General features: G+C 32.2%; 1 protein-coding gene across 2 annotated transcripts; it reads left to right on the top strand.

The window, feature by feature from the left end:
• The first annotated feature begins 22,136 nt into the window (after positions 1 to 22,136).
• LOC143082459 (uncharacterized) lies at positions 22,137 to 60,126 on the top strand. 2 transcript variants are annotated; one of them, XM_076258121.1, is made up of 7 exons: positions 22,137 to 22,271; positions 37,580 to 37,656; positions 41,850 to 41,903; positions 45,880 to 46,093; positions 47,998 to 48,057; positions 50,234 to 50,565; positions 53,095 to 60,126. In XM_076258121.1, exons 4-7 carry the CDS (start codon positions 45,937 to 45,939, stop codon positions 56,428 to 56,430), a joined length of 3,885 nt encoding a protein of 1,294 aa, XP_076114236.1. In that variant the 5' UTR covers positions 22,137 to 22,271; positions 37,580 to 37,656; positions 41,850 to 41,903; positions 45,880 to 45,936; the 3' UTR covers positions 56,431 to 60,126. The 2 variants fall into 2 exon arrangements, with proteins under 2 accessions (XP_076114236.1, XP_076114237.1); XM_076258122.1 differs by lacking the exon at positions 22,137 to 22,271 and adding an exon at positions 24,270 to 24,417.
• Positions 60,127 to 60,948: the final 822 nt, after the last annotated feature.

A 60,948-nucleotide genomic window follows, 5' to 3' on the forward strand; every position in this document is an offset into this window, starting at 1 on the left:
TCAAAATCATTATTTTTAGTTATACAAATTGTTATTATTACATGTATATGGATAAAATGATTAAGCGAACAATTGAAATTAAATGTGTGTTTATTTGTATATCCGTGAATCCTATTTTGGTACTCAAGGTGACACTGACTTCCACAAAGAACGTCATATTTGTTTTACAGTAACATAATTTGTTCATGCACGTTCCTTTGCGTTTTTTTTTTTTTTTTTTTTTTTTTTTTGTTAAGTTCCTAAATATTCTAAAACGATTGTCCTCCCACTCTAAGTTTACTTCCGATAACTTCAATTTCAATTAGCATACTTGGCTTCAGTTTATGACATGCTAAATACAGGAGATTAACAGATTTAATAAACCTGATTTTTTTTTAAAAAAGTTATAATATTGATGTTTTTTATTTCAATTACAATTGAACTTTTTACATTAATTTGATATATAAGTTATGTTGATCTGTTATATACATTTGTATCTGATAAACGTGACCAACTTCTTAATATTAGTCAGACCGTACGCGTACGGTCCAAATACTCATACGGTCTGGAACATCTATATCTCTCATTCTGTAAAGTTGTAAAAACTCATCAAAATTACCAAGCTAAAAATTAATGCGCTATATGCGCGTTTTTTTTTCTACAGCCAGGATAATATTGATAGTATTAATAGGGTAGCCGTTTCTGTTGTATGTATACTTCAAGGTTGGTTTGAAAGATGCTCTCAACTGTAACAAAACTGAATAAAGTGTTTGAAGAGGTCGTTGTCTTTAAGTTAAAAGTAATTGGCAGCTCTTTTTATTCTGCTTGAGTTATCACAGTGTGTAAGCATCTTCTGACCAAGCCAGAGAGTACAGCTCGTTCCCTTAACAATGCGGACTGTCTTCAACAAATCATGTCAACCGATGAATATTATTATATACAAATAACAAATATATTGTTACTAAAACAATTAATGAATAACAGTTCTGTAGTTGAAGAGTTGCCACCGTCAATTGTAGATTTGACGGTCGCAAATGCAGTTTTACTGGCGACGCGTAGCGGAGACAGTAAAACGAAGATTTGTGACCGTCAAATCAAAATTCACGGTGGCAACTCTTCAACTACAGTACTGTTATTCCGATTCTAATGCATTACAAAAAGAAAAAATACGACAAAACTTGAAAAAAATGTCTAAATTTGACAAATAGAAAAAATCCGCGAAACTTCAAGAATGATTTTGGCACAAAGACGTCATGGCTAACCGTGACGTCATACAATTGAAAACTTACAAACTGGAGGTTATTATGTTACCTGTACGCTTCAAATTCGGATAAAATTACATTAAAACGGCGAATTCGAGGTAGGTGTTGTTTTATTTTCGATTATATAGTAGTAATCGAACATTTGTTGATTCAATCAATTCAAAATGGCGGGTCCCTCTTGAGTTACACCCGGTCAACTGTGGATTTGACGGCAACTTTTAGCCAATGAAAAACATTGTTACATCCAAATTGCATTAGAATCAGGTATCTTGATTGTGTCAATTTCAGGGAACTTTTTGTAATCCAATATTTTCTGAATAAAGAAATGCGTGTACTAAGTCAGGAATATGACAGTTGTTTTCCATTCGTTTGATTTGTTCGGCTTTTGATTTTGATTTTTAAAAAGGCACTAGTAGTACCATGTTTTAATCTCAAAATAAAAACGTATGAATAAAAAAAAACTAGTTAGTATCTATATGCATATATGCTATAAGCATTTTATTAATTTAGGCATTTTGTAAAATCCGTGACTGAATTTTAATGCAATTTTTTAAGAGCTGAAGGAACTCCAAAAGAAACTTCATAGGAAGCGAAAGCAGATGTGTCGACAGGTCATTCACGATATGAAGAACGTTGGAAGTCAACCTAATCATGCTTATAATACTTTGAATCTTTTCGCATTAAAAAAAATCATCATATGTGTGTTTTTTGCGAAATCTCTGGTTTTTCAAACGAAAAGTGTTTAATCACAAAATGTGTTGACTAAACCGGATGTGTAATGGAGCTGGGTTTCGCAAAATGGGGTTGTAGTGCTCACATCTGATGTATAGCCAAACGATGTATTTTGGAAAAAAAGTGAGCACAAATGTGTAACAGATTCTGCCTTCCAAACGTTATATGAAATAACAAACATTTGTCGAGTTAAGTGCTTGTGGGAATTTTAAATAATTCAGAAGAATTTTGTTTTCATCGTTCATTGTATAAGCGTTAAAATTCCGCTATCAACACGGATAAAACTGCACTGCTGTTTAAAACTTTCAGTGGCTCAAATTCTGTGAACATTTCATTCTATAAAACACTTTGGGTATTTAGAAAAAAGCATGCATCGAATGTCTGAATCAGTGAATCTTACAGTAATTTTAGAAAGTGCCTAAAGTGTTCATGCATTCTACAAAACGGCTAAATTTAGAAAATGCATAAAAAAATACAAATAACCTGTTATTTCTACTTTTTGAGAGAGATATTTATAATGAACTCGTCGTATAATTTGATGAAATATTTCATCTTTTTTTCAGCATTTCAGGTTGTTCACGGATGCCAAGTTGCCTCTTTCAAAATTGTCGAAGATTGGAAAACAGCTGCTTTACTCATGCATTTATTTATCTTTCCTCGCGATATATTGTTAGATAACTCATGCAAAGGTGACATCAGATTGATTTGGTTATTATGTTTATGTCCATTTTTAGTCCTATTGCTCTTCAGTTTCGGTCCATATACATCCTAGGCTTTCAAATATTCGTCTTTGAGCGTTCCTGCTGAAGGTTTATCCAGAAAAGCGCATCGGAAGTATGAAATTTATAAAGTGATGTCAAAGTTTTTAATTTATTATCCAAAATCTTTCCCGAGTGAGTCCATCCTTCCTTAACCAAGCAGTGTTGTGGTCTATGATTGTAATGGTCAGTCGATTGAGATCTGCCTAGATGTGGCCAGGGGATCTTAAATGTCGAATAAGAGGAAGGTCTGACTTGCATTCATAGTCGCTACGATGGCCGTTCCTTCGTTTAGTGAAATGACTCGCCAACATATTTTTAATCACATTTACACATTAGAGAATACACAGCATTTGTAGTCTTGCAATTAACATTGTAAAATATGTTGTATTCCTTACCAGTGGCGTTACTGTAAAAAGTGTGGGTATTCAGTATTTGTTTGCAAGTCAGGCATCGTTTATTTCAGCATCCATTGCAAGAGCCCACAGACGAAGATTCTGCTTTAGAGGATAAATCAGCTCGCAAATTAAGGCTTTTGGGCCTACGTAAAGCCAGTACAGGTGGCTCGGGAAAGATCTTGGATAATTTAGAATGTTTTTATTTCTTTTCAATTTTCGCGGATTATGTATGATAAATTTGGGATGGAAAATCAATACAAACGGCACTCCCTTTTTTCTTTACTGTGGATTCACTAATTTTCGTGTGTACCAATTTTCGTGGATTGAGGGAAACTTGCATGTTCGTGGATATTAAAGTTCGTGGTTTTGCCGAAGTCTGCATACAAGCCTATTGAAAGTTTGTTATTCGTTGGACATTTAATTTCGTGGTTAACCTGTACCAACGAAAGCCACAAAAATTGGTTCCAACAAAATAACGAATCCACAGTATATTGTATAAGTTCATCTAGGCTGATGTTGTTTGCACGAGAGAAACCTTTATCAACGCCTTTTCTTCTGTAGCCCGATTTTTTTAGGTGATCTTGAAGTTCTTTTAGTCTCCTTTTTGCAGTATCGTTGGTGGAGCAAATTCGTTTTATTCGTACGGCCTGGATGTAGGCAATGCTCTTGGTGCAATGTTCAGGATGACAACTCATGATTTTGATGTTTGTCTGTGGGATTGCAATACCTACCTTCCTATCCTCTTCGCTCCTTGTGGAGCATAAGTTCGCCACAAGATTTCTCCATCCAGATCTGTCTTTAGCCTTTGTTTCGGCTTCTCCCCAGGTCATGTCAAGCTACTTTAGTTCTGCCTCAATTGTTCGACGCTAGGTGGTTTTTGGTCTTCCTCTTGGTCTCTTCCCCTGGGTGTCCACCAAAAGCTGTCCTGGTTATAATGGATACAGGCATCCTGAGAACATATGCCCCAGCCATCTGAAGCGCCTCTGTTGTAATTCTTTGAGGATACACATGGACTTGGTCGTTTCGAGCAGATGGTCATTTGAGATACGGTTTGGCTAAAAGATTTTACAAATTCTCCTCATACAATTGTTGTGGAAACTTGAGAGCAATCTCATATCTGTTTTTGATACTCTCCAGCATTCACTTCCATACAGAAGGACAGATTTAACATTACTGTTATATAGCCTGATCTTTGTTTTTCTGTTGTATTTGCTGGACTTTCAAATGGGTCGTAGTCTTTGAAATGCAGATCTTGCCTTGGCTAGCCTACTTTTAATATCTTTTTTTCGTTGGATCTTCTGTACTTACGACAGTTCCTAGATAGGTAAATTTATCTACTTTTTGGATTTCTGTACCCTCAGCTTCTAGTCGTAAGTTTGATGTTGTGTTGAGTCGCATTTCTTGAGTCTTTTTTGCGTTCAATTCCAGTCCAATTTGGCTTGCAAAATGGCTGAGCCGATCTGTCTTTTCTTGCATATGATCTTGTTTTGATTAAAGGAGTGCTATATCATCAGCAAAGTCAAGGTCCTCTAGGGTTGTAAACATGGACCATGTGATGCCTCTTTTCTTGTCACTGGTGGTCTTCCGCATCACCAAGTCAATGGCAACCAGGAATAAGATGGGTGAGATGATGCAGCCCTGTCGTACTCCAGATTGTACTTCAAACCAGTCAATTTCCTTGTTGTTGAGTATCACAGCACAGTTGGTATAAAAGCATTTTATCATTGTGACGATCTTTTGTGGTACTCCGTATGATATAAGAATTGTCCAAAGAGTCTCTCTGTGTAAACTGTCGAATGCCTTCTTGAAATCGATAAAGTTGATGTCTTCCATTCTATACACTGCTCAATGATGTTCTTAAGCGCAAATATCTGATCAATGCATCCTTTCCCTTTTCTAAACCCAGCTTGTTCCTGTCTCAACCTGTCATCCAGTATGGAGTCTATTCTGTTTAACAGTATTCTGCAAAACACTTTACTTGGGATTGAGAGTAATGTTATCCTTCTCCAGTTGTCACAATTCCCAAGATCACCTTTCTTTGATAGTTTAACGATAAGACCTTGCATGGGATTGCAAAACAGGTCTGTAAAGACGATTTCATCCTTCACTTGAGTTGCAGTGTCAAGAAATGTGATATTATAGTCAGAGAGTTCATAAGTGAATTGTACTGAGGGATGAACATCGGTGGCATGTTGAATGAACACATTTAGTTCTTGTTTAGTAGTATTCCTCTTCGTGTCAACATCTTTGATGAATCGGAACCAATAGAGAGGTTGATAAAGAGAAGAATTGATAATTTACTGTTCAAATTTCCTCCTAAAAATATTGGCATATTTTACTAGGAGAATCAAAATAGATTGATATGATTCATTTTACATCATAATCATACCGATGAAGGATATCTGCTATCCGAAATATTTATATATAATTACATTCAATGTTTCCCTTTTTTATTATTGGTGTTGTTTTGTACTAATATCCAGAAATCTTATATCCGGCTTGAGTATCTTAAACAGAGACATATAATCGTCTCTAATTAAATTACTGTGTTATTACATTTTTTTAGTTCAAGCAGACTCCAATTTTAAAATAAAACTATTACATCAGCTCACCTCACCTATCATGCCTCTTCATGCCGGTAATTTTTTCCATTTCACATGGTCTTAATCTATTATAGCCCAGCTGTTCCACTCGAGTGGTGTTCGTTCTGTCTCTACAGTCCGTCTCCATGTGGTTTTGGGACGTCTAACTTTCCTTGTTCCCTCTGGTTTCCATGTCAGTGCAACTGAACATGTTCTATTTGTATCCATCCTTAGTAAATAACCAATCCATCTCGAACGCCGTTTATTAAAATAAAACTATAACTATAATACATTGTATATACAATAAAACGTAGCACATATGTCATTCACATAAGACTGTTATGTCTTTGTTGTCGCGTCATACGGACTCCATGCGCTAAATAGCATTCATTAATTGTGTCTTCGTTGCCTGTTTTCTTTTGTACCTCGGAGCTGTATGACTTGCCGTTTGTAGTCCATTGGTGTTTTCTTTGATAACTCGTTCATTGGACGAAGTATGGAAAGTACTGACAGATAATGTCATCATTTTCTGGTCCTAAAATTTATCATTATGTTCCTGTTGGAATATAATGTAGATATTTGATTAAAAAAATCTATGGTGACCTATAGTTTTTAACTTATATATCATTTGGTCTCTGGTAGAGAGTTGTCTCAATTTATCATATGAATAGCCCGAACTCTATGTTTATACTTTGTTTTAGTTGACAATATACATGTAGAAGGTCCGATTTAACTTTAAAATAATAAATGAAAAATTAAACAAATGAATAAAACAAATTCAATCTTTACGTTTGTCAGTTTCCTTAAGTTAAGTTTTAAAAAAATGATAAAGGTACGTGTAAATTTGAAATCACTTTACATTTTCATAAGTGATAGTTTAGTTTAAACAATATTTCATTCAAATAAATGGAATTGGATTGGGCAACAGGCATAGCCTATGTAAGCCCTCTCCACAAACCAAGGTACAATATATCACATTCAAACAAAGCAACACATACACAAACATAATGACAAAACAGAATTATTTTTTTTCAAAAATACCTCTTAGCTGACTGGAATGATGCTTCAAATAGTTTGCTCAGATCAAAAGTATGACTCTTTTAAGAATGCTTCAAATTGTTTAGCTCAGGAAAATAAGAAAAATTATAGATGAACAAAGTTTTAATATTCCAGGTAATAAACTCCAACATTCATTAGAGGTCTCACAATAAATTAAATGGTCTCCAGTCAGTTATTCAAAATCATAAATTTGGTAAGTAAGTAAGTAAGTAAGCCCGTGCCCCCCCTTTCGTAGGAAAAAATTAGTTGATTATATAGGGAATCATTGAAGCATAACTGGAGCCCCCCCCCCTTAGGTCAGTCAGTGCCCCCCCCCCCCCCTTTAGGAAATGTTCTGGATCCGCCACTGGTAAGTAAGTAAGTAAGTAAGTAAGTAAGTAAGTAAGTAAGTAAGAAAGTAAGAAAGTAATTAAGTAAGTAAGTAAGTAAGTAAGTAAGTAAGTAAGTAAGTAAGTAAGTAAGTAAGTAAGTAAGTAAGTAAGCCGGTAAGTATTAAAGTAAGGACTTTATTTAAAGAAGGTGACTCAACTAGCTTGTAAGACGGTCCGAGTTGACTTTAAAGACCGGTTCCGAGTCGACTTTGTAAACGGTCCAAGACAGTTGTCTTTTTGGTCACTTATTTGTCTGTCCGATTTGACCTATAAGAATGTCCGATTTTACTGGGTCCGAAATGTCTCCAGGCCGACTTGTCCCGTTCTTTAAAAGCACAGTAGAACTTTGTTGTCTGTGTTAAAAACTTGTTCAATTTTATACTAAACTTAAGCCTTTTTGTGCGGGTTATATCCGCCAGCTATTTATTAAAATGCGTGGCCATGAATGCAAAACATTAATAAGCTTCAGTATTATATATTTATTTAGACTTCATTTTAAATATTATGTTGAATCAGGTACTCTGGAAGGTCGAGCAGTTTCCATTTGACACAGTCATATTGTACTTTAAAATGCATAAAAATGATTAAGCCTCGAAGTAATATTCTTGTCTTTTTTTTTTTTTAATGTTTTTGGTCTATTGTTCTTTTTGCGCGAAATTCGATTTTATTGTTATCACCAATGAAATCAATACTTCTGATCACGTGACTTTAAACTATTCCAATATGGAGGTCAAAAAATGTGCATGGATATTGAACTCATAAAGTGAAACGAAAAACTGCAATTTCACGAATATAAACGATTGTTCCAAGTAGGTATGCATTCATTACCCAATAATAATATATACATATAGTATCTGCGTTATTCAATGTTGATTCTTTTGTTTAATCAGACATTAATTCACTGTTTTTGAGCTTCAAATTCGAGTGAAAAGGGAAGACGGCCTTCAAAACAATAACGTATACTCGTGTTTATGTTTGTAAAGGTACACTCAAGAATGTCTTAGAAACCTTAAATCACTGATTGTTCACCTTCCAAATTTGATTGTTGTTGTCAGCAGCAGTTCTTTTTTTTCACTGATTTCAGATAAATAAGATAAAGGAGGTACATTTTCTGTTCACAATCACAGAAAGGGACACTGAGTGACTCAGCTCTGGACTCCTTTCTTCAATACTTCTAAGGAAGAAATTGAATTGCTACCAATTCAGCATTTCTTTTAAAATTCCTTATTTATATTAGTATTCAAAACTAACAAACTCTTGATTGCCATTGCAGTTTATACATTTTTACACATTTACGTGTTATGAGATATATATATTTATGTATTTGTTTTATTTCTGTACAACACAAATAATAATGAACCACTTTCCAGTTATTTTTATAAATGAGTTTTAACGGTTGACCCAAGGTCGCTCTGCAGAAATTTTGTCATTGAACAGTTGACTCTGTTTCAACATTGGCATTATGACATAAAAAATTACGGGAAAATCCATGGGGTTCGCCCGGTTGAAAGCAGTTAATCATATCCCCAGTAGCAAAACTTACGACTTTATCTTGCACATGACTTTTTGTGCCATGTTTTGTATAAATAATAAACTCCAATAATAGTAGATGTGACATCATGATATATGTACCCTATAAAATTCTACAGACCCCAATGGAGTCATAGGAGTGTCGTAATGGTAGTACTTTCACGACGAATAACGGCAAAAAATCTTGCCAAATGATGTCAACGGTAATTTTCGGTGCATAAAGATAAAATGTACACTTTCTTTAATACGATTAAAAAAAGGACTGTGTTGACTAACCACATTAGTTTTTCCGAAAAAATAATGGTAACAGAAATAAGTTGACACCTTCGACAAATCAAGATAGGGATATTTTGACGAATCAGTGGCATTTTAACTAATTTGACACCTACCATGCTAACAGTAGTCCAGTAATGACTATTTTGCGACTGACGGAAAAGGGCATTCTTAAATAATTACCCTCTCATACATGTAGGGGATACCTTTTTGACAGCGTTAAATCACTAATCACATAATTTAACTGAACTGTATTTGGAAAATGAATGAGTTATCTCTCTTTATACAAAATTCTCTTGTAAACTATTTTGATAGTCCTGACCCCTAATGTAGAAAGGCTTTGTAATTTCCGCACTGGTACATATGTACATAGTCCCCACCCCCTTCTCCCCACGAAATTTTAGGTAAAAACACTTTTTGTAACTGTTAGAAAAGGTCTGATGAAACTCAGTAATTTCAAATCCTGTGCAGTAAAATAAGTTTAATTCACTAAAAAAACAATTTAGAAACTTGTGTACAAAATGTATGTTTAAACAGGAAGTTTTAAAGCATGTGTAAAAGAAGAAATTAACCGGTGAGAGTCGAAATCCGTACATAACAGATATCACTATAATACAACTTTGAAAGTAAAACAGTTCCATCCTTTTGTAAAACAGTCTTTAATACACGTTACGTGACGTATATCTATCACATTAATGTTTGAGAGGTCTTAAGCTAATAAAAACCATATTAGTCAGTATGAAACACCAAAACGGAAAGAACAATAACCGATTACGTTTTGTAGTTTACAAATTGTAAGCTGGTTAACGGTTGTCTTTTTCACTATGTTTGTATCGTTTCAATCCAGCAGATACAGTTTATTTCAACCAATGCATTGAAAAGAAACGAGAAATTTGTAATGAAAGGTTAAGTTTTTAAATTTATCAGTATTAATTTGAGTTTGAATAGAAATAACTTATTAATATGGATGAGTGAAAATTATTAGTTTGTAAAATGATAAGAGCACCCTCTACAATATCAATAACAAAGATGGTGGAACGTAAGTGGCGGATCCAGAACTTTTCCTAAGGGGGGGGGGGGGGGGGGGCGCTCCAGTCATGCTTCAATGATTCCCTATATAATCAACCAAATTCCCCCCCCCCCCCCCCCCCTGGATCTGCCTATGAACTTTAACAAACCACCTCGCCCATGAAATTAAAATTTTTCTCTTATTTCTTGCTTATTGTACTCTATAGTCCGCATCCCGTCTGAAAGGTCCAATTTTGGAGAATAAAACCGCAGACTATACAAGCCTTTCTATGGTAATCATGCTAATGTACATTAATGTAAAAAACAGTATATTGCATGTTACTTAATTTTTCTTCTTTATCCAATATGGAAAACATTGCAATTGTGATAGTGTGCACGTGGTAAAAATGTAACTATGTTCCCAGAACAAAATATTTAATGGAAAAATAAAAGAAGAAAAGCTGACCTAACAATTGCTAAATACAGATACATGTTTGTACTTAAAATTGAGAATGGAAAAGCTTGTTTATGGTCATAAGCTAGTATCTAAAAGGAAATTTTGTTAAAATTTTGTACATGTACCTGTTTTTCCATATTTTACTTATAAATGGACTTGGGTTTTCTTCCAATTAAAATTACATACATGTACAGTCTGCAATTAAAGTTTTTAAAACATTTATTAGATTTATAAACTATCCTTGATTTCTACCAAACTTGGACAAAAGCTTCTTACAATCAAATAGTATTGAGAAGAATGTTTTTATTTTTTTCCTCATTTTTGTTGAGCCAGCGATTAACAGCAAAAGTAGGCGAGACACTGAGTTCCATGGACCACTTAATTTTTTTTTTCACACACCCACCATTTTTGAGTAAAGTCCAACAGAGTGTAGTTGACAGGTCTGTATCAGGGCTTCCAAAACGGTCATATATTCCGGTCATTTGTATAATGTCCGGTAAAAGTTTGGCTGGGCAAAGCATGAAACGGTCATATACTTCTTAGTTTTTAAGGCTTTTTTGGTCATTTTTACATAATTCACGATCTTTTTGACCCAACCTTTTGCCTTTAACATCAACACATTTCCGGTCATAAATGTGACATAATGATTAATTACTATCAAAACAACACCTACTTCAATACTTTCTAATTTCAATCAAGGCTAATTAGTAGTTGGACAGCTGAAATCTACCTGTTCAGGTGACAGGTGAACTCTGTTCAGTACCGGACATGGTATAAATTGATCGGTTTATTCACAATTATTTTCTTATCATTTCAGCAGTTTGTATCTGATTGATGTAGTCCAAAAGATTAAAATTATTAGAAATTAGTTTATCAACATGATTTGATGAAAAATTTAAAAAGATTTTAAATGAAAAATCGTCAGAACTATGTCGTATGAACTAGAACACGTGTGCGCATGTGCACTGGTGGGAAATTTAATAATGCATCTTACATTTCTTCAAAAATGCTAAAATTATCATTGATACCTGTAGTGTATCTAACGTTCATTTCAAGTATTTTGTTGAAGAAATAACATTGAAAGAGCTTCCTCTCTCAGTCGTGCTTTGTAAACGTACACGGATTTTACATATCCGTTTATGGTCCATATTTTACCATTGTCAAGTCAACATCCGGTTAGAACAATGTGAAAACGAAAGTAAAGTTTTTGACAACATCATTTTGCACAAATAAAAAAGTCTAAGGCAGATATGAGCACGCTGATGTACACACTTTGAATGATGCACTGCCAATTTAACAGTTACATCCGAACATCAAATTCATATCATATCAAAGTAAAGTTTAAAATCGTTTTTTTTTTTCATGTAATGTCAATCATTGGATTGGCCATCTGATTACCATAATTGCCTTTTGTGACTAAGTCTTAAGGGATTAAAATTGGGATCAGATATGAAATGTCTGGCTGGCTCAAATATTTTTTGGAAGCCCTGGTCTGTATGTATATTTGTAATAAGTGGCAGGTTCAGACTAATTTGTACATAATTACGCTTTGAATACCCTTTGGTGGCGTTTGGCTTTTGTCTACTCTTTAGTTGGGTTGCTGTACATGTACATTTGTATCTTTGACATATTCCCCAATTCCATTCTCAATTTTATACAGTATAAATGTACACGTGTTTGTATACATGTATGTAAAAATAATAAGCCAATCAAAATGTGTGACTACATGTACCATAATACTAAAAATGCTATACATCTATATGTTCACTAGTGATTGACAAATTTAGTCTTTGGAGATTTCTTTCATGATATATAAAAACAATTTCACATCCTCTGAACCATAGAAAAGTGTTTTTGTGCATATTTTATAATGGTTGCCTTCATACAGTGTAGAAGCTTACTCCTTAAGGAAAACAACATAATATTTAATAGCCGTATTTCAGATATTTTGAAGTGTTTATCCAGAAGACAGGTTCTGAATATCTAATAATGATTTTTCTGTACATACAGAACTTCAGTTCTATTTTTATCATTTCATTAATTTATCACGACCAAAAATGGAAAGCCAATAAAAGCCACACCACTGACATCATTTAACATGGCTCAGTAAATCGAAATAAGTTTGAAATTATTGATTTTGATCTTCTCCCTTTCAAATAGAATCCAAGTCATTATAGAAGTAAGTTTTCATTTAAATGCACGATTTAAATCTTTCTGTAATTTTCCGATTAAGAATTATAGTTACGTCATTAAAATGAACAGTTATGGTAGACGATTGGTAACAGTATAAATAGTACAAACAATACACATCATGATTTAGCTTGTAATTAGTATTAGACTACCTTATATTGACTTTAATAATGTAATAGAATTTCTTTGGAGTAAGAATATATTTCATTTTTACCCGTTGGCAGATTTCCAGTTTATAGTGTTCATTATCAATAAGATAAACCCAGACTTGTGAGGTCTATTGTGTCCGGGATAAAAGGGAATGAGGCTACAGACAGGCTGATCAAATCTTGTTGTTGATTGTAAAACGATAAGCATGGCAATGGTTTACCAGACCTCAGATTTAAACGTAAAGAAGGGCGACAATTTAGTAATTTTTGAAACATTAACTCTACAAGCATTTGACAAAACACAAAAGCCAAGGAACAGTGCTTTCAATTCAAAATGATAAGCATAGCAAATGCTTACCAGAAATCAGATTTGAATTAAATGTTAAGAAGGGCGACAATTTAATAATTTTTGACACATTAATAACTCCACATGCATTTGACATAACTCAAAAGCCAATATGGCCATGGAACAGCACCTTCTATGCAAAATGATAAGCATGGCAATGGCTTACCAGACTTGGGATATAATTGTTAAAAAGAGCAACAAATAAGCAATTCTTGGCACATTATATAATTATTAACTTGTCATGCATTTGACAAAACCAAAAGTCTAAGAAACAGCACCTTTAATGCTATTCTTTAACTAAATTACGCAGTAAGACCTTTGACAGTGAGCACTAACTCACACCTTACTGCAAGTTTGCATTTTCTAGTCCAGAAAGATACATTATAGTTGTGACTATTATCATGATTATGGTAGATAATTTGTATACATGTACATCCAGATGTAATCTTTAATGTTTTTATGAGAAATGTTAAAATTGAAAGTCTGAACACAGCTGCATGACAGCTAAAAAGGCGTCACCAATAAATAGATCAACAGAAAGTATTTTATTCCTATGCTGAGATATCTGTTCTGTTCAATTAAGTTTCAGAATATCATGATTTCATTTTATTAGTTTATCAAATGTTTAATTTTAAATTAAAAAAAAAGAACACTGACTTTTCTGTAAATTTTATGTTGATGGTTGTACATGTACCTTGTTCTGAAGGAAAATTTAACACAGTTTTGAACAATTGCATGCTTCTTTATGTGTTAGAATTAGGGTGACACCTTAGCTAGGTCACAATTAACATTACATACTCAAATGCATCATCATTGTACATTTTACGATTTAATTAGAAATACAAAATGTATGTATAGCTCTGTGCTAGTGCATGTAGTGTCAGCAGTGACCTACATAATTTGTACATGTATGTTTGGTTGGTACTAATTGTTATCTAATTGTACTTGAAATGATTGTTTTCCGAGTTGGGGTACCAACCCATATTATTATGAACGGACATACTTTGAAGTGAAAGATGCAAACTTATTTATAAAATTTATAAAATTTGTTTCCCATACATGTGTCTGTCAATCATTTAACAAAAAAAGATTTTAACATTGACACCTTAGATATAACTTTTTCTAGTTGAATAAAATCAGATAAAAAGTAATTTAAATATTAAGCATCAATTTATTTTCTTTGTTAGAAGTTTTGGTTTATAAGTGAGGCTGTCGTAAAACATTTGCCTGGAGGCTATTTCCTATAAAAATGATTGTGTATGTTATATGAATTAACTTAGTGGAAAATAAATCAAGTATAAAATTATGCTTGGTTTTTACAGGTTATTCAGCTAAAAATCTTGTAAGAGTGTATAAAACCTTTAAACCACACCCCATATTTATAGTTCAAAAATACTGTGCACTTTTCATAAGCTGCAACCATTATCCCAAATCTAGGTAACCCATATACATTAGACTAGAACACGTTTTGTGAAGGGAAATGGGTTACACCACTTATAATCCAAGGTCCAGGGAGGGTTGGGCACCAACTTGAACTATTTTAACTTTGCATTTGCCACATTTTGTATGTTTACGTACCTGTCCAAAGTCTGGAGCTTGAACTTCCCCTCATTATGCCATTAGACATGTACCATGTATTAATTGTATATGTATATTTACATGTTTGAATATATATTTTGAACATCAGTCATGTATGAGCCACTGTTGCCAAGTAGTTTATTTATTGTATCACTATTATTATCTATAACTACATGTAGCATGTCATCACTGTGGGTTCAAGTCCTGAAGGATGAGCTTGGTCTATAGCTACATGTAGCATGTCATCACTGAGGTTGTGGGTTCAAGTCCTGAAGGATGAGCTTGGTCTATAGCTACATGTAGCATGTCAATACTGAGGTTGTGGGTTCAAGTCCTGAAGGATGAGCTTGATCTATAGCTACTTGTAGCATGTCAATACTGAGGTTGTGAGGATGAGCTTGGTCTAAAGCTAACTGTAGCATGTCAATACTGAGGTTGTGGGTTCAAGTCCTGAAGGATGAGCTTGGTCTATAGCTCCATGTAGCATGTCAATACTGAGGTTGTGAGGATGAGCTTGGTCTATAGCTACATGTAGCATGTCAATACTGAGGTTGCAGGTTCAAGTCCTGAAGGATGAGCTTGGTCTATAGCTACATGTAGCATGTCAATATTGAGGTTGTGGGTTCAAGTCCTGAAGAATGAGCTTGGTCTATAGCTACTTGTAGCATGTTAATACTGAGGTTGTGAGGATGAGCTTGGTCTATAGCTACATGTAGCATGTCATCACTGAGGTTGTGGGTTCAAGTCCTGAAGGATGAGCTTGGTCTATAGTTACATGTAGCATGTCAATACTGAGGTTGTGAGGATGAGCTTGGTCTATAGCTACATGTAGCATGTCAATACTGAGGTTGTGGGTTCAAGTCCTGAAGGATGAGCTTGGTCTATAGCTACATGTAGCATGTCAATACTGAGGTTGTGAGGATGAGCTTGGTCTATAGCTACATGTAGCATGTCAATACTGAGGTTGCAGGTTCAAGTCCTTAAGGATGAGCTTGGTCTATAGCTACATGTAGCATGTCAATATTGAGGTTGTGGGTTCAAGTCCTGAAGGATGAGCTTTGTTTATAGCTACATGTAGCATGTCAATACTGAGGTTGTGAGGATGAGCTTGGTCTATAGCTACATGTAGCATGTCAATACTGAGGTTGTGGGTTCAAGTCCTGAAGGATGAGCTAGGTCTATAGCTTCATGTAGCATGTCAATACTGAGGTTGTGGGTTCAAGTCCTGAAGGATGAGCTTGGTCTATAGCTACATGTAGCATGTCAATACTGAGGTTGTGGGTTCAAGTCCTGAAGGATGAGCTTGGTCTATAGCTACATGTAGCTTGTCAATACTGAGGTTGTGGGTTCAAGTCCTGAAGGATGAGCTTGGTCTATAGTTACATGTAGCATGTCATCACTGAGGTTGCAGGTTCAAGTCCTGAAGGATGTGCTTGATTCCTATTCTTAATTGACTAGGAGTACCAGTTTTACCGGTGGTGCCGTTTGTTCTCTCCTGGCATTCCTCCTTCCTCCACTTATAAATGTCAACGGCCACAATATAGCCAATGCTGAAAGTGACTTAAAACACAGACAATCAATCAATAAGTCAGTCATCTGTTATTAATTTACAAATTTACAGCAAATACAAATAGGGTATACACAAATTCTGTAATTCACAAGAAGATACGTTGTAAAACTTTCTATTGTTCTTTAATACTGGTTTATGGCAGCCATAGCCCATACATGTACATTAGGTATAGGAAGATGTGGTATGAGTCAGAGTGCCAATGAGACAACTCTCCATCCAAGTCACAATTTATAAAAGTAAACCATTATAGGTCAAGGTAAAGTCTTCAATAATGAGACTCTGCTCACACCAAACAGCAAGCTATATGGTTCATGTTCATAGTGTGAAGTACATATTTATAACACAAGTACATTGAGCTCACATATATGTACATGTAGGTTATCAGATACAAATGTGAAATGAATATTGTATAGTGTCCACTAATCTTGACAATTGTACATTGTATGATATATATGTACATATAATGCATTGTATCCTTAGCTTGCACTATAAAGACAAAATCGAAATAATGATCTGCATGTATGGGACTCCTTGGCTTGAAGTGTATAAGCTATCAACTTGTGCTTACTTTCGCTGGTCTTGAAGCAAACTGTTTTCAGGAAGTCCAATCAAAATTAGCATTACAGATATAAATTCATCATATTGGTACAATGTACATATTTAAAATAAGTTATACATATACATGTATATTATAAGGTACAATGTATATATTTAAAATCAGGTATACTTATACATGATATACATGTATATTATAATGGACCAAATCAGAAATTCAACTCAGTCTGACACAAAAAGACACCTTTTGCTCTGTAAATGATATTGTTCTATCCCCTCAACCTTATATTTGACATCTAGGCTTTTGACGGAATGTCCCTCATAATGCAACAGTGAGCACATTTCTGAATTGGTCCATTGAATTGCCACTCAGTGTAAGTGGTGTCATTTTAATAGTTAGTGCTGAATTCATGATAAACAAAATAATTTGTTAATACATGTACTTGAAATCTTTGTATTCTTTCTTTGCAGGACTTGCTTAAAAGAAGAGTAAGAAAATTTGAGATACTGACTTGGCTACTAATGTGACCCTAATTTTGAGACTGGATAATAAAGAACTAATATAACAGTAAGATTTATATACAATGTTATACATTACTGTGGATTTATTATTATTTGTGGGATATTAATTTTCGTGGGTAAAGGTGAACCATGAATTCAATGTTCAACGAAATTTAATGTTCAATAGGCTAGGATGCAGGCTTACATGACTTACATGTAGGCAAACATACACATACATTTTTGTTTCAAATTAACATGAAATAACACAATAATTCACTAACGTAATATAAGGAACTTTTTTATCCCAAACTCGTCTCTTTCATTTCTTCATGACAGTTATTGAATGTTGTTTTATAACCATATATATATATAGCTGAGTTGCTGAAATTGATAATGTTGTCATAGATATCTGTATATGTAACAACTACTTAACCTGGATAGAGTAGCAGGTAGACTCAAATATCATTAGAATGGATATAAACTCACCCACACATACAAATGTAAGGATCCATAGTTTTATGTAATGATAATTTTCCATGACATGGTTTGAAAAAAAAAAGGCTAGTCTGACAGGTTTCCGATTTAAAATATTTTTTCATGTAATAAATTATAATTTGAAGTATTCCCCAGACTTTTGTAAAATAATTGAGGTCTAATAAGAATCTGATTGGAAAGGAGGATATTTGTTCGCTAAGTCTTATTCTAACAGTGTTGGAATGACAGAAAGAGGATATTTAATTTGTTCACTAAGACTTATTCTAACAGTGTTGGAATGACAGAAAGAGCAATGACCTGACTATTATATACAAGTATGGGCTAATCAAATCTTTTAGGCACATTCACTATTGGTCTTTTAGGTTGGTCTTTTCTTATTTATTTGTGGGGGAATTTGGGTGTTGTTTCCTCAAGGAAAAAGCAACAGTGAATTTTGGGGGTTTGCTTTCTTAACCTGATTGATATCTCTTAGTCTATATATAGAAAAATGGGTAGGTTTATGAATTTTGATTGTATATTTATTTTACAGTAATAAGTAAAAATATATATTAGTGATAATTGTCACATCATTGAAACTTTAAGTGAATTTGTGTAAAAGGTTTTTAATTGTATGTTTTGTTGACACAATATGATATGGATGTGAGCCTTAACTTGTTATTATTTGATTAACAATAAAGTCTCGTTTCACACAGCGGTACTTATTTACTACCAACCATCACAGCAGCGGACATTTAAACGAGCCAAATCAATGCATAAATAATATTGAAGTTTTGTACATATAAAGGTATTGCTTTGAACAAAAGACGAGTATTCAATCTCTTACCTGTGTTTGAGAGATTTTTAACAAAAGGGGGAAGTAGTAGCTATCATGTGGTAGGGTCACGACTGACTTTTAGTTTATTTGAGACAGATTTAAACGAGAAGGACAACACGATATGAGGACTTTAAACAGGTATTTTTGTTTGTTAGTGGGAAATTTATTTGTTTATTTGAAAACCTTTGTCAGCCATGTTTATTGAATTATCAAATAGATTATAAAATATTTATCGTAAAAAGACGATTGACCCAGAGGTCATCTTCGTCCCTTTTAGCCTTAGAAGTATTTGAATTTACCTGTTAAGTATAATACTAACGACATTAATGTGTTATTTACATATGTAAACAAATTACTCTGATGATTTTGGATGATACCTGTTAAAGTAATCACTATTCTTTACTGGCTTTCATTTGTTTTCTATTTACTGGCAAGAGATAATAAGATAGAGTTAGTACCCATAACAATAATTTGTAGTTAGCACAGAAAATCAATTGAATGATATTATGATATTGTAATTAGAGTATATGAGGATAAAATGACACAGTATCAATTGATATTAAATCTCTGTGAATCACAATTTATGTAAATATCTACGCTTCAATCACATTTTTGACTACATGTGGTAGCATTCATGTTGAACTGTACATATGTAGAGAATTGGTTTTCCATAAAATGACCAGATCTTGCACTTAATTCAGTTTGAATTCTGCAAAGTACTGCAAACATTATACCCCCCCCCCAAAAAAAAAAAAAAAAAAACCTGCCCCCCTAAAAAAAATATTTTGTGATCAAGTAAGATTGATCTATTAAGAACTTCAACTTGCTTGTATATTACATTTGTATATGTGCAAAAAAAGGGCCCATGGGAGCTATAACCATCTTTTCCCAGTCATTTTCTGAGGAGAATTCGGAAAATTACTGCTGACATTAACGCACCCCCACCCTCAATCTACCAACCAAAAAAAAGATAATAAAAATACAAAAATCTTCTCCTGAAACAACTTGGCAAATTGCACCAACAGAACAAAGGTTAAATTTGGGTAAACTACAAGATTTGGCTTTTTCTTAACATCAAGATGGAAAAGAAAATCTGACAAAGTAGAAATGCACAGAGTATACCAATGTTAAGATCTACATCTACTGTCCAGGGTTCACCAAGACTATTTTATGGATGATTTTAACCTATGTTTTACCCTTTATGTTGCAAGAATGGTCAGCAAGTAGAAAGTCTACAAATATAAGAATTTGGGCTGAACTAGTCAGAAGACTTCTTAAGATCTTAAAGAAAATCAGTCAAAATAATGTTCAGAGTACAATTGAAACTCTAATTTTACCAAGTTTTATGTTATAATTTTGAAAACTATATACATGTAATTATATTATAACTAACAGATACAGATAAATGTAAAATAGATAAAACTATCCTTGTGTAATTAATATAAAGATCTACACAACAGTCAAACATGGATGTGAATGATAGGAGTTTCATATTGCCCTAAAATGGTGATGCTTTTAACATTTTGGCAATTTAGGTAGACCAACACTTAAACTGCAAAGATGCTCAGCAAGAAGAGATCTACAAATACTATGATCAGCAAGAAAGAAAGATATACCAATAATTGAACATCGTTTAAAATGTTTTTTTGAGTTATGAGCTACATGTATATTCTTGAAAAAACTACATGTAAGAACTAGTAAACTGCAAAAATAATCAGCAAGACAAATTTCACAAGGACAATGTCAGTCAACATGGCTGCAACTAAAGCAACCACTAACAGGAGCTACTGCAATTTGTCCTTAAATTACATTGTTTGTCTCAATTTATTAGTTTTTGTCCTATTAATGTAGAAGATAGAGAGAAAGAATTGTTAACAGCAAAATATTATCTTTGAATAAGTTAAAATAGTTGAAATTTCCAGTGAGCTCCTTATACCTTAAAAGAGTTATTACCCTTAATTGACGACTTTTGACAAACTTTTAACTATTTGCTGTAGAAAGAAGTCTTAGCATTAAAACTATCAACCACACACGATCTGCAAATAAGTAAAATGATCAAAACTTATAAATGTATGTTGTTTCTTGTAGCCCACACAATTTCAATTAAACCAAATATTTGTGTTATAAATTGTTCATTTTATACTATTATGCCAGGTGAGCAATGCAGGCTCCTTGTACCTCTAGTTTTGTTTGTTGTAAGATGTAAATGCACATCAAGGCTCTTACACATATTTCAGAGCATAATGTTATGTATTTTATCTTTCTTAATCATTAATAGCAAGATATGAAAAAAAACATCTTGAAATTTAAAGTGCTTTTACACTATAGGATAAAAGAGAAAATTTAAATAAAATTTTGAATCATTATTCTATTTGCTTAACAAAGAAACCTTCAACATCTTATCAGTTTAATCATTAAAATGGAATGTTATGGAAAATGCTTGTGACCTTATAATCAGGTCAAAAGGACAAATATTCAGACTGATTTGAAATATGCAAAGAATTTGTGTGTTCTAAACAGAAGACAAATCCTGTTTTGAAACAAATATTACACAATATTTATATGTAACAGTGTCGTATGTAGTTTGATTAATGTCATCTACATATAGACAATTTTATATGTGAGTAAGCATTAAACTTATTGTATGAAAAAAGAGGAATACATTTTGCTGAAAACAAGTTTTTAAGTCTTGTCTATATTTAGTGCAATATATATATTGTATGCATTTTTTGTGGTGGTTTATTGTATATGTTTGTCAAAGTATATCACTTTGTTTGAAGTTATATAAGTTATGTGTCTTGTGATGCATTTAATATATTACATGTAGTACTTGTGTCTTCAAAATGAACAATTGTGTCTTCAGTTGATTTAAGGCTATTTCAAACTCACATCTGAAAAATAGGTTTTATATTATATTATGGCTATCAATTATTAAGACTTATTTTGAGTTTTTAAATGATATCTTACACAGTCGTTGGACAAAAGTGAGTTCCCACTAAAAAAATGTCCTATCATTTCAACCAAAATCAATATTTTTCAAAAAATTATTACCAAGTAGCTTTTTGAGCGATTTTTATAAAATAGGTACCATAAGATGCAGAAATGTCTGAAGTTTTATTGTTAATTTGACCATGATATTATGCATGCTTATTTTAAATTTCTGACGAGGTGAACACGAAGAAAAATATTTCTTGAAAGTTTGCTATGTATTCTTACCAAATTAAAATCGTAAACATTTGCATTTGTGTTTAACCCGTTATATAAAGAATACAGACCTCACCAAAATTATGGCCAAATAGACAAAAAAACTCCAGACATTTCTGCATCTAATGGTATCTATTTTATAAATATCGCTCATAGATTTACTTGGTAATAATGTTTTGAAAACTATCGATTTTAGTTGAAATGATAGGAAATTTTTTGAGTGAGATCTCACTTTTGTCCTATGACTGTATAATTAGTACGGATGGACAATAGATCTGTACGGTCCTTACTCTTTGCAAAAATATGCAATCTAGCTGAAGCTGTGTCTTTTTTTATTCCAGGACTTTCAACATATATATATATATATATCTGAGCAACAGTCAGACAAGTTCTCCACATCTTCATCATTTATAAGCTGGTTAGAAAGGCATGTGAAATAAGATTTGATATTTGTTCTAAGGTAAGTCAAATGATATACAAATGTATGGCTGATAAAAATCTATGGCACAAAATAAGTCAACAGCAGACCCATAGAATTATGACTTGTAAAAGGCCTAGCAAATGAACGAGACTTTACTAAGCTATTATTGGTGTTATTGTGTGATTGAAGGATATTTGATCAGTGATGAAAATTTCTTACAAGTTATCTGCTTTTATACATTTATAGGAAGAAATGTTTATAATTTTCATGTTTAGAAAGGGAACTTAACTTTTTTGGTTGAAATATGTATTTCTTTATTGAAATTAGACTTTCATCAGTATACCGTTCTGATATTTAGGGACAATACAGTGATTTTTGTGGAGCCTTCGACTTTAGTCGAAAAAGCGAGACTAAGCGATCCTACATTCCGTCGTCTGCGGCGGCGTCCACAAATATTCACTCTGTGGTTAAAGTTTTTGAAATTTTAATAACTTTCTTAAACTATACTGAATTTCTACCAAACTTGGACAGAAGCTTGTTTATGATCATAAGAAAGTATCCAGAAGTAAATTTTGTAAAAATAAAATTCCATTTTTTCCGGATTTTACTTATAAATGGACTTTGTTTTTCTGCGAGGAAACATTACATTCACTCTGTGGTTAAAGTTTTAAAAATTTTAATAACTTTCATAAACTATCCTTGATTTGTACCAAACTTGGACAGAAGCTTGTTTATGATCATAAGATACATTGTAGTATCAAGAAGAATATTTTGTAAAAATAAATTTCCACTTTTCCGTATTTTACTTATAAATGGACTTAGTTTTTCTGCGAGGAAACATTACATTCACTCTGTGGTTAAAGTTTTTAAAATTTTAATAACTTTCATAAACTATCCTTGATTTGTACCAAACTTGGACAGAAGCTTGTTTATAATCATAAGATAGTATCAAGAAGAAAATTTTGTAAAAATAAATTTCCACTTTTCCGTATTTTACTTATAAATGGACTTAGTTTTTTTGCCAGAAACAAAACATTCACTCTGTGGTTTAAGTTTTTAAAATTTTTATAATGTTCTTAAACTATCCTGGATTTCTACCAAACTTAGACAGAAGCTTGTTTCTGATCATAAGATATTATTCAGAAGTAAATTTTGTAAAAAATAAATTCACTTTTTCCGTATTTTACTTATCAATGGACTTAGTTTTTCTTCCAGTTAACATAACATACAGTCTGCAGTTAAAGTTTATACAACATTTATTAGATTCATAAACTATCCTGGATTTTTTACCAAACTTGGAAGCTTCTTTCAATCAAAAGACAGTATCGAGAGGGAAATTTTTATTGATGTTTTTCCTCATTTTGTTGAGTCTGCGATTAACAGCAAAAGTAGGCGAGACCCTTACGAATTTTGTAAAAATGTGGCATTTGGTAGACTTTTTTTAAAAACTAATACATATTTTTGACAGAATTAAGTAACTTTTTATCAGAATAATTTAGTACTATTATTATAACAAAAAGCTGTGAAATAGCAGTTACTGCTGCCTGGCCAGTTTTGTCTGTTTGTCTAATATGTCCAATGATGGAAAAAGATGGTATCTTTACCTTCTGTTTACACAAATTCCATGTACATTGTACAAGTAAATTTTGATATTGATATTTGATATATTTTGTCAACAATTCAACCAGTCATAATGTTGAATCCATAAATCTTGCACAATTATCAATATAATTGAAGTAAACATAATGCATATATAGGAAAAATCCCAATAAGATGAGGTCATCAGAAATTTTTGCTGCTGACCTTAATATTTTTTAAACCCCTTGTCTGAGATAAAGAAATTAAATACATTTTTGTACTGCACCACTGATCTTTTTTAAATATCTTTGAAATTTACCTATTGAGGTAAAGTTATAAAATTTTACCCATGATTAACATTTAACTTTTAAAATCTTAATCTTATCAGATTTGACTAAAGTGGACGAATTAAACAATGGTCTGATCTACACACACAGACTAATCTCCCTTAAAAAGTATTGCCATTCCAGGATTGTAATGTGTTTATGCAGAAGAAATAATTGGATAATTGATTAAGGAAAGTGGCATAAGGTGTTAATATCCTTACATCAAGTGTATGAGATTGTAAAGCAATCACTGGATTAGAAGAGTCCTTCAAAGCACTCAGGTGATGCAAATCATAATCTGTAGGACTCTTTATTTGTTTGGTGTTGTCAATGCTTGATTGTCAGCCTTTTATCATTCATCCAAGTGTTTGGATAAAATGGATCATCAGGAGATTTATTATTCATTTGAAAAGACTGCAGTAACAAATAGGAAATATGATATGATTGTCAATGAGAAAACTATCAACTGGAGACCAAATGATGTAGTCATTCTTAAACCGTCTAAAGTCCCTAAATATAGGCTTTGGTGCCACTTGACATGTATAAAGAAGTGGCATTTTTGTTTTCGATACTGAATGAATATCAGCAAGAATGTCAACTAAGCACACTGGCAAGTTGATTTTCCACCTGATGAAGTCAGGATCAAAAATATAATTCTGTAAATCTTTTTATAGGCAACTTGCAGGAACAAAAATTTTTTGATTGAAAATATGAAATAGAATAAATTAGTTATTACTTCTTTTATGCATACAAAATGTTGCAATAGTTGTTCCATTGTATGAATGAGGCCTAGGTCATTTCATTGAACAGGCCATGTTGCTGCACTGATACTTGTATCTGATGTTAATGCCTAATATTTTTAAATATCAAGTCCTGTCCATGATCTATACAAATATAAGGCAGTATGATCTAAATAAATATAAAGCATTATGATCAAAGGTAAAATGTACAAATTGTTGATCAAACACTTTATGATTTGCTGTTTTGTTACTAGGTGGAAAATTTAAATTTAGAGTCCTAGATATTTTAAGAACTGTAAAAAGGACATCAAACATAAAATGAAAGTGACAGCTGAATGACACGATTTGATTAGTTTGTGTGATACTTGTTAGTTCTGTAGGATATTATATATCTTCAGTCACTTTCTGTTTCACATGAAACAAAAAAAATTTGTATGTCAAGTTTTAAAGTCAAAGCCAAGCTCATTTATTTAGTGTTTGTACATGTGTATTTACTATCTTCATCAAATTTGGTACAAAGGTTGCCTGTAGTAAAGGATGAACACTCTCTGTCAGTTAGGGTTACCATTTAGGGTTTTGTCAAGCCTGCAACTTTTGTTGCTAAAAGCTCGACATAGGGATAGTGATCCAGCGGCGGGTATGGCAGCGGCGGTGTTAGCTAACTTCTTAAAAGCTTTATATTTTAGAAGGTGGAAGACCTGGATGCTTCATACTTTGTATATAGATGCCTCATGTTACGAACTTTCTGTCAGTCAGATGTCCAATGTCCTTGACCTCATTTTCATAGGATAACTATATTTGGTATGTGCGTATCTTGCAAGGTCCTCATGCCAATCAGACAGTTTCATACTTGACCTCGACCTCATTTCATGGATCAGTGAACAAGGTTAAGTTTTGGTGGTCAAGTCCATATCTCAGATACTATAAGCAATAGGTCTAGTATAGTTGATGTACGAAAGGACTGTAAGGTGTACATACCCAACTGGCAGGTGTCATCTGACCTTGACCTCATTTTCATGGTTCAGTGGTTATAGTTAAGTTTTTGTTTTTTGGTCTGTTTTTTCTTATACTATATACAATAGGTCTACTATATTTGGTGAATGGAATGGTTGTAAGGTGTACATGTCTAGCTGACACATCTGACTTTGACCTCATTTTCATGGTTCACTGGTCAAAGTTAAGTTTTGAGTTTTGGTCTATTTTTCTTATACTATATGCAATTGGTCAACTATATTTGGTGTATGGAAATATTTTATAATCTATATGTTAGTGGCGCAGCTTTTATTTGACCTTGACCTCATTTTCACAGTTCATTGCTAAGTGTTTAGTATTTGTATTTTGGTCTGTTTTTCTTAAGTTATAAGCAATAGGCCAACTATATTTGTTGTATGGAAGAATTGTTAGCTGTACATGTCTGTCTGGCATGGTTCATCTGACCTTGACCTCGATTTCATGGTTCATTGATCAATGTTTAGTTTTCTTGGTTAATGTTGAGTTTATGTAACAGGTGTGATAAAGCTTTATATTTAGGACTATCAACATAATATCAATGATTAGTAAAGAAGGCGAGACATTTCAGCATGTGCACTCTTGTTTTGATACATGTAGTGAAACAGAATAAACCACCAGGCTGTCCTATTATTTTGTCAGAATTCCTAATCAGAAGGGACTGAACTTTCTATATGATATAAAAGTGACAAAGGTCAAGGTATTTTGAAAGATTTTTTGAAAAACAAGTGATTAGTCAAAGGTCAAGGTATTTTGAAAGATTTTTTGAAAAACATGTTTGTTGCAAGGATTTTTTCAAATTTGCCATAAGTGTGTTGTATACTGTGTTTTACTTCTAAAGGGTTTAAATTTTAAGATTTGTAGAGCAAAATCTGTTTGTGAAGTAGTAGTTTTGCAATTTTTCTTAACCATAAATTTGATCTTTATTTTGCAAGTGAATTTTTAGGGAATTTTAGGATAATCCTGATATTTTCAAAAAATAAACACCCTGGGAAATAACCCTCTTTATTTTGAGCATGAAATATTGACCCGTTAAAAAAAAATCAATCCTCTTTGCTTGCATGTACATGCCCTGTATAATAGGACAAGTGAGTAAATATGCCTCTAATTAAATAAGGCTAAGAATATCATTGAAAGAACATTTACAGTGTAATGGAGAAATACTTAAATGATTCCTTAGTTTTATATAAACCTGCTGGGAATAAGTCAAAAATGAGTAGATAAATTTTAGAATGATATGACAACATATACATGGTGATGTATTATTCTAACAGATGTGAATCTGGGGGTATCTGAGGTCAGCTTTCAACTTTGAAGATTTACCTGTACTTCAGTGACAGGTCAGGTACAAATCTACATGCATTGTATTTAGGAAAATTTTACAAGGATATGGTTCATTGTGTTGTGTGGCATAATTATATACACATGCTTGCATTATGTATGTAAACATCTGAGCTTCCTATTAATACATACAGGTAGGACTAATTACAATTATATACCTGTATAAGAATGTTGCAGTATTTTTATACACTTTCAATAGCGTCATAGAAAGAATCTATCAGTAATAACATGATTGTAAATCAGTATACAATATGAGTGTTTTTGAAACTTAACCTTATTAAACTTCAGCTGAAAAGGATCGGTAACATCCTATAAGTACTAAGCATAAAAATCAATGCACATAAAGGGACTAGAGGCTCACAGGAGCTGAAATGCTTAGCTGGCTTCATAGCAGACACTTGCTAAACAAGGTCATTTCTTGAATATTAATATTACCAGTAGTAATGTCCCTACATTATTTTCTCTTTTCCCTCATTTTACATAATCTGTATAATACAAATCTAAGATGCTTTAAGGGCAATAACTCTAGACCTCAAAAAGGAGTTTTGGGGAAAACTTCTGTCCAATGAAGTTGTTAGATTTTTACACTTTTCTAATAACTATTTTGAGATATAACATAAATTTCAGCAAAAAAACATCAAAAAAGAAACTTATAAAAGTGGGGCAAAAACATGGTTGAGGAGTGGCCAAAAATAAAAATACACATAATGAGTATAAAACAGACACCAAAATTATACATCAGGTAAAGTTTGAAGGTAGACTGAACAAGTTTCCTCACAGTGATTCTGAGGAGTTATAAGGTACCTCAAATTCATGATTTAACCTAGCCCATGTTAAGAGGAAATTTGTGTTTCTTTGTATTGAAATGACTGTACATGATGTAATTTCTTTCTGTACAATTTGATATATAAAGTTTTTTTTCTCCATGATATAAGACAGGATTTGTATTTCATTTCTTGCTATTGTTTTGTGGTAGGATAAGAGTTGAAGGTTTTCTGCATTAATTGATATTGTTTTGTGTCACGATAAGAGACTGTGTGTTGTTTTTTTTGTTGCATGTTTTTATATAATCTTTATGAGGATAACCATCAGATGCATATTGAGAGCAATTGTTTTATAGTTGCACATGTTGAGCGACCTTGACACTCTTCAACAAATAATTAATTACTCAATATTAGTAACATGTTTTCCAATAAACAGATATACAGTTTGTATGTAGGTGATGATCATCTAAACTTTTCTCTCTGCTTTGGCATTATTACAAGTGGAAGAATAGACAAATGTTTCTAGGCTATTTTACATTTTATAAATTATTGCGTTTTTAGTTGTTTGCCAATAAATGTTCTTAATTCCAGATGTGCTAAATGGGACAAAGATTTTATTGAGTTAAATACTATAAAAAATTGCATTTCAAATATATAGGATATAAATTTTGTGAGAGAAAAGAAATATTGGAATGTTATCTTTTAGTCCTGTTATAGGTTACAAGAGCGCAATTATTTGTTTACATTTAACCGGCAAGTTTTTTACCCCAAGATGGTACTCAGAATAGAATCCTATACGGCTTCTGATTGGTTGATACAGGATTGGAATTACATTTAATCGAAAGCTTATCCAATTAGGTTTAAAAATTGCCGAAAATCATATTCATATTTTACAAAGTATAGAAAATATCTTTAATTTCTGCACGTCGGAGCCATTAAAAATATGCCTTTTTCATTAAGCGAAAAAAGTAGACGATCTTTTTCAACTGCATTTTAAGTCAATTTGAGCCGCATGACCCTATATTTTTTTGTTGTTGTAATGCAACACTGGCATTTCTAGTAACAGGAACTGTCACCCGTTTTTCGCTAGTTTGTGTAGTCTTTGAGAAAAAAAATACGGAACACTAGTGGTACCCTATGGAAAATGCATTACGAATAATTGCGCTCTTGTAACCTGTTGTGGTATTTACATACATACACTTCCTGTTTTATTCAACATTCATTTGTTCGACTTCAAAATATGGAACTAAAATGATACTTGCTTTCTACATTTTAAGAATATCTTAAAAATCGGACTACATTTTGTAACAGTTCTATTTAATGAAAAATGACATGAACATACATGTAGTATAAGCAATTGCAGCCAAGGAGGAGTGATACGTGTGGGCATGATTTAGGGGGGGGGGGGAGTGTAACATAAGATGATTAATCAAATGCTAGAATGCATAAAGTATAGAAACATTTCTTCACCATACCCTTATTTAATATATAGGAAGAAAAATGCAATTTCAGCAATGTAGGAATTTTATAGAGCTTGTTCATTGGCCTATATTTTAGTATGCTTTTATAATAATACTAATTTATTTAAATGCAACTTACATCACTGAAAAGATGGAAAATACGCTGACTGATATTATTTTGTCACATAAAAATGTAGAATTGACATAAATGATTTAAGATCAACAAAGCAAACCCCCTCAGATATTAAGTACACAGGGTCGTGGAGTTTAATTATTCATGTGATGTAATGTTTTAATACCGTGTAGTAATGGCCTACAATGTAGGAAGCATAAACCTTTCCCTTTTTTATCATTTCCTATTTTTTGACAAACCACAGAAATTTGATTCATGTGTAAAATCAACGTGTATGATTATAGTGTGTGAACAGTCATGGATTAATATCTTATTTTATCAGTGTTACAGTCGGATTTTGAAATTTTTATAGCTATTGTATATATTTATCTTAGTTGGTTCTAGATATTGGACAAGATTATGGAATATATAAAAGTTTTGAGGTTAGTTGAATCATTACTGGTAGATAAATACAAGTTGTGTTATCATTCAGTGAGGCAATAGCAATATTTAATAAAACTAATACATCTACACATCTATTTAATTGATTTATAGTCATTAATACAGTAAATATACAAGGTTAGAAGTAAATTTGACAATTTTTGACAACAGAAATTATTTTTAGAAAAACACATGTATTTAATGTCAGATCAATTACTTAGTAGCTTTCAATGGAGGTTTAATTTAATTCTGTTGATCAAGTCAAACATTGTGTACTATAGATTTAACCCTATTTATCTATCCATTAAACTCTCATGGACATTGACATCATCATAAAGCAAACTTTCTGACTTCACTGAATCACATTTTGTAAACAGAAACCAGTTGTTTCATGACATCATGAGGTCAAATGTCATTGTATGTATCGATTTGAAGTGTAGAATAGCTTCATAATATTTGTAGATATAAATAGCGGAAGATTGATTTTTTTTATTGCTTCATTTTCTGTTTAAAGTTTGATTTGAAATTTGTATTTAAAGTTAAGAATATAAAAATCAAAGTACTGAAGTACTGAACATCAGAGGACCTCAAGTTGTGTTGAATTATTGATTAATGACAGGTGTTTATATTATACCTACCAGACAGATATGTTCACCATACAATATAGTACAAATATCAAATATAATATGCTATCATATCTGAGATACTGACTTGAACTAGGAAACTTAACTTTGTGAATTATCAATGATTACTTGGTCAAATGAGAACTGTTAGATTGGCATTATGACCATATAGTTGCACACATACAAAAATCGTTAGCGTATAACTTATAATAGATAATCAACATAGCAAACAATTCTTCGAGTAGCTATATAGTCACTCACTGACCTATGAAAAAGAGGTTCAAGACAATCATATCAAAACAGATAAATTGTAATATTGTGGCTAATTAAAAAATAAAGTGGGGAAAAATATATTGTTTAGGCAAAAGGGGTGGCGAAAAAAATAACTGACCCAGGGGAAACTTTGGGGCTAAAGATACCAGATGAACAGCAAACTCAAATGGAAAATAAACTTACAATTCCATGACTAAAACTGAAAAAGACATGCATACAAATAAAAGTACACTAGAAACAACATAGAAAACTAAAGACTGAGCAACACGAACCCCAACAAAACAGGTGATCTCAGGTGCTCCGGATGGGTAAGCAGATCCTGCTCTACAAATGGCATTAATTAACAATGTTTGTACATGTAGTATCCAGGTCTTTTTTCTGAACATTTAGCTTTTGGATCAATTGCTAATTAAATGGATGTTAACACAGCAAGATTACTATCCCTTATTCTAGATTTTTGTTGCAGTCAACACAAACTCTTTAAATGTTCATAAATAGCTTCACTGAGTTACATTTGTATCTTGGGTTTATTGTAACACAGTCAATCATTTATCCATTATATTTTTTTTTTTAATTAGCAGCTTAATACATGTACATTGTAGGTTCTGTTTTCTAATTAGGTCTTTCCACCTTTCCGTGGAAAGACCTATTGATTTTGTTCTGATTATTATTTTGTTTTTTTCTTCCGCCTAACTTTTTTTCTTGCGTAATTTTGTTGTTTCAAAAGATGTCACTTAGATATTTGGAATATGATATCGTATAGTTTATACGCTTTAAAACTGACAATCGCGCAACTAGATATTTTGCGTTGTAAGAGTTATCTCCCCAAACACTGTTTTTCTTGTGGCCACTACTCCTTCGCAACCGTAAAAGATTACGACAAATTTATTTTACCAAATTGCTCGTTACATCTTCAGGATTCGGAGTTTAGTTTTAACCAAAGCTATCTGGATACTTTTCTTGTATATATTGTTTAACATTTGACATTTCATGGCTATTTCTAACTGATTTATGTATAGTTTTTTTCTGATTGTAAAAATGTTGTATGGTTATAAGCTTTATTTCTTTTTCATCATTTTGTCTAGAGCTGGTGTCTGATTTATACCAATCATACCTCCCTTTTCTTTTTTTATGAATAATGACAAGTTTGGTTTTAATTTTCATTTATGTATGTACATGTAACAATATAAAACAGTATATATACATGTATAATCTCATCTGATATATATAATTCATCAATATAAACACTTTTTAGATCTTGGATGGCAGCCAAGTTTAATTATGCCAAAAACAATTAAAGTTTTACCATAGTTATCTGTGGTATAATTTTCACAATTATTCAATGGTTTTGTTGTGTCTGATTTTCGAATAGAAAAAAAAAGATGGCAAGACCTGAACGATGCCGCCTAATTTTTTTAAGTAACATATGAACAACAGAGTCAGTGTGGGGCCACTAAGCTAACCTGCCCGCTTTGCACCAGCCAATATAAATGAATGCCTAGGGTGGGAATCGAACCCACATACACCAACTCTGTTGTCCCTATATTTTTTTTAAAAATAAATAAAAAATTGCCAAGAACAAATTTAAAAATATAGCGCTCATAGGTTTGTCTCAATAAAGATTTGCTTAGTTTGCTCATGCAGTATCCCAATATTGCTCTCAATACTAGTATAAATAGGCTCATGTGTGCTCAAATAACCATTTAGATTAGTCTCAATATTTATATATATAACTCAATTGAGTAGATCTAGCTCAAATTTTACTCAACATATAACTGATCATATTTGCTCAATTTAAGATCTCATGGGTGCTCATAGATAAAGTTAACTGATTGTATTTCTCATAGATATAACTAATCATATTTGCTCATATGCACATATGCATGTATGTGTGAACAAATGTCTAATATAAGTTACTAAAATTTGACATGGATATGGTTACACATTTAAATTAAATAATGCTGTAGAGAATGATAAGCACAAGTATGTCATCAAATTATCATATAATTTTGACAATACATGTACATGTCATGTATGGTCAAAATAATACCATACTACAAGCTAAGGAAGACTTAAAAAAACAGGACAGTTAATCTATATTTATATCTCCAAAACTGTAAGGTTTCTCCCAATATATCTATAGTAATTCAGTAAATGTGATTAACCCAAATTCTGACATTTCAGTGTAAAGTAAGACTCTTGATTTTACGAGCAAGAGTCTTTATACACTCAAAAAGAGTCCAACTCTATAGGAAGAAGAAAAAGTCGAAGATTCTCTGAATATTATATAAACAATAAATTCAACCAATAATTATATATTAGAATTACTTACATAGACATAGTCAAAGTCATTACAAATTCCGCGTATTTTCCAGTCAAGGGACATATTCACATAATGCAACAAACTAAGTCGAAGGAGCGAAAATCCGAAACAGTATCTTAAAAAAACAGAAAATAGTTCCGTGTGTGTGTCCAAGTGATCAATCTACTTATTATTTACGAAGAAAAGAAATTTAACTCAAAAAAATGTTGAGGTCTTTATAAAAACAAATTGTTGTTATAAAAAATACACAAATAGTAACCTTATCTTTAAAGGCCTTGCAGGTTCTTGTTACTCCTACCCAATCTGCTGGTATTTTCAAAATGGCTGCGGGGGACGTGACCTGATAATTTATTTTAATATTAATTTATGACAGATTAAATTTTCCTGGTTTTGCTACGTTAATATTATAGACAAATATGCTACAAACGGTTTAAAAAGGTTACTCCAAATCAAATAATTGAAATATAATTACCTTTCTGTGTATAAATGTGTGAATTGATTTCCTCTCGATTTTCTACACGCTCGCTCTTGCCCTCCTGCGCACTCGTGGTATTCATCCGCAACAACAATTTTTCGACTCGTCATTGATATTGAAGATCGTTTGATTAAAATACACAAATTTCTAACGACAAAACAATTTTGCATTAAGAAAAATTAAAAAAACTGAGTATCCATTGAAAACATGAATTTAAAAGAAGCGATACGGAATTTTATTCTGCACTATATAGGTCCGCGGGTCTATAATGTCGGTTATTATTCCAAAACTAATTATATATGCATCTCTTTGATCTTTGCGCGAATTGAAAAGTAGGCGATGGCAATACACCCGAGGCCCCTCAGGGGCCTCTGATGTAAAAAAATCAGTGGCAGAAACAGAATGCAAAGAGTAAAGAAGGGATGGCACTTCTGTCACACTTTACTCTTTACTTCATACATGTACATCTCAGAGAGATGTTTCTTATTCATCCTTCTCTCAACTAAACAACCAATTGTCTATTTCTGATCTCCTTCTTTAAATACTTATTAAGTATGACACTAAAACTATATAAAAGCTATAAAACCAATTGCACATCTAGAAATAGCTTTATACATTTAAATATGTTTAAAGATATGATTTCACACCTAGAAATTTAAGTTGATTTGTACTACTAATGGCAGCTAGAGATTTGCCTTGGGCTACATCAGAAGATGTTGGTGACCTTGGACCTTTATATTTAGTCATTAAACATTTGTCATTTAATTTTTACCTGTGACAACACAGACCTAGTTTATTTTCAATGAGGACAAAATTTATAATGTAATGATTGAATGTCATTGTTGTAAAAAGTTGATTAGAAAGGTCAGATCATCAGTTAAGGAGAATCATCTAGACAAAGATGATCAAAATATTCCAGGAAAAAGAGGGGGAGGAGGGTCAGATCATCAGTTAAGGAGAATCATCTAGATAAAGATGATCAAAATATTCTAGGAAAAAGAAGGGGAGGAGGGTCAGACCATCAGTTAAGGAGAATCACCTAGATAAAGATGATAAAAATATTCCAGGAAAAAGAGGGGGAGGAGGGTCAGATCATCTGTTAAGGAGAATCACCTAGATAAAGATGATCAAAATATTCCTGAAAAAGAGGGGGAAGGAGGGTCAGATCATCAGTTAAGGAGAATCATCTAGATAAAGATGATCAAAATATTCCTGGAAAAAGAGGGGGAAGGAGGGTCAGATCACCAGTTAAGGAGAATCATCTAGATAAAGATGATCAAAATATTCCTGGAAAAAGAGGGGGAAGGAGGGTCAGACCATCAGTTAAGGAGAATCATCTAGATAAAGATGATCAAAATATTCCAGGAAAAAGAGGGGGGAAGGAGGGTTAGATCATCAGTTAAGGAGAATTATCTAAATAAAGATGATCAAAATATTCCTGGAAAAAGAGGGGAAAGGAGGGTCAGATCACCAGTTAAGGAGAATCATCTTAATAAAGATGATCAAAATATTCCTGGAAAAAGAGGGGTAAGAAGTTTTGTTATGATTTTAAATGAGACAACTATCTATCTGTATGTACCAGAGTTCAAATGAGTAAGATAGAAGCAATAGTAGGTCACTATACCAATGAGACTCATACTCATTGTTACCCACTTACACTTCAACTTCTGCCCTAGCTAATTGTAGTGGTTTACATGTCACTTGAAAATGACCAGATGAATAATATATGTGTAGAGATATGTAATGTTGATTTGAATGGTCTAACAACATCATCACTCATTTCCTAATGTAAAAACTCTTAAAGGTTGTAGAAATTCATCATTTAGTATTTCCCTAATAATTTCCTCAATTTTAAATCTGGCCAATGGCAACTTTAGATTTTCCTGTGAATATTTGTGGTTAATTCAAGGTTTTAAGGAAATTTCTCTGTAAGTTTTATGGTAGTTTGTAATGAATATATAACGGCCAATAGATATAAGCTTAAATATCAACAGTTAACTTGTATCCCCTTTTGTATTCAATGAATGGCATTCAATGATGTGACATACCAATAGTGTCCATCTGGCATCATAATTTTTTTGTTTTCACTTATCTTATACGGAGAATGTTGGACTTTTGTTATACTTTTGAAAAATTTTCAAAAATATTATTGAGGAGATGCCAGATTTTAGGTTAAACATTATTATGTCCAAAATGACAGGACCTTTTTTGGGACATTGGGATTAGGTGTTTTTCAGCTCAGGATTGGTCCTTTTGGGATCCGGGAATTCGGGATGTTGGGATTTAAATTCTATAAATTCAGGATCTCTGGATTTCTCATGTTTTTAAGCCCAGGTTTCGGGATAAGGACCCCTCCAACACCCCCCCCCCACCCCCCCCCCCCCCCCCCATCAAACTTGTTATATAACATGAACAAAATGTCTACATGTATTTTGTTCTCTCCGTTAGTCAGTAGTAATTTCTAGCAAGGGGAATAACTTGCTTTAGATTATGGTTAAAAAGGCAACATATTATGGTGAAAGTTCTATGAATGCATATTACAATCAGAGTACCATAACTTGATCTGTTTTATCATTGATTCAAATAATATAGTGAAGTGTTAAACTTGTTATTATATAGTCAGTTTCATATGAAATAAAATACCTGCTCAGTCTATACAAACTTGATACCATCAGAGCGGAAAAATGTCCCACAACACGAGTTAGATACAATAGACGGAAAACTTTTCTTGTTCATCGGATCACGTTTCACATAGATTTTTATGATTTTTAAAAACCTGCAAATAATGTATTATGTATTAAACATCTAACAAAGAGCTGGTAAAGTAAAGATATGAGTCAACTTTACCACTTTTAATTTGTTAAAGCTATATATCATTTGGATTTATTAATAGATACATTTTAAGGGATATATATTTGAAGCTGACTTTACTACAAATGCTTAATTCATTAAGTTAATTGGAATTTAGTACCATAAAGGTATTTTCAGTGGAAATACATACAGATAAGGTTATTACTCATAAAGGCTTTTTTTTGTTAAATACTGATGGATCTTTTGAACTTTGATATGTGCATTTCAAATTCATTAAATTTTACTATTGTGTAAAAGCATTGAAATGGGAAATAAAACTATTCTGGTCCATACAACATATGTGCAATAATACGATACTCTATATTCACTGTATCAGAATAGTATCATTATGAAATCATAGGGCATCAGAGGGTACTGATATCTGTTGTGACAGTAGAGGGTAATGCCTTCAGTGACATCAGAGGGGAATACTTTCTATGACATCATAGGGTAATAGTCTTAGGTCAGTATTAGTACTGATCCAACTCTGAAGTACCTGAAGAAAAAAAGAAAAATATGATGATGTTATCTTGTTCCTTCTAAAAATATGTGATGAATTAAACAATAGTAATGGACAGAAAAGAAGTTACAGTCAATTAAAACACTAATTGTACATGTGGATTCATTAGTATTCATTGGATACTTATTTTCGTGGAATTCATGGATACAGGGGAACCTCAAATTTAAATGTTCAATGAATTACAAATTTTCTAAAGAATGCATGCAAACTTTGCCAAAACCACAAATTTAATATCCAGGAATATGCAAGTTTTCCTCAAACCACAAAAATTAATGACTCCACAATTTTATCTGTACATTGTCTTGAATGATACATGTAAGTTACATGTAGGTTTGGGAATACATTTTAATGATTGTTTTATCTCAACAGACTTGTCCTATTGTTTGCTTTAATTTAAGAACATATTACTAATAAGGAGGTACCAACCAATTAACTATGAATGAAAACGCCAAAGACATCAGTTTTCAGGTTTAATTTGTTCCATTGATTATTACATTATTTTTGTTTTTTTAGATGAAGAGAAACACTTGAGAAGTTCCATGATGATTTTAAGCTGGGATTTTGTTCCTTGAATCATTATAATGTAAATGGTAAGATCAGAAGCTTGGTGTTGTTTGGTTTATTTAGGAGTATATTTAATTGAAGAAGGGAAAATTCACATTTTAAAATTCGAATAGGCCAGTGAATTTCAAGTCTCAGAACATTACTCAATTATGTGCTTGTTGCCAAACGATGTCACAAAACCAGTTTGGTAAGCAATAGTTTTGAGATGATATTACACTTTTAATTGAAGGAAAACTTGCTTCCCTCAATGACAAACACACAAAATTGGTAAATTAGCTTTGATAGTGTTACATGTACAATAATTCTTTTTGGTCAGATTAATGAATTTGAGGGGGAAATCTATGACCTAAACTAAAGACATGAGTTCCTCTATTTTCTCCCGGTATTAAATAATTAAAGATAGAATTGCAGATGTTTTATAATGTGATATGAAAACAGTATTCTGACCTCCAGCAATAATGATCTGTGATTAGGTTTTGTCAAACAGTATGAATTAATGTTTCTTTTTAGTACATATAAAAAATAACCCCACAACAACAAAAGAAGACTGAGATACTACAATTTCTATTACAATATCAGTCATTAGATGATTTTTTTTTTTCATTCCATTCACAACTATATGTCCCCATTCAAATGCATTGATCCCCCCAAATCGTCCCCCTGGATCCTGTTGCTTAACTATGTTCTTACTTCTATCCAGCCTAGTTAATGTAAACAAGTAACTTTTGGTATAGCACATTCAGCTTTTGGTTTGAACCAAAACAGCTCTAAGTCATGTCTGTACATTAAGATTGTCACCATTAAACTATATATCATACTATTTAGCAACAATTATCATTTGGCAATTATTTTGTTGTTTCATATGAATTTGACAAGGTAATTGAACCAAATTGATGTTATGGTCTTAGCTATTGGAATAGACCCTAGATGTTGTTTATGATATAAGGAATTTTATTGAAATGCTGTCATTTTACTGCATGCAAATCATTACATATTTGTCTTAAAGTTTAACAAATAAGAGCCAAATCAACCTAAGTCTGGATGCATATTTTATACTTATGTCCAGGGATTTTTGGAACCTCATAATCAGTTGCAGTATCCAAGGAAGGGTTAATGTTAAGGACTTTTAATACCACATGCTCAGTTGCAGTATACATTGTATATCTGAGGAAGGGTTACCGTTTTGTGAATGATTTAATTAAATTTCACCATTATAACCATTGTATATTTACTTTCCCTTGTTGATCTGACTTTTTGTTTCATTCAGGTTAATTCAATGATTTCTTACCTATTTAGAATTAAGACATCAATTTCTGTACATTCCCTACAGTTAATCAAGCTTAAGTGATCAGTTGTTGAAAAAGTTTGATCTTAATCATCTGATAAAAAAGATTTATCTTGTAAGTGTGTGCAAATTGTCCCTAGGTACTCAGTCATTGGTAAATATTGTTCTTTGTTAGTTACCTCTTAATTAGTTATGAGTTGGTTGTTGGTTAGATCTTAATTAAGTATCAGTGGGTGATTATTTTTCTAATTAAGCCAGAATTAAGTTTGTAATTTTCACCACTAAACTTGTCTATCTAAACCTTGTTATTATTTGTTGACTATTATCATAAGCTAGTTATGATCATATTTTGATTTTTTTTTTATAGATTATTTTGGTCTAGTTGAAAGTCTATTTTAACTTAAAACTTTAGCTGACATAATTTTTGATTAGTAAATTGTCCATTAAATACAGCTTTTTAAAATACACTTCAAATATCAATAAAATGATTTTTACATTACTGAAAAAATATGATTTACCAATATATTGACTTAAATTTAAATTTCCCTATGTTTACTGTTTTAACTGGTGCCGTATATTTAGTGAATCAATGATTATCTCCCCTTGTACAATGTCTTGTATTGATATTGACTCAATGATTGTATACATGAAAATGATCAACAGCCAGAGAAAAAGATAGAACATTATCCTCCTATTGATTCTTCTATTAAACAAAAGTCAACGTTCGGCCCACTGCTTCTGTTGATAATACACACGTTAAAAACAGGAGACAAAATGTCAATTGACTATTCGGAATTAAACCAATATTGGTGGGGGCAGAGTGAAAGAATTTGACTGGTCATCAAACAGAAGGTAAGATTGTCTGATTGATTACCGACTTATTGGAAATCCAAGGAAGCATTAATATCATCTCTAGGAACTATGCTGCTTTTCGCCTTTAAAAATATAATCGTTATTATCACATGTCGTCTGTTTTTCATTATTTTTTTCTACATTCGGCTATTGTTTATTAATTGTAAGAATCAGCTGATTATTGGATAAGTTAATGTATTATTTATCATCAATGATAACATGTATTCTGATCCATAGTAATCCACTAGCTTGTTCCTTCTACTTCGTAATAGGTATAAATTGAATAATTTACTTTTAAATCATCAGATGGTCTGTATAGCGATCTGGTCATTTTTATGCTAACAATAGGGTAACATTGATTGAGTTAAATTGTACTTATAGTAATGTTGATTGTTGTAGTTTGTGTTTTACAGCTTCAGTAACCAGATATGTTTGTTTCTGTCTTTTTGAAGGGCTTATTTTTTACTGTGTCATGTATGGCGTTGAAATGTTCTGCATGTGTGATTGAGTTGATGAAAAGTATCATTGGACAATTGTAGCATTAAGTCATTTTGTAAAGAATCATTCTGCGACAGGAAATTACTTTTTACTGCGCTGAAAACGTCATTTTATTGAATTGTTGTTAAAGCGTACATTTGAAAGGACATATAAATGGTCTATCTAGGGATTTAATTGCTGTAGTTGAATACAGGATTTGGGGTTAAATCTAAAGTCTGCATGGAAATCAGATGATTAAATCAAACATCACTATTAACATTTCATTTATTGATTCTATATTAAAATTACATGATCCAAGTCCAATAAACTTGTTACTGCTAAGGTACTATACAGTTATGAAATCATTCCAGTATGCCAGTAGTTTAAGCCATCTTGTACTCAATTTCATCCTGTAATGTTTGCACATTTGTGAATTTGATCTACAATTTGTATTTTAGAAATAATTTATGGCAACATGTGGTTTGTTGGACATTTTACCACAGTAAGGCCTTTGTTTTGTTTTTGTTTTAAGTTTTTTTTTCTTTCTCTCCATTTACAGAATCTGTTTAAAGTAGTTTTGTAATAAATGTCTGATTCATTATTTTTTTCAAATTAATGGACCAACTTTTCACTAGATGAGTATTGCTGGTTTCTTTGTATTAAATCAGTCAATTTGTCTGTCGGATTTCATGCAATATGGGTAAAGATATTTAAAACATTTTGGAAGATTGTAAACCAATCCTTTTTCAATAATTAATAAGCTTTCATTAAGACAACCTCCCATTCCATTTAACAATTTAACTTTGCCTTTAGGTAGTTACAAGACTTTGTGCAGTAAAAAATGTACATTATATAACATATCTGAAACAAGCTTTCTTACGCAAATCCTTGATGAACATTGACACAGATTGAATGAAGACAATTCCCTTAATGATTTTGTTATTTGCGTTTAATACCAACTTTAAAGAAGACATTTTTCCTGCGTCTGAAGAAAATTCAAAGACTTCGGTATAAAAATAAGTAAACTTATAAGTTCAGTGTTTGATGTGAACAAGTTCCATCAATCTACTGTTTTAAAGATTTTTAATTTTTGATTTTCAGGTTACAGAGTTTTTATATAAGTTATTTAAGAAATAATTCATACAAGCTATAGATTAGTTGAAAACGCTCAGCTTTACAGGTTTACAGGGGGGTAAATAGAAGAGCCACACGCAAGGCACACTTATCATCGCTTCACGTTATTTGTCCTATTAGAATCAAAATAATTCATCTGATAGATTTTTAGGACATTTTTAGCTTTAACTTACAGGAAGTTTATAGAAGAGGCACACACATAAGGCACACTTATCATGGCTTGAGGTAAATTGGCCTATTAGAGTCAAAATAATTTATGGAAGCCATAGATATGTTGTCATTTTCACATGACTTGGATAGTGTGAAAATCTCCAACAAATCTATGGATAGCATGACCTATTATTTATATGTTAAAAGTTTAAAGGACATGTTGACCTCTAGAATTTTAATAGTTTTATTGTTTATTCATTTTAAGTACAGACTTTTCTCCTTTAAGCATAATTTATATTATTGTATCATCTTTATTTTCAGGTAACCAATAATAAAAGAAAATGATTTGTTGAATTTGACTTCCAGTATAAAATGGTATGTATTCTTAGAACAGTAGAGACTAGTACTGTAAATTCAGAAATTATTCAAAAAAGAAAATACAAAATATATTTGTTGACTATAGGACTATCTCCTGGTGATGTGCAAGGGAAGCCTGCGAAGAAACCATCATATTTATGTGTGTGTCCTTAAGTCAAGAGCATCCTCTTTGGTTGTCTTATGTCCCATGTCTGTCCCAAGTCTGGAACATCCTAAGTGGCTGCCTAATGTTACACGCCTGTCCAAAGTCGTAAATAACTTCCTCATTAGTTGCCTAATATCGCATGTCTGCTCAAGCGATGAACCTCCACAGTGGTAGCCTTATGTCACATGTCTGTCCTAAGTCAAGAACCTCCTCAGATGTTTTCTTATGCAAGCAGAAACACAACATGACTATAAATAGTTTTATTTATGCAACATTTGGATCTTTCCTTTTATAAATACATCAATAAAATTTGAAAAATGGCAAGTTGACTAGAATGGCCTAAACACAAAATAAAGTATCTGTGAAAATAAGTTGGTTTAAATTATTTGTCGTCCCATTGCAGTGTATTTAACATATACCCCACATCCCTCCTATTCATATTTTCTAAGAAATTAACCCGTATCAGATTCTGTATATACATGTAGATATAAGAAAATGTGGTATGAGTGCCAATGAGACAACTCTCCATCCAAGTTACAATTTATAAAAGATAGAGCGTTATACTGTAGATTCATTTATTTTCGTTGTCATCAGACCACTTGTATTTTCAGGGATTTCGTGGTTCTGCCAATCTTTGCATACCAAGTGTACTTAAAATTTTAAATTGATTGAACATTTGAATTTGTGTTTCACCTGTTCCCACGAAATATGGTATCCAACGAAAAAACTGATTCTACAGTAGGTCTTCAACGTGGAGCCTTGGCTATAAAGGGCCCCAAAAAATGTCTAGTGAAAAACAATTCAAACTATATATACCGGGGTATATACATTGTACATATATACTCCTAGCTGACTGAACTACATTGTATCTGACCATCACTATTTATTAGAATTAATAAACATTGGTTGGACATACATTTACATTATGTTTGTAACAAAGCCTTAATAATTGTAAGTAATATAATGATTATTGCATTTTATTGTACAATGAGCATGTACATTTTTATGACAAATTGGGTCATCAAGGCAACAGCTGAATTCTGTATTGAGGAAAAATGATTTGATTTATTGCTAGTAAATTAACCAGTAGAAAACCCTTCTACATGGATTAGATTACAAATATTTTTTACCTTGTAAGTAAATTTTGTGATTATTTAATGAACTATCATGAACTCTTTAGATGGTTATTAAAGTATTGTAACTCACAAATACATAATATTGATAATTTTTTACCTGTGAAAAGAACTTTTGAATCTTTTCAAAAATCAGATGTTTAAAAGTCATTTAAATAATCATTAAATTGATCCAATAACTTTTAAAAATGATTACTGATGAAATAAACATAATTTAAATAATTTATGAGTTTTGTGCACATCAGTATGCAACAAATTAAATGGGGTTCATATGCTAATGTAACCTACTACGTCTTTTGATTTACATATAAAATAATAATAAGATTAATGTACATAGACTGATCTTTTTGTATGATGTCTGTCCCATGATCTATTGGAGGTCGCTTTTCATTGATATTTTGTTCAAGTATCAAGCATGTACCAAAAGTTGCACTTTACCCTCAGTTTTTGATCGCTCATTAATATCAACAGCAACCCAACGGCACAAAAAAGGTAAAAGACATCTCAAGGCTAACACATATATACAGTCTTCAACAATAACAAGATGTCTATACAACATGTCAAGCTCTAAATTGCTCCAAGTAATAAAAAAAAAGATGTGATTAAATTTCATTTTTCATTTTCAATATGTGTAGGCTGTTGTTTTTAAGGCAACAAACGACATCACCACAAATCTTCAGTGGTGTTATTAAGTACAGGCAAGATGTAGTCTTCATATAGATTCTTTAAATTATTAAAATACAGAATAACAAAATGTAAGCTGTCTACAGAGAAAGTAAGACACTCATTAGATGTTGGTTTTTATCTTCATCTAGGCATGTTTTTGTACTCCCCAACTTATATTTTAACCCAAGTATTTTGTATTTTCTCAATGTTTATCTTAATTACCATTTAAACTTACCCGGTAATTAGAAAAAGAAGGGATAAGACAAATGTATGTCTTGCCTGTAAAATGATAAAGATGAATGTACCTAAACTATCTAAATATATCCTTATATTAAGGCACTTTCCTCTACCAATTTAATCAATAGGGGCTCATTTGACGTATTTGGGATTTAGTCATTGGTTAAAGTTCAATTATGACGTCAAATTTTTTTTTTTTTTTTTCTTTTAGTTAATCATATTTTATTGATAGTTTTGACGTTTGTTAGTGGAAACATCAAATACCGGTACCTTATCCCAGCCTCGTTAACCGTAGTAGTATATAATAAATCTTGTTAGTACTTGTTAGTTTATTTTATCTGTAATACATACATTCATAAATTATAATATATCCAACTAAATGTTAGTTAATTACAAATATAATTATGCTACAATATAATATCATATATAATTTTTCTTGCTATCCTCCAAATTTGCAATTATTACATCATGAAAAAAATATGACCATTACAAATAAAGTCACACAGAAAAGAACACACATCTTTTTTGCAGATCATTTAAGATAAATATAAAGTTTGCCTTTGTACATGTAACATGATGTTGTACAAAATCATTGGATAAACAGTTTCTCCACCACTGAATCTGATGCAAAACAAAATTTTACCATTCTTGATAGTTAAAATTTGAATATATATTAACTCCAGGGAAAATAATGTAATAACACTAAATGCAGTAGTAGAATTTTTATATATTTATCAGAAGACAGAAGAACTTGATAATCCATATCTTATGTTCAAAACTTCAAATGCCTTATGGTATAAAGTTTATGACCATTGTCCCTAAGTAATACCCCAATTTTCATGATTTAGTAACCACAAAAATTTCCCTTTTTTTCACTCAGTAATTTAGTAATTGGGATACTTTGTATTGTATACATGATCTTTGCAAAGTATATGCACTGCAGGAATGGATCAACATTTAGTTTTTCATGATTAGGTCATTTTACTAACTACAATCAGTATTATTAATTTAGTAACAAATTGGAAGTTTTCTAGGTAATTGCCTTTGTACGTTCAATAATATAGATAGAAAACCTATATTTATATGTAAAATGTTTGACCAATTTAATTTGACTAACCATCCCTCAGCTAATTCAATAGAGTTATATATTGTAGAGTGTATATGACTTATTTACATGGGACAAATTGATTTCTGGGTTTTAGATACATTAGTTGAACATATTGAAATGAGGCAGAAACTTACATTGTAAGAAGTCTGTATTACTTGTAACATCTGATTATAATGTCTTTGAGTTAACTAAGTTCACAATATGTACTTGTAAAGAAAAGGGGTAGTCAACCAATGGAGTTTTTTTTTTTTTAATTAAGTAGGGGTCCATGTAATGATAATGCAATGGGTGATACTTGGTTAATGGAGATCAATAAATTACATGTATTGTTGTCAAACATAAATATACATGTTGATACTGTAATAAACCCGTTCTTCATATCCTTGCATTTCTATGTGTTTTGATCTTTTCGTCTTTGTTAAGAAATTTAGAATAACTGATATAAAAAGAACTGCTTACTCTTCCAGAGCACCTGAATTAACCCAGCTGGTTTTGGTGATGTTGTAGTTGATGCTCAGTCTTTAAGTTTTCTATGCAGTGTTTATAGACTTGTTAGTCTTTTTGTTGTTGTTTTTTGCGATGGAGTGGTGAATTTTCTATTGACCTTATGACTTTTGAAAGATCCATTGACATCAACATAACTTTGGACATTTTATTGATGCAGATAATATTTTGTCTTTTCAGATGAATTTGTATAATAATTTGTGTAGAATAAGACATTGATAGAAGGATTGTCACATCATGCTTCCTGAATCAGAGAAAATGAACGGTTCTACTGTCAAGTCAGAACCCTCTACTGAAATAAAGGAAGAAATAAAAGAGGAAAATCCACCAGAACAAAATTTGACCAAAAATCATACAGGTCCACCCAGTAATAAATTAACAAATGGTGAAACAGGTCTGAATTTAATAAATTACTCTAACCTAAATTTTATGATTAGTTGGTGTTACTTGCTCTTTTAAGGAGATGTGGTATAATTGTCAATGAGACAGATAACAACCACCAGAGACCAAATAAGTTTACTGCAAAGCTGCTTAGACGTACATTTCTTTGTGATAACGTTTTATTGCTAAAATCAACAATGAAAATGTAAGATGGCGTAATCAGTTATGTCTAATATAACCATCTGCATATTGACAAGATTCAAGTATTGCTTTTCAAATTTCTATGTAAGATTTGTCACTTAGATATATGTATGTGAAGTTTTTTCTATTGATTTTTCTGCTATTTTTGTCCTTAATGAAGCTCTGTAAAATAATGTCAATTCCGCGTACATTTATCAAAACATTTTCTTCTATTTAAAATTGAAAAAAATCTCATTTTGTGAACATTTCCTTATTAAATCTATAAATGTTATTTTCAAGAAATTATGACTTTCTTTGAGAAATGAAGAATTAAAAGTCTAACTGGAATATTGATCCATATATATATATAGATATAGGAAGATGTGGTGTGAGTGCCAATGAGACAACTCTTCATCCAAATAACAATTTAAAAAAAAAAAAAAAGTAAACCATTATAGGTCAATGTACAGCCTTAAACACGGAGCCTTGGCTCACAACGAACAACAAGCTATAAAGGGCCCCAAAATTACTACTGTAAAACCATTCAAACGGGAAAACATAGGTCTAATCTATATATAAAAAAACGAGAAACACGTATAAATTACATAAACAAACGACAACAACTGTATATCAGATTCCTGACTTAGGACAGGTGCAAACATTTGTATATATTTACAAAGTTGAAATGTCTTCAAGCTTTAGAATTTATAATGAATTCCAAGTAACTCAGTTTATGGTACAATTAAAATAGTGTTGCTCATGTTTAATTAATTTTATTGTAAGCATCCTATTATTTTTTTTTTGATTTTTGAAAAGGACAACAGCAAAGGTCAAATTATCATGTTACATATATATAAGGATTTACAAAATATTGTGTACAATTCTTACACAGTGTTGAACTTATAAAGAGATACATGAAGCTGTATTGTATTTTAAGTTTGCATGTATACATAAAACACAGGTTTTACTGTTGCAAATGAATTTTCTTAGTGACATGTAGTTGATGTTTTTAAACTGAATTTGCAATAGTAAAACCAAATATTTATATGTTGGGTTCTAATATTTATAGATTTCAGGGGTAAAGGTTAACAATGAATGTTAGTGTTTAATGAAGTGAAAATTTTCTACAAGCTTATATATGCAGAATTAATCGAAAAGTGAAAAAAACATGTTATAAATTTCATCTGTCCAATATAAAAAAGAAGATGTGGTATGATTGCCAATGAGACAACTATCCACAAAAGACCAAAATGACACAGACATTAACAACTATAGGTCACTGTACGGCCTTCAACAATGAGCAAAGCCCATACCGCATAGTCAGCTATAAAATCTTTTGTGGATTTAATTTCATCAGTAACACGCAGAGCCGAAAATTTGAAAGCCAAGGATGTAAAAGGACCAAAATAGTTGAGCTATTTGATCAAAACCATGATAAAGTTCATCTAGATCACAAAATTATGTATCCACAAAACTAATTTGCTTCAATCCATGCAAAATTTATCCCCATCATACTAAATGAATAATACACATGTTAACTTTAAGACTGGTAAAATTAGAAATTTAAAGAACAACACACAAACGAAACCAAATGAGCTAAAGAATTACCCTTTAGCAGCACTGCTAGTGCAAGGTGGTTTATATCTACTTGAAAGCATTTCTTTAGTGAAAAGAAACTGAACTGGTCGTAACAAAATATGTGTTCGACATTAGAATTAAAATATTGTTTGTTTTCAGAAAATAACAACCAGAAAGGAGAAATGAGTGCCAATGTTAAACAGGAGAGTAGTGGGCAAGGTATGGTCTTTTATATTGGGTAGTGGAAATACTTGGAAGAAATTTTCTTCAGGAGTTATCAGTCATTTGTTTATATTTACTTTTCTTGATAAAAACATACATTAGAATAGTGAAAAACAAGATATGCTTACCTAGTATAATAGTTACATAGTTTATTACAATGCAATATGCTAAATTTAGAATTTGTTTGGCTAAAATATCATAAGTAATATGAATATAATGTGAGAAAGTATCGCATTAATTAAAGAATTATCAATTGGAAACAATGAAAAATATGTTAAAGCAATAATCCTAATTAACTAGAGAAATACAAAAAAATACAAATTGTAATAGGCTCTGAAAACATCAAGATGATATAAAAACAAACACATTTGATTTAACCAGGGTTGGCAAAAAAACAAGTTTTATGAGTATTTCTGGGTAATACCGGGCAATACTGGGTAATATAAAATACTGGCCTGAATTTTAAAGAGGATTGAGTGACTAAACACAAAAGCAATACATTTAAAATGTCTATAAACATATTTTGGTTATAAAAAAGTTAACTTGTTTGAGATTCATATAATAAAAGTGTATGCATTTGAGAAAGTATTATTTTAGCAGCTCTGAGACAAGTGTACATGAAGACACATTGGGCAAAGATTAATGGAAAAAGCCTTTCTCAATAATTCTCCTCTAAATCTGTTATATGTACATCATTAATTAATAAGTAATTATTCAGATTAGGCACAGATATGTTTATATAACAATAATCAGCCTTTTCATTTATGTTTATATAACAATAATCAGCCTTTTCATTTCTGTAAGTGTTAATGACATGGGAGAGATCCGTTTGCGCCAAAAAAGGGTCCTTTTGCGCCACAACTTTTTTTCTCCAATGCTACGTTTGCGCCACCTGTTTTAAAATTACATGGTATCATTTGCGCCAAAAATAAAACATACGATTGCGCCAATTAGAAGAAAAATTACTTCCTTCCTCCTTTATTGGGACTTGGAACTGGCAGTTTACACTGCAAATGTTTCTTTTTCTGAAACATGCTTTCTTCTTACTGCTGCTGCATGGGTACTTCCCAATTTAATGTATGTAGTAGCTTGTATCGTCATTTTATTGTTAAAAAAAAAAAGACAACACACTAAAGGATGAAATGTATAAAACAGTTCATAATAACTCCAGTGGAATGCTTCTGCTCCATGACTTGTCTTGCGGTAGATAGAGTTTCAGCCCATACGGATGGTGTGTCAACAACATATGTGGCTAAAACATAATCAGCAAAAGCTTCTATTTACTTCTTTTTTTGGCATATCTTGTATTAAATATTCAGCAAAGCAATAAGTTTTCTCCTCTCTCTGTACATTAGCTGTCTGAATGCATATCAAGTCATTTCTCTCCGGATGCTCATCTTCATGGTGAAATATGTCCGAACATATGATACTTTCAAGCCAAAAATAAAAATAAATATTAATCATTGATATTTATGATAGATATGTGTACAGGTAAATTGGCGCAAATGAGTTCCAAATATTGGCGCAAATGATACCCCTGAAAAACAGTAATTGGCGCAAAAGGACTGCTGCCAATGACATGACCCTTTATGGTGTTTATTTAGCAATATGATTGCATAGTATTCTAAATTTACAATTCAATTAAACACTGCAAAGATACACTGCCAATATAGAATAAGGGGAAAAGAGAATTTGAATTTTCAATCTTTTAGAAATGACCCTCAACGGTTATCTGTTTAAAATGTATCTAATTAGTTATAATGCTATGAAACTACAACAAGTCTTTACTATTTTAGGCTGAAATAAACTTAAAAAATCAAATTGCCCAGTATTACCCATTTCTGGGAGTACTGCCCAGCAGGTTTTCCCGGGCGAATAATACTTTGCCTATCCTGGATTTAACAGTAAAATGTACATGAATAAACTGATTTCTCAAACTACAAAAAAATATAGAAATTTATATTTATCCCTGTCTTAGCTGTCATAAGCCAAATTAAATGCATACTAAACAAAGGTCAGAGAAGAAAATTTACAAGTTACATTGACAAAAAACTAAGATACATAAATTGATATGTCTTACTTTGTTAATAGATATTATAGTTGTTTTTGATTGTAAAATAAAAAAACGTGACCAGATCCAAAAAGTTTACTAATTGTATTAATATTTTGACAGGACCTGGTACAGATAACAGTTTGTCAAAATTACCGAATGAAAATGTTCCCACTACTCAGAGCATGCAGCAACCTCCGACGTCATCACACCAGCCTATAGTGTCATCACCGCAAGGAGCATCTGTGTCGTCATCTAGTAAAACTGTAATGTCGAACACTACTTCTATGGCTCACTCAATGGCGAGTGATAGTCATTTCTTACAACAACAAAGTCAGATATTTGTGTTCTCAACTAGAATGGCCAATGATGCAGCTGAATTAGTGATGGCGGGAAAATATAAAAATATTCTTAACTTTCATACGGATCAACCAGAAACACAGAACTTTTTACAGGTAATGAAGAATGTGTATTCTGTAAATCTGTTACTGTGGATTCATTTATTTTCGTTGGCATCAGTTTTCATGGATTTAGGAAAAGTTGCATATTCGTGGATATCAAATTTTGTGGTTTTGTCCAAGTTTGCATACAAGTTTATAGAAAATTTGTCATTTGTTGAACATTTAATTTCGTGGTTCACCTGTACCAACGAAATCCACGAAAAATTGGTATCCAACGAATAATAGTGAATCCAAAGTATAATACTAACACTCAGTTCATCTTTTAGTATGTCAAACAAATATTTATGTTACACTTTGTATCATGGACTAGTGAACAAAGTTTGGGTTATATGTTTACATGGTGATTGATTAAAACCTCTATATATATAGTAGTCACAATAAGCAGTATGCACCATAAGTCAGATGCCCAAGACTAGTAAAATTTTAATTGGACTAGTAAGTTTTTGCAAGTATTTGTTCAGACACATAAAAAAAATGTTGAAATATTGCTCTTCAGACTAGTTGTAGGCAAAGATTGTGGTGCAGACGTAAGATTATGGATATTTTCCATAGTTTGGTCAAACCAATGACTTTCAAGTTGGGATTTACTACTGATTCTTCTATAGGAAAAATTTTAAAAAAACATCTGTATTTTTTATTCCACCAGTGATAATAGCATTTTGGTGATTTAAAAATAGGATTGCAAATTAACAATTGAAGCAGACATTTTATTGGCACTCATACCACATCTTCCTATATCTATTTTAAAAGTCTGCATGTATTTTATGTGAACATTTTGAGATTCAGTGGTGTTTGTATTTTTTTTTCAGTTTTTTAAATAACAAGTTTTTTACATATTTTAAATCCAGGTTATACAGCAGATTTTATAAGTTAGAACATCATACATTTGTAATAAAACAGTTACACAATATATTATCTTACAACAATAGTGTATCTTGACAATAGTAAAACTAATTCTAAAATACAATATAAAAGCACTTTTATGACAATGGTTTGTAGAAGAGAAACAGCTTGGTTATAATCTATGTACTAAATTATCACATTATATTATTAGATTATAGTTCTGATCATCATTGATAACATGTTTATCTATTGATGAACTATTTTACATAAGAAAAGATGTTTTTCACTATTTTTTTCAATTTCATAGGCTTTTCTGAACATGCTGCAATTTTTTCAATAGTCCCATGCTGTGTTGAAGGACATAGACAAAGTTTGCATTCTCCTGTTAATCCATCTTCAATTATCTACTTCTGTCTGACTGCTAGGGCTATTCCATTATAATGTATGTGGGAGGGTAGGAAGGGACTTTCAAAATATCTTTACAACCAAGAACCATTTTTTAGATGATTGTGCATAATGGTAATAGACACATACTGAAAAAAGACTCATAACCAAAAATAAAACATCCCTTCCTATCCTCCCACATACATTTTAATGGAATAGCCCTAGCAGTCAGCCCTTACTTGAAATCTTTCATACTTGGTAAGATTGTTTGTCATCATGTGTGCTTGATTATACTGTGCCACAAATGTAACATTTGTAAGGTTTTTACCGATGTGTTGTAATTGTACCACCACTTGGGTTTGACCATTTCTGCTGGAGTTATTGGACTTTTGCCAGTTTTTTGTCTTTTAAATAAAATTACAATGTGTGAACCTTGGAGACCATAGGCCTCAAAATGTTTGTTTATAATAGGATTGTTAAACAGTCTGTGTACTCTATTAGGTAGTGTATAATTGATATGACTACATAATCCTCACATCCAACAACATTGAAATTCAGGAATAAACTTTTTGTCTTGTTATAAACGTCCCGTGAAACTCAGGTAATTTCATGTATGTTCTTTGAAGGATCTTTATGGAAAACACCATTTTCTTTCATCATGAAGGAGTTGAAAATATTTGTTATGATTCTAGAACACTTCACAAGTTTTACAATAAGCCAAAATCATTTAAAAAAAAAAATGAAGTGTTGTGTTTGTCATGAACAGATAAATTATGTGTAAATGCAAACAAAATGGAAGATGGTGTGTGGAAATTCTTAATAGAAATTACAAAAGAATACCTTGTATTAAAATACTGTTTGATGTTTAAAGGACCTTGAGTTAAAACAAAACACCTTCAGCAGTACTACAAAACAAGAAAACTGAACAATCAACCAATTAGTTTTTGTAGTTTATACATTGTTTTGCAGTGCTTTAAAAAGAAAATACAATTTTTATAAGCATTATTATAGCTTGATTTTTATCTTAAAATATGTTTTGAATTCAAATTTGACCAAAAAAATCATGAATACAGCTATTTACTAATGTAAGAACTTACATAGACAAATATAATTAGCAATATTCAACAATACATCAAAACAAGAAAAAAACCTTTATATGACAACAACGATAAATTAAATAGAAGTCAGGTAGAAATATACATAAAGCCGGTAATATGTTGTTATAGTAAAAGTTTGGTAAAAAATTTGATGCATATTTCCAATTTGAAACTGATAAATACTTTGTTTATTTTTCAGAAAAACAATATAAAGATAACGCCTATACAAAATAGACCTCAAATGCCACAAAGTATGATGGGAGTGCGTCCAGGAATGGTTAAACCCCCCTTTCGACCTGGTGTGCCAGGTTATCAGCCTAACCCATCACGTGTTGCAGAATGGGTACAAGAACAAGAATCACATATACAGGATCAAAACTTTAACATGGGTGGTGGTATGAACCCTAGAATGCCAAATAATAGTATGCGTATGATGCATCCGTGGCCGTCAGGTGGTGGACCTCCACAAGGATTTCATGGAAATAGTTTCATGTTTCCAGAGGGATTTGAACAAGAGATGATGTTTCATTCTCAAAACACTAATTTATCGCATCATAAAGTTCCAGATGAAAATTTGACTCCAGAACAATTGAAAAAACGTGAGGAATCTTTAACTAATTTGCGAAAAATTCAGCAAATGTTATTTCCTGAACAAAGAGGTGGTGGGCATCCTGGGTTTGTACATATGCCTGGACAAGGGCCTGGTCCAGGAGGAATGATGCCTAATGAAATGATGATGCAGCAAGGTATGATGTCACCAGAGGGAATGATGGGTAATCAACCAGGCATGATGGGACCGGATGGAATGATGTCTGTATCACAAGGTTGTCCGATGCCAGGAGGGCCACCTAATATGATGATGTCACATATGAGAGGCCCAGGTCCACAAGGAATGGGACCTGGTCCACAAAATATGCAGAATTTGTCACCTCCTCAACGTGAATGGTTACGTCTGCAGCAGGAATATTACATGGATAAACGTAGGCATCAACAGCAACAAATTGCTCAACGAATGGGACATCCTAATATGGAAATGTCCGGTGGCCAGCAGTGGCAGCCACCACCACCGTCATATTCTTCTACAATATCGAAACGTCATGGCTCACATGGAAGTTTATCTACCTCGCCTAATAACAACGGACCAATTGGATCACCAATTCCAGGATTTGATCCAAATGATCCGCTGGGAGGTGTATTTCCACCACGACAACAAAAGTCACCTTTTACTGGAATGAATCATCCAGAGTTTGGTGGCATGAACATGGCTGGACCAACTGGAGGTCCAGGAAATTTTGAACAATCATTTGGTCCACATGGTGTACCAATGCATCCTGGAATGGGACCTATGATGAACAGGAAGAATTCTCAGGTGACTATTCAAAGGGCAGGTAATCCTGAACAGTTTATACCAGAAATTAGTACTTCACCAATACCAGGATCTAATAAACCACCACCCAGCTATGCACAATCACAAAAACGAAAACGTGTGGACTTAGAGGAGGAATTATACAAAAACTTACAACCGACTCCATCTCCTCAACAAATTAATTATAATTTAAATCAGTTCGAAGGACAAGAACTGACTATTACAAAACAATTAAATGCAGCATATCGTGAGCCTATCCCTCCAAATGACCAGTCCCAAAATCATTCATCACAAAATCAGGTTCCGCATTCACCGATGCATGGGCCAGGATCTAATCGAGGACCCATGTCAAACTCAAGTCAGACATCAAGTGGACCTTTATCAAGTCCTGGTCCAATGCCAGGTCAAAATCCTGCATTTGGTGCTTCAATGAGGCTATCACATTTTGATCCTTCATCAAATTCAAATATGTCATCGAATAATGGGCCACATATGCCACCAAATGCTGGGCCTCCACATCTAACACCTTCAACAAAATCCTCATCAATGTCAAATATCACGTCTGCAAGTTTAGCAAATTTAGCCAAAGGTGTAGAACATTTATCGAATCAAATGCAACAGAACATGATGCAAGGGGGACCGTTTCATAGTATTCAGATGCAGGGACAACAAGGAGGTGCCAATCCTAATTCACAAAATAGTGCTTCAGTGACAAGTGGTGTTGAAACAAGTTCTCAAAATCCAAGTGCTCCTAGTGTAAACAATACATTTGTAAATGCAACCATGTCAATTCAACAGTTAAATATTCAAAGTGTAAATAATCCACATGGGCACGGATATAATCCAACAATGTCTGTTCAACAAATGAACATGGAACAGCAACAACACTCTCAAATGACATCTATGAATAACAGTGGTGTACATGGTCCTCAGGGTATGCCAAGTGCACAAGGCCAAGGTATGCCTTGTTCGATGCCTCAGGGTATGCCTATGTCATCAACATGTCCAACATCATCATCAGGGAGAATGTCACAACAAACTCCCATTGCTATGGGACACCCAGGAATGAGAAATAACCCTCAACAAATGGACCATGGTCCAGCCCATACTAGCTCAAGTGCCCCACCAAATATGATGGCTCAAGGAGGAAGAATGAGTCCTAGTTTTGCTGCTAGCTCAATGGGAAATGCAAATGTTCAAATTCAGGCTAAAGCACCTAATACTATACAATACTTACCTGCACACCCTCCATCAAATCAACCTGGACCACAAGTGTCCACTAAAAGACCCGACATTGAATTCATGCAAAGATTTGCCTCTCCAATGGGAAATATAGAAAATAAAGTGCCGACATCCAAAATGCAATATTTTCCTCAAGCAAATCAACCCCAACCTGGAATGGAAAATTTTGGTCCAGGAATGCAACCTAGTGGTCGATGTTCTCCTTTCTCTGGCCCAGTTGGACCAGGTGGTCCAGGTGGTCCAATGAACCCTGGGGTAGGTCCACATCCAATGCAAAGGGGTGGAAACATGCCTCAGGAAATGCACCCAAATATGCCTGGAGGTGGTGGAATGAATATGATGAATTCAGAAATGCATAGCCAACAAGAGGCTATGATGATGTCAAACCAAATGGCATCCATGCAGGGAGGTATGCCTCCACAGGGCATGATGTCTGAACAAATGATGGCTAGAACTTACGGTCAAATGAGTGCACAGGGAGCAATGATGAGTTCTAACAATGGAAATATGATGAGAATGGAAGGAATGGCATCTATGGCTCATCAGAACTCTCCACCTTTCCCAGGAGGGCGTGAAAATATGATGGAAATGATGCATGGTGGTCCCATGCCAGGAAGGAATTTTGGACCAGGCATGGAAAGGATGTCTGGTCAAGGTCATGGACCTCCTATGAATCCGATGGGAAATTATGGACCTATGTCTAGGCAAGGTGGCATGAGAATGTCAGGCCCTGGAAACCCAAATATGCCAAATATGTTACCAAATGGACCTCCTGGTCATAATCCAGGGTATAATGCTCAGTATGAGCAGTTTCAGCAACAATTGTATTCTCAAGGAAGATCAAGACAAATGTCTCCAATGGGAGGTGCAATGATGCCTGGTCCAGGACAGCCACAGTATATGAACATGATGCCAAATATGCCATGATCAAATGTTAATCAATGCTTTACTATTTGTTTAATTTTCTGTCACTTTTAAGCATGACAATAGGAGTATGCTTCCAGTTTGCTTTAGGATAAGTACTAACAAAACGAATTGTTAATTGAAAAATTTCCATTTTATATTTAAACGGTTTTTCTGTTTTTGATTTGCTTCGACAAAAAATAACGATACATATAAGATAAACAGTTGTTTGTTTCACACATAGATAATTTTCTATTATTTTGCTAGATCATAATTGACAATTGTTTTATTCTTTGGGAACAGTTTATAATTTGTTTAAAACAAATGCAGTAACTTTCGATCAATTTACAACTTTAAATGAATATAACTGAATTTGGTTGAAGCAGTTTTTGTAAAAGATATTCCAAAGCAATCGCTTTAGATGTAGGACATAGCAGTATTTTCTTTAGCTGGAAGCATAATTTTTATTTTATAACAACAAGGTTTTATGATATTACCACAGAACTTGAATGTTTGATTATCAACTCTTTCATTATATTTTCAATCTTTGACTGGCAGCTTTTATAGTATTTTAAAAACCATGTAACTGTTTTTGCTTAAATAGCAAAAATAGTCGTTTTACAAGTAGTTATTTTTTGCATCTTATATCATCTGATTTCCAAGGTAACACACCTTTAACATATCATCAACAGTATATGTGATGTTTAATACCTTTAATGCTCGAATCATGTCACTATAAACATTATTTGACTATAAAGTTGTGTTTCAATATTTATGAAGTTGATAATCAAAACCTTTTGAGTGCTGTATAGTTTCTTATTTTTAAGAATTTATATTGCCTTTTTTTAGTTATTTATAAAAATCAACACATGACAACCCTCTTTATGTAAATTTTATTTATATTTATAAATTTCATTTAACATTATTATTACCTTAAAAATCTAATGAGCAACCAAATAAGATTCAATGATAGATAAATTCTAGTTATTAATTGTTCAACAGTATGTTACAAAAATCCATGGTATTATACTTAAGTAGAACTTGTTTTTTTTATTTTCTTTCCTTCTACTGTTATAACATTATATGTTGGTAGTGTGGAAAGCCCTGCTCCTCTTTTCTATTTTTATTGATACTTGCAAAATAATTATCTTTAGTTTTGCTATATTTACCAAAGAGAAAGATTAATTGTGTGTGCCTAAGCACGATTCAGTATTAACAAAATGTGTCTTTCTTTATACCCTGTATATAAAGGACCTTAACACACCAAAACTGTATTTTCAGAAATAAAAGTTAGCACATACAGGGTTCCATTTTAGTGTTTTTTTCTTTGTTTATGTACCTTGAAAGTCATCTTTAACAATTTTCATGCAAGGGTTATTTTTGTCATGTGACAATATGGTTTAAGTAATTCCCACTAAACTTACATTTTCTTGTATTTTTTTTTCTATTTTATTTATACTAGAGAAACTCCGCAGTATGACATTATTGCTGTGTATTGTAACAATGAGAATTACTCGTTATTCAGTTTGTACTATTAGCAGAGAAACTGAAAGGTCAAATGTTTATATGGCTACCAAATACTTATTTCGTTGTGACAAAATATAATTCTTTAACTACAAAACCAGGTAATGACACAAACTTTTGTATTTTTTCTTAAATCAATAGATTGTAAAGTGGTTTTTTTTTGTAATTTAATGTTACATACCAAATGGTTGTATCTTACCAAAACAAGATTTTATATTTGATTTGATAATACAGAGGTATTTCTATTCTGCTTTAAAGCAGATTTCCACTAGAAAATATGGATTTGTTCATTATGATCTCATTAATATATCAAACATTTTGGCTTCTGGTTGAGCCGTATTCAATTATATTCTTGATATGCAAAATAACATCAGATATATAAGAACAATGACAAAGATTCAGTTGAATAAAATCAGAATTATATTTAAATTCGCTGATCTTCCTTCTTTTTTTTAAAATGTATTAGAGTCTTGTACCCTAAACATAAAATGTAATAAGATATTGGATCATCTGAAACTTGGTGACACTTTGATATTCAAGTTGGGTATATCCAGTTAGAATTTTATTTTGACCAAATGGAATTTTCAAGGTTTAATTTCTTTACCTAAATTGACATGTTTTAAATGTTGTGGTATATCTTCATTGCATTGCATTATGGGTAATCCCTTTCCTTGTTAGGCGATATTAGACCATTGAGCTCGCGGTCAGGTTGCTTTAATCATGAGAATGTTTTATTTACTAAGTGCCTGGGTGCATGAAATATAATATTTATTGTAATTGACAAATTTCATGTTATTGAAATTAATTTTTTGGTAGTAAAGTTATTATGACATTTTGTACAGAAGTATATATTACATTTTTTACCTTCATTTTTCTATACCATTTTATCATCTGTTTATAGTACATTTGTAGATTACGTTTCTCATCAAGGTTGTACAGTATTTTGTAACTTAAAATGAAATTCATTATCGATTTTACAGTTAAAACCAAGCATTGAAATATAAGAACAAATTGTAAATAATTTAATTTTTTTGTATATTATTTGTGGTTATTTAGAATATTAGGTTGTAGTCTTAGTATTAAAGAACGAAAAAAAATCTGTTCATTTAAAACTTACAAAAATTGTTGGAAAGTCTATTTTTGATATATTTTATATAATATGTGACTGCTGACAGATTAAATGTAAGATGAGATGGTCTTGTAGTCTTTTATCTATGATTAAGACAATAAGACAAATTATTTGGTTTATTTTTCATACCATTCTAGATTGTAAAGGATGTAAAATTGACACAATTGATATTTCTGAATTTTTCTATACATGAATTAAATAATGTTGAAGGGTAATTTTATTTCATACCTTAGCTTTAAAAACCTTGAATGATATTTCTAATGGCTGTTAACTTAAGGAATGATAAATAAGAAATTATTTCCAGTTGCACTCATGACAATATGCAACTGCAAAATTATTTTGTAAAAGCCTTTCAGTCACAATTGTAAAATTAGCTAAGTAAAGCACAACATTTTTGTGAGAGGCAAAGTGCAGTTTACAGTTGGATATGTTTATAAATAGTGCTAAATCCTTCCAAGGAGAAAAAAAATAAAACTTTTTGTTTTCAGTAGTAAAAATTACCTGTATTGGTAAAATTGACGTTGTTCATTTTGAAATCAAATACTAATTAACTTTTATTGGAAATTATAAATTTTAATGGAATTTTTTTTCTAACCCAATTTTATATCTGACATTTATTTCAAAAGCAATATAAAAAATATAATTGTTACAATATTTTCCAGTTTAAGTAATAATTATTTTATCTTTTTTAGAGACTCAAAATTGGTTATTTACTTATTGTCATGGATATGTTTTCACTTAAGGTCATTTTTATGGCAATCTATTTTTTTTGAAAAATGTATTCCTTTTTACAAGTTTGCAACCATTAATAATCCCTTTTATTTCATTGCATAAATAAATGGGGATAATTTGAAGAATGAATCATGAATTTGAGTTAAGAATTAATGTTGACTTGATGTAACTATTTCATGGGTTACCTTCACTTCAGTGTACTTAATATAGATTACAAGACCATTTGAAAGGTATCAGATTTACTATCTGTAAGTTGTTACTATAGAAACTGTTGGCTATAAATAGAACAAACCATCTGAGACATCTTTATGTTTAATAAATTACATGATACTACAGTTTTTGTTAAATCTTTGTCATTCTATATGTATTATTATACACACAAAGGATAACAGAAAAAAAAACTAAAATTTATGGTTCATATCAACCATAAAACTTCAATAACTCCCAAAAATTGATGATAAAACGACAATAAATGGCTTGTACAGGTAAAAAATGTGAGTTTAAACCAGTACATAGGCGGGTCCAGGGGGGCCTGGGCCCCCCTTTTGTGGAAAAAATTTGGTTGATTATATAGGGAATCATTGAAGCATGCCTGGAGCGGGCCCCCCCTTAGGTCAGTCAGCTGGCCCCCCTTAGGAAAAGTTCTGGATCCGCCACTGCAGTATTATGTTCACCTACAAACAAGTCATCCAAAACTGACAAAATATAAAGCACAAGCACATCAAAAGAATGCATAACAGCTGTATTTGCACATTCCTAACTTTGTGCAGACATTTTCTTATGTAGAAGAAAAGGTGGACATACAAAGCACATAAGCAAAAACGGAGGATAATAATACAAAAATTACCATAGCACAATAACACAACTTTTACCTTTATATTGTATGTGTCTGTAAAGACAGAAGTTTGTCTGTCTTGGGCAATGTCTCCACAGAGTTTCCAGAATATATCCTGATTCTTCGTGGGAATGTTTATTTACTTTGTTTGGAATACTTGTGTTTGTTGTCTAAGGTTTTAATAGAATACTTATGTCTAGTGCCATTTGAAATTGTACACATTATATAGTCCTCTATAGATATAGGCAACAGTAGTATACTCTGTTCAAAAGTCTTAAATCGATTGAGAGAAAACAAATCTGGGTTACAAACTAAAACCGAA

This window comes from Mytilus galloprovincialis, chromosome 7 (assembly GCF_965363235.1).
Source record: "Mytilus galloprovincialis chromosome 7, xbMytGall1.hap1.1, whole genome shotgun sequence".
Taxonomy (NCBI): domain Eukaryota; kingdom Metazoa; phylum Mollusca; class Bivalvia; order Mytilida; family Mytilidae; genus Mytilus; species Mytilus galloprovincialis.

What these genes read in the sequence shown, in the direction of transcription:
- LOC143082459 (XM_076258121.1), top strand. Translation starts at nt 45,937, where the DNA reads ATGCTTCCTGAATCAGAGAAAATGAACGGTTCTACTGTCAAGTCAGAA. An exon ending in ATTAACAAATGGTGAAACAG is followed by an intron (nt 46,094 to 47,997) that starts GTCTGAATTTAA and finishes GTTTGTTTTCAG; the next exon opens with AAAATAACAACCAGAAAGGA. An exon ending in ACAGGAGAGTAGTGGGCAAG is followed by an intron (nt 48,058 to 50,233) that starts GTATGGTCTTTT and finishes ATATTTTGACAG; the next exon opens with GACCTGGTACAGATAACAGT.